The 72,089-nt window shown below is 38.2% G+C and overlaps 1 protein-coding gene across 1 annotated transcript; it reads left to right on the top strand.

Moving 5' to 3' along the window:
* Positions 1-23,693: 23,693 nt before the first annotated feature.
* Positions 23,694-69,738, top strand: lcat (lecithin-cholesterol acyltransferase). Its single transcript, XM_028810186.2, has 6 exons — positions 23,694-23,892; positions 37,364-37,520; positions 48,858-48,973; positions 50,554-50,649; positions 53,994-54,218; positions 67,250-69,738. Exons 1-6 carry the CDS (start codon positions 23,745-23,747, stop codon positions 67,777-67,779), a joined length of 1,272 nt encoding a protein of 423 aa, XP_028666019.1. The 5' UTR covers positions 23,694-23,744; the 3' UTR covers positions 67,780-69,738.
* Positions 69,739-72,089: the final 2,351 nt, after the last annotated feature.

Below are 72,089 nucleotides of genomic sequence, written 5' to 3'. Positions count from 1 at the left end.
GCATACTGAAACAGAGGACCCAGAAGTGGTAGCTACAGGGTGCGAGACTAAAGGACAGGGGGCAGAGGGGGATACTGAAGCAGACGGCTTGGCAACAGATGGCAGGACTGAAGCAGAGAGCAAGACTGAAGCAGAGGGCAAGACTGAAACAGAGGGGGTAGAGGGGCATACTGAAGCAGAGGGGCCAGAGGGGGATACTGAAGCAGACGGCTTGGCAACAGATGGCAGGACTGAAGCAGAGGGCAAGACTGAAACAGGGGGCAAGACTGAAGCAGAGGTGTCAGCAACTGGTGCTGAAGCAGAGGGCCCAGAAGGGATAGAAACAGGGGGCAAGACTGTAGCAGAGGGGCCAGAAGGGTTAGCTATAGCTGAAGTAACAGAGACAAAGGAGACTGGAGCAGAAGGTACGAAAGGTATAACTGAAACAGATGTAACCAAAGGGGTAGCTGAGACTGATGTAACCATACACTGAGAGACAAAAGGTTGAGCATTTACAGAACCCACGGTGTTTATTAAACCATGACCCATTTGAGCATTCACATTTTCGTTCAAAGATTGCTGAAACCTTTCTAACAAGTTATTTAATGTTTGCATTTCATCGGGGGTGGGTACTGAACACAGGGTTTCTAAAAGGCGGTCAAGCTAATCAAAGTCAATGGGAGTGGTAACAGGTGAAGGAACTCTCATGGTCGCTATTATATTATTCATTTGGAACATGTTTTGATTTTGCCAATTAATATATTCCAATTCATTAAAATATCGGGATGGTGGAGTAGGCATTTTTGGGGGCCGAATAGAATAACTAAGTTCATTCACCATGTCATGCAATAACCCAGCATTTTGAGAACCGCTCCCAGCATCCAAATCCTCACTTGTACGCCTTTTCATGCTTTGACCATGGCCACTCATATTGCCTGACATTATTTGGGGAACAAGTTTTCTAAAATAGTATACAATAAAGTAACCTCTTCACTTATATCTGGAGAAAGGGATTAAGAGTTTTGAAAATCCAACAGCACTCATTCGATTTCAGCCTTCAACTCAGCAGCCTTAGCCCCGGGGTCAAATCTTTCAGGTTCACCGACTATTTGAGTGAGAAGTCTGGGTGATGATACAAACAGCGGTGAACCCCAGAGTATTTGAGTCAGTAATCCTGGAGAGGCGGGTTCTGAAAAAACAAGCAAGACTAAGTTTTCTGTAAAAATAAACATTTGCCACGCACTCGCACAACTAGTTCAACTTACCAGGCTGCGTGAAAGAGATGTTCAATAACAGACTGTCCGAGGGCCTTTGCTCCGATTCTAGAGGCTGACTGGAACCTTCGGAAGATAAACCACTCTTTGGAGGCATCGAGTATTCTGTTAAAAAGTACATATTTAACCCCAACGCCTTATTTTCTTCCACACACACGAACCCTTAGTTGAAAGTAGTACTTATGGGTTTCTGGGGACTCTTTGTCTGAGGCTGGATTTTTATTCTCAAAAAGACAATCTGTGATAGCTATTAATTATATCAATTGCGTGCTCGACAGATGTAAAGAAGCATACATGTACACAATTAAAAATATAAAGAACTAGGTTTGTTACATACTTAAAGACAATTCCATTAAAAAGTAATCAGCCTGAACGTTCTTATAAGGCTGTGCATTTCTATTAAAAGTAATCAGCATGAAACGTACATTAAAAAAGTAATAAGTTTGTACATACTTAAAGACATTAAAAGTATTAAATCTATGCAGTCTTATAAACAACATTTCGATTTAAAAGTACAGCCGAAAGAAGAACTGACTCACTTTTTGAGCAGCCAACCGGCCAGAAACTTCAGCCTTCTGAAATAAGAAAAATACCACATTTATAAACTCTGAGCGTTACAACTAGGTACAGTTTTTTCATTTAAAAATCAGAAACCCCCCCTCCTCGCTGATTTGAGAGCGGATTTATAAAAGAATATCATTTCAGCAGTTTGAAGAGAGAGATGATCGTTAATGGCACATATTTCGATAATCTACACTTACCAACAATCACAAAAGTATTTTTTCCCTTGTCTGCCATTGCGGAAGAAAAAACGAAAATGCCTACCTTTTAAAAAGACCGCAGAGAAACTTGGAATGCTTGACGGTAGAGGGCTAAGCAAAACGTTTTATGAGGCACCTCAGGCTCCGTACCACCTTGGAAGGGCGGAGCAAAACACCCGGGAGTTTGGGAGAAAGCTCATAGGTGCCGAGTTGTTGATGTTCCTCCTCTAAGAGGCAGGGGGACCATTGTAGCGGGAAATAATCCTCATTCAAACACTCACCGCTATAAGGGTCACATCTACGCAATAAGTAAAAAGAGCCCCTGTTATGTTTTACCGAGAGATTGTTGTGCTAATCGCCACGTGTATTTTAAAGTTGATATACTGTAAATGTGAAACGAGGTCAATTTGACATTTACCCAATTAACGAGGCTAAAATTCAGTATTGGAAAGAACCACGTTTGTACTCGGAATATAAACAACTTTTATCAAGTACCATAGACAGAGAGACCCTTTTTAATAACTTTTCTTGCGAGCTTTTAAAGATCATTGTGTATATAAGAGAGAGAGTCGTTAGTGGAAAATATTTCATTTAATAACTTTGTTCTTAGACCATAGGAATGTAAAAAGTCTTTTTTGACATTTATCGCTTTTTTAAAAACAGTCTTGTGATTAAGTTTGCAGAGCCAGTGCTGAAAAGCGTGTTAAGAATTTTAGTCAAAATCAGAAGGAGTGTATATTTTCTTAATTGCTTTTACATTAAAACTTTATGATATAAAAAATAGAACATGTTTAAATTTGATTAAGACTTTTCTTAATTGTTTAGGTTGATAACATGAAAACAGAAAGGTGCCGACTCTCTGTGGGGATATAATTGCTGTAACGTCTGTGAGTCTTATTGCGGAGGCATAAAACAGCAGGTAAGCATTTTAGATTATTATCATGAAATCAGAAAGGCGCTGAATTCTAGGCACCGCCTTGTTACGGCATGGTAATTAAATTAAAGTGTAGCAAGACAAGTTCTGATTGATCATATTGTTACAGCAGATTTGGGGTCTTCCCATGGGGAGATAATTGAAGCCACATCTGTGAAACTTTTAGCTTAATTGTTTTAAATCGCTGAAATTTAAAAAGAGGCGCACAGGCATGAGGAGTGAATATTTTTAGAAAGTTGAACATAGACGTGGCTATGTATTACCTTCAAGATAATTGTATATTTATTTTCTTACTATTAGTTTTTATTCTAGTGTTTATAAAATGAGCTTATAACTTAGAGCGGGGAGTCAATATCTTATATCGTTTTTTAGAAATGGATGGCTATCCGGCAAGATAATTGTATCTTTATTTTCTTACTATTATTTTTGATTCTAGTTTTGATTCTAGTGTTTATAAAATGAAGCGGGGGAGTCAATGGCTTATATCATTTCTTAGAAAGGGACGGCTATGCCGTCAAGATAATTGTATATTTATTTTCTTACTATTAGTTTTGATTCTAGTTTTGATTCTAGTGTTGATAAAATGAAACCATGTGCCATGAGCTTATAATTTAGAGCGGGGAGTGAATATTTTATATTGTTTTTTAGAAAGGGACCAGCTATGAACGGCTATGCCGGCAAAATAAGTGTTTATTTCTTAATATTAGTTTTGAATCTAGTGTTTATAAAATAAAGCCACGTATCGTGAGCTTATAGCTTATAAATCATATTAATGTAAAATATATTTTTCATATTTTTATAGTTTCATATTTACATATTTTCATAAATTATATTTTCATATTTTTATATTTTCATATTTTCATTAATTATATTTTTATATTTTGGGGGCGGGGCTTAAAGTTATCCATTATATTCGGGGGTGGGGCTTAAAGTCATCAATCATCAATCACACTGTCTCTGTGTGCTTTGTGACCACATGCTTTTTCTCCAGGAAAACCATGTTTCTTCTATGTGCCAAAGACATCCCGGTGGGGCTGATTGGCAACTTTAAATTGCTTCTCCTTGAGTCATTGTGGGTGTGTGCATGAGTGCCCTACAATGGACTCTGAATATTTTCAGAGTTGAATCCTGTGTGAATATGCTCAGGACTCGGTCCTACCAGCTGTTGCCTAAATATGAGGTGAGTCCCTGTAACCCTGCTTTGGACTAAACAAGTTTGGAAATGGTCCAGACTGCATTTTTGCTAAATATTTATAAAATGCCTACTTTCCAGGAAAAACAGAAGTAAGGGAAGAAGGATTCTCTTCTTTGAAGAAAATTTGAATAATGTGGAAACAATTACCAAACTATCGGAAAATATTGAAATGGTATATTGGTGTATGGAGACGTGTCAGAACTGAACACGGAATAACCCACATCTTTAGAGTCAGTACAGGAGTAAGCCCAGGCTGTGTATTCTTACCCATACTAATTATTTTATATGAAAAATCTGTGAAAATTGAAGCATTCACAGAAACAAGTGACTTAAAGAAAAGGGGTCATGACGTAAAAAATACCAGAGAATCAGAATTGAACTGTACTTGATAAAAACATGTGATTATCTGTAGGACAATCATGAATTGAATGGAACGTCTATATCAGGGGTCTCCAACCTTTTTTCCCCTGAGAGCTACTTTTACAAAATTAAAATGGCTGAGAGCTTCTCATGTTTTCTAACGTTTATTCTCATAGCTTATTTCAACCAAAATAAACTGAATAAGCTTCTTTTGCCTGAACATTTACAAAATGTTAGTGTCCACAACTCAAATTTTGCATTAAAATATCACAAAAAATATTTAGTTCACCCGCAAGTGCATTTTGTATGTCTGTATGCATTTTCTAGTGTGTCTTAGACTATTGAATTAAAACATGAATGCTGTCAAAACAAAACAATGCAATTACAAATACACAGATATTACTTATTCATTTGTCATTTTGTTACATGTCACTGTTTCACTTCACAAGAGTATTCACATGTCCAGTTGCATGTGTGATGTGTTTTTAAGTTAGTGAGATGACTTTTGGTGACATGAGGTTAATTTATTTGGTTATCTTGCATGTCTTTGGATTTTCATTACTGGATTTTTGCATTGGGACTTGGAGTTTTTTAGTATCTTTTTCTTTTGTATGCAAGCCGGTGGCTTATGACAATCCCCCTCCTTTATGGGGAATTTTGAATATTTTTTTGGACTTAGCTATTATTTTTGCACTCTTGAAGCAAAAGCTCCATTTGGCATGCCAGTGAAGTAGGCTGTCCGGAAGTGTACCTTCTCTGGATAGGCTAGAAGGGATTCTTACCTACACAGTTTTGGCGGCCTCACATCTGTTTACATCCCTGTCAGAAGATATTTAAACATAAGCCAGTGTAGGAACTGTGACTTAAGCATAATATAAGAAAGAACTGGAAAAAAAAGATAATAAGCAGAATTGGCCTGTCAAACAAGCCCTTTCTGAAGCAAAAAGAACTTAAAAAAGAGAGATCTAAATATGAAAGCTAAGAAAAGACTACCTATTCTAAACCTTCAGCTATGGCAGTGAGTCATGAAATTTTAACAATGTATTAAGAAGACACAAAACATGTGTGCTGAAGATTAAGTAATTAATGTATAGTAAATGTTTTGAGGAGATCAAGTGCTAAAATCAGCTTCGGCAAGCATATAAGCTTAAAGGAAAATGCCATTTGTAGGATATGTCATAGGAGCATCAAGAGAAGATATGACATTTAACTTACTGTATTCGTAGAAAATCAGGAAATTGTGTAATATTATTAAACACAGTGACATAATGTAGTACAGAGAGAAGTGGAGAAGCATAGCTGACAACCCTGAGACAGAAGAAGACATCTCATGATGATGATGAAGCATGACAATCAATTCACTGTTAGAATACAACACCTGACAATGACAATGATCTTAACATTAATGCCATCATGGCAATATGAAAATAAAAAATGTCAATAGTTATTACTTACAAGAGATTTAATGGGTTACATTCAACTAATGAGCATTAGTTCATTACTGGCTTGGGGACAGATTTAATTTCTTTTTAGTACGCTATTGTTCCTGATATCAGCATAATATTGTACAGTCTGTTTAAAACATAAAATCCGGAAAGTATTCACAGCGCATCACTTTTTCCACATTTTGTTATGTTACAGCCTTATTCCAAAATGGATTAAATTCATTTTTTTCCTCAGAATTCTACACACAACACCCCATAATGACAACGTGAAAAACGTTTACTTGAGGTTTTTGCAAATTTATTAAAAATAAAAAAACTGAGAAATCACATGTACATAAGTATTCACAGCCTTTGCTCAATACTTTGTCGATGCACCTTTGGCAGCAATTACACCCTCAAGTCTTTTTGAATATGATGCCACAAGCTTGGCACACCTATTCTTGGCCAGTTTCGCCCATTCCTCTTTGCAGCGCCTCTCAAGCTCCATCAGGTTGGATGGGAAGCGTCAGTGCACAGCCATTTTAAGATCTCTCCAGAGATGTTCAATCGGATTCAAGTCTGGGCTCTGGCTGGGCAACTCAAGGACAATCACAGAGTTGCCCTGAAGCCACTCCTTTGATATCTTGGCTTTGTGCTTAGGGTCGTTGTCCCGCTGAAAGATGAACCGTCACCCCAGTCTGAGGTCAAGAGCGCTCTGGAGCAGGTTTTCATCCAGGATGTCTCTGTACATTGCTGCAGTCATCTTTCCCTTTATCCTGACTAGTCTCCCAGTTCCTGCCGCTGAAAAACATCCCCACAGCATGATGCTGCCACCACCATGCTTCACTGTAGGGATGGTATTGGCCTGGTGATGAGCGGTGCCTGGTTTCCTCCAAACGTGACACCTGGCATTCACACCAAAGAGTTCAATCTTTGTCTCATCAGACCAGAGAATTTTCTTTCTCATGGTCTGAGAGTCCTTCAGGTGCCTTTTGGCAAACTCCAGACGGGCTGCCATGTGTCTTTTACTAAGGAGTGGCTTCCGTCTGGCCACTCTACCTTACAGGCCTGATTGGTGGATTGCTGCAGAGATGGTTGTCCTTCTGGAAGGTTCTCCTCTCTCCACAGAGGACCTCTGGAGCTCTGACAGAGTGACCATCGGGTTCTTGGTCACCTCCCTGACTAAAGCCCTTCTCCCCCAATCATTCATTTTAGATGACCGGCCAGCTCTAGGAAGAGTCCTGGTGCTTTCGAACTTCTTCCACTTACGAATGATGGAGGCCACTGTGCTCATTGGGACCTTCAAAGCAGCGGAAATTTTTCTGTAACCTTCCCCAGATTTCTGCCTCGGGACAATCCTGTCTCGGAGGTCTACAGACAATTCCTTTGACTTCATGCTTGGTTTGTGCTCTGGCATGAACTGTCAACTGTGTGACCTTCTATAGACAGGTGTGTGCCTTTCCAAATCATGTCCAATCAACTGAATTTACCACAGGTGGACTCCAATTAAGCTGCAGAAACATCTCAAGGATGATCAGGGGAAACAGGATGCACCTGAGCTCAATTTTGAGCTTCATGGCAAAAGCTGTGAATACTTATGTACATGTGCTTTCTCAATTTTTTTTATTTTTAATAAATTTGCAAAAATCTCAAGTAAACTTTTTTCACATTGTCATTATGGGGTGTTGTGTGTAGAATTCTGAGGAAAAAAATGAATTTAATCCATTTTGGAATAAGGCTGTAACATAACAAAATGTGGAAAAAGTGATGCACTGTGAATACTTTCCGGATGCACTGTAAGTAATTTAAAAAATAGTCCAATAAGAAAAACCCTTCCCCTAGTTGAGCAGTTCATTATTAATTTCCCGATTCTCTACTCCATTTATTGTTAACTTCTCTAAACAAATATTTGAGAGTCTGACCAAAAGTTAGTGCACAGAGTACAAACTCAAAATAAAAATCAATAGGTCAAGCAAAGTTCACATTTTTACAGGGCTGCATTCAGATTAGCTTTTGGTTTAGACATTCATGATTTGCATTGAGCCAAAGTTATTTTTTTGTCATAATAAAAACATGGCATTTATTTGAAGACTAATTTGGAAGTTCAAGAATTACAAAATTGAAAAAGTTGGCCTCCAATATGCATATTTTTATACTTATGACTCTATTACATAAAAGTTGTATTTATATTTTCATTTTTGAAAGGAATTGTTTTATTTTTTAAGCAATAATTGTTCATATGTACTTAAGTGATTCATTTTCTGAAAACACTCTATAATACGGTGTTGTGACACAATGTGAGAACTATCCCTGGATGGGATGCTAGCTTATTTCAGGACTTGCTCACATACTTACTCTTACTGAGCCAATTTAGGGTTTGAAGTCAGTCTAAAAGCATGGCTTACAACTGCAGACTAACTATAGTACAATACTTGACACTTTTGTGTGTCACTTAGATCATTTTTATCTTCTTTCAGTTTAACATTCTTCCCTTAAGGTGGTCTCACATTAAATGTTTTTGAGTTCTAAGCCCAGCCCAGGTATTGCAATACAGGTATTGTCATTTAAAATACACATTGCTAAATATCCAAAACCTGCTCTTTCCAGTTTAAAAATATTTTTTAAAATTAAAATGGTTTCTAAATATAGGAAATAGTGGTTGATTTATTTATAGTACAATTGACGATTGATTTATTTATAGTACAGTTGACAGCTGCTATGTGTTATTTACAGGCTGCTCAAATAGTTTCAGTTAATTCAAAATGCTGCTCTAAGGATCCTTACAAAACACAAACTTTTAAGTTTTTAAACTGGCCTCCAGTTAATTTTTGCTAAACTTTCAAAATCCATTTTCTATTCTGAGGAATAGAAAAGTGCCTGCCAACTATACAGGACCAATTATTGTGGCCAAAAATTGTGATCTGAGCTGTAAGGGAGCAGTGCTAATCACTGTACCATCATGACTCAAAGAACAAAAGATACAGACAGAACAGTAACCACAAACAAATCACAACAAACGACATGTTCAGAGTTCCCATCTTGGGGCACACATTGGCCTTTCCATGAAGTGGCTACACAGGACTACCGCGTTCCATTGTTTGAAGTCTCAACTCCAAGCACAACTGGAGTGTCTTTTTGGTTTTTTATTTATCCTTGCAGGCACTTTGCTCTTCCGTCTTCCATCATTTCACCAGGTCACATTCTGACTCGAGCAACTGGCAGAGGAGAGTTCCGGAACTGCTCAGTTGTGTGAGAAACTACGCCAGCACACAGTGATCAGTATTATATACAGTGGAACCGCGGGTCATGATCGTAATTCATTCCAAAGCTCTGGTCGTAACCCGATTTGGTCGTGACCCAAAGTAATTTCCCCCATAGGATTGTATGTAAATACAATTAATCCGTTCCAGACCGTACGAACTGTATGTAAATATATTTTTTTTTTAAGATTTTTAAGCACAAATATAGTTAATTATACCATAGAATGCACAGCGTAATAGTAAACTAAATGTGAAAACATTGAATAACACTGAGAAAACCTTGAACAACAGAGAAAACTAACATTGCAAGAGTTTGTGCTATAGTGCTACAAACTGCTCACTAAAAACACTTTTTTTTAATGAGTTTTAAGCACAGGGAAAAAAATGAACATTTGAAAAATCTGTAATTTAATAAACAACCAAGAAAAGTAACATTGCAACAATGCACGCTACGTACCGATTGCTTTAAACAGAAGTGAAGTGGAGGTTAAAATCCAATAGAAAAAAGTCTTCATTAAATACGAGGTTAAAACAATGCTTGAATCAGTCTCTTTAAAAACAAGCCCTTAGGCGGCCAGCCCTCTCTCTCTCTCGCTTGTGTGTGTGTGTGTGTGTGTGTGTCTCTCTCTCTCGCGTGTGTCTTTCTCACGCATGTGTTTGTGTGTGTCTCTCTTTCTCTCACACATGTGTGTGTGTGTCTTTCTCTCACGCGTGTGTGTCTCTCTCTCTTTCTCTCACGTGTGTGTGTGTCATCATAAACTTAATCTTAAAATCGTTTATTTTACTAGTTTCTCAAGTAGCATGTTAAATGCTTTTTTCTGTGTTTGATCTTCTATGTGCTCTATGTGTGTGAATCACTACGTGCTTCCGTTCTTTCTCTTTCTCCGACAGGGCACAGAATGCATTACATTCGACATATTACAGCTCTCTGAATAATTAAAATACTGAGATGTATACGTGATATCATTTTCATGATGATAGGAATGAAAGCATGTTATTAAACATGGGAACACGGTGACGCAGTGATTGTTCATATCTCACGCAAGAGGCTTGCTGCACCATGTGCGACCTTCGATGAAATAATTTATTACAGAAGTACTGTCTCTTTCAAACCTCCAATTCCTGTACATACTTTTCATTCTCCAATCGCCACACAATCAGCTCTGTAATAGACGTTAAGCCATTTGTAAGCTTAGAACGCCGATTCTTCAAAACTTTTAAGGAACATTGAAATATCTTCGTAGTACATGTTTAATTATTCTATTCGTCTATCCTTCCAGTGTCGCGTCAGCACCAGCAAGAATACAGCGCAAGGCAGGAGCTATCCTTGAACCAGCTATACGCTGCGGCACCGTGTCCTCACATGTTTATGTATTAACAATACAGATTATTTAAATGAAGTTAAAGTTTTATCTGTATACTGTAAGCAACATATTTTGCTGCATTTCATCTTAAAAATGGTATTGTCATCATACGCGCTTTATAAAGTAGCGCAGGTTGTGCAATATTATAACTGTAGTGCAAGTTTACAGATAGGTGATTGAGTGCGTTTATAGTTCTTGGGATGAAACTGTTTCTGAAACGCAAGGTCCGTACAGGAAAGGCTTTGACGCTTTTTGCCGTGGTTGAGGTAGTGTGTACTTGAAACTGTATACCGATAATTCTCTTTCCGATCATCTGCTGCTGTGATTCACACTCAGATACAGTGATATAAATACTTCGAGTGGTGCAGTGAGAGTAATATGGAAAAAGATGATCCGCAGTGGCAACCCTTAACGGGAACAGCAAAAAGAAGAACAAGATGCAGTGAGCGTAACAACGCTAAAGCAGTTATGGTATTTGGAATACTATGGCTATTCCCTGGCCTATTATATTGCAGCAGGTTAATTACAATCAGATGCATTACACTAATAAACAATATGCAGTTAATTTCAGTGTATTTATAAAGCCGCGTCAGGAATGAGGAGCTAAGAAAGAAAGGATGAGCACACAGGAACAGTAGTTTGACCATTCTGTGGACCATTATATTGTTACAGCTTAATTACAATCAGATGCATTAAATTTATGAACGATATGCAGTTAATTTCAGTGTATTTGACAAAGCCGCCGCCGTGGATGTGGATCTAAGAAAGAGTAACCACATAGGAAGAGTAGCACTGCTTTGACGCTGGGTGCCGCCAGTCTGCAAAACCGAGCGGAGAAATTGCGTACGCCAAGGTATGAGTTACCGTGGAAATGTGCGTGGCTTTACGCCAAGTTTAGGTTTTATACATCGCGATTTGAGCGTGGAAAGGTTCGTACGCAACATTTCTGTGCGTACGCACCGTTTATACATGAGGCCCCTGGTGTAAATTTTGATTGCTTGTAAAAGTTAACACTTGTTTTTTATTATTCAGTTTTATTCTGTCAGTGACGTTCACGTGGTACAACGAACTTGTCTCTCCCTCTCTGAGTTGATGGCATTTATCTCCATTTTTTCCACAAGAGCAGTGTTGACCACGGTTGGTGCTGTGATTGATGCCTGCTCAGAACTATTTGTTGTACCGGCAATCAAAGATACGATATCCCGTGACCACTGTCAGACTACCATGTGGCATTTGAACTTTGACAACAAAGACACCTGCGCAGAATGTTGAGAGACAACAGATTTGCTGCAATCTTGGACATCTGGCAATGTTTTGTTGAGAATTGTGTTTTGACTTTCCGAGTCTGTGGTCATAAAGCTTATGGAGCCGTTTCTGAACAAAAGCAGAACAGTAACAACAGACAGCTTCTTCACAGCAATTTCGCTGGCTTAGAGACTGCTGCACTGCAACACAACTCTGCTTGGCACCATAAATAAAATGTGACTTCCAACTGCAGCTAAAGTCACTTCAGTACACGAGCAATTCGCCATAGTACTGTTTAGATCTGGCAGTGCCATGCTTCCAGTACATGCGCCCAAAAAGAAGAAGCCTTTGATTTCAGTCTGTACCAGCCAGTGTAAAGTTTTGCTACCTGTAAAAGATATCACTGAAGAGATATAAGCAGACACACAAACGCTAGTGAATCACGTCTTCTTGGTATCTTGTTGTCACTTTAATTTAATGAAAGCACACTTGTTTCATTATACCTCTGCGAAAGTGTTTTATATTCCAGTAACCACTCAAATCTGTCTCTATCTCTCTTGCACACACACATATTCATACATAAAAACATCACTATTTGAAAACGCTATGCCATTTGAACATGAGTTGTCATTTGAACATGTTTTTTTCCGATCTTGCCTGTACTGCATTTTCAGTATCATGCACCATAATGCAGAGTATGAAAAGGTTCTGGAAACATTACTCAGGGATTTTGGTCTGAATTGATATGATAGCATCATACAGTTGCTTCAGATTTGTCGGCTGCACATCCATGATGCACATCTCCTGTTCCACCACATTCCAATGGCGTTCTTTTGGATTGAAATCTGGTGACCGTGGAGGCCATTTGAGTACAGTGAACTCATTGTCACATTCATGAAACCAGTTTGAGGTAATTTGAGCTTTGTAACATGGAGTGTTATCTTGCTGGAAGTAGCCACGAAGATGGGTACACTGCAGTCATAAAGGGGTAGACATGGTCAGTAACAACACTCAAGTAGGCTGTGGCATTTAAAAAATCATCATCATCGTCAGGAGCAGGAAGCCGGGCAGGGCCCTCCTCACTGTCTTGTTTTACTACTATGTGGGCGGAGCCACGGGTGATGGCTAGTGTAATATAAATTGTAATTGAGCACAGTACATTTTGAAGCTGTTATTAACATGATATTATGCTATTGCAAAATGATTATTTTATTATTTAGCAATTTAAAAATATTTTTTCAATTGTTTTCAACCAGAAAACTGTTATTTTATGCCAGCAGTGTTATTTTAAGCTAGCAGTGGAGAGTGAAGCTGTGGTGTTAAGGATTGCATTTTAACACCTTACCCACTTGGCAACCCTGTCAACTGTGTAATAGGAATTTAATGACATACAGCTAAAACAGCAAAAAATACAAAAAATTACAATACAGTGTACTTTCAGGACCACAAAAAAACAGACATTTGATTCTTGATCTTCATATTTAAAGACAAATATTTAATTCTTGTACAACAAGCAATAATAACACACCATTTTGTTTAATGTTTCTAATATCACAAAATACAGTAAATATTGTTAACCAACTCATCTATCCATTATCAATTCTGCTTACTCAATTTCAGGATCATGTGTAATGAATCTGTATATAAAATAAATTTACTTTAACTGAAAAGCTAGCAAATAATTATGGGTAAAACATTAAAATGTGTTTTAAAGGTTATGATAAAGTAAATTTGTGTACTGATTCTAAATATCTCTAAAATTTCTACATCCTTGTTATTCTGCTAAACGTCCCAATTCTATGACACATACTATATTATATTTTGTGCCCACTGCAGTCAAAATGCATATACACTAAAGTACTTATTTTAATATAATTAAAATTTTTGGCTGACTAGAGGAACATTAGCTTTTTGACAGATTAATAAAAGAAAACCATTGTATTTGTGACATAGTGGAATAACTAACAAACTTGCTAATATATTATTTTAACTTATTATTGGAAGCAAAACACAAGAAAAGAAGTAATGCATAAAATATTAAACAAATCATAATTTTATTATTGGAAAGAGCTTGTATCAATAAAAAGTGTGGCATATGGTAAATTTTTGATTTCTTCTTACTCTGCAATTATCTGAGTACAATGCTTCCTTTTGGGTGTGTGTAATGTACCATAGAGGTGATCTACAAATTAAACTCTTTTAAATGTTATTGTTATTATTCACTTTTACATTTAATGAAAACGCATTATTAGTAAATTATTAAATGGTTTTCACAATAAAGCAAAATATATTAGTAACAAATACATTTGAATGCCTGCTTAGAGCTTGTAAAAAAGCACTTGAAGAACTCTAAGACTGTGAGAAGCAAGATTCCCTGGTCTAATGAAACCAAAATAAGTGTCATGTCTGGAAGAAGCCAGAACCTTGCTCGTCACCTGTGCATTACCATTACAGCAATAGGGCATGGTGATGGCAGCATTATATTGTAGGATTGTTTTTCAGTGGCAAGAACTAGGAGAATAGACGGGGTTAAAGGAAATCTGAATGACACAGCATTATCCTTGATGAAAACTTGCTCCATAGTGCTCTGGGTCTCAGACTGGGCTGAAGGTTCACAAAACAAAGATAACACAGGAGTGGCTTAGGGACAACACTAGTAATTTCCCTGAGATGCCCAGCCAGAGAGTAGACTCAAATCCAATTGAACATCTCTGGACAGACCTAAAAATAAATGTCTGCCAAAGGTTTCCATTCCACCCAGACAGAGCTTGAGAGGGTCTGCAGAGAAGAATTTCAGGAAATCCCCAAATCCAGGTGTACAATGCATGCCAAATCAAACACAAGAAGACTCCAGGCTGTAATCACTAACAAAGATGCTTCAACTAAGCACAGAGTAAAGGGCCTGAATATTTGTGTCAGTATGATATTTCAGTTTGTGTATTTTAATAACTTTGCGAAAAATTCTAAAATCCTGTTTTTGCATTGTCATTCTGGGTAACTGAGTGTTGCCTGATGTGGGGAAAAATTAATTTTAAATGTTTTAGTACAGTGGTAAGTAAAATGTGAGGAAAGTGAAGGGGTCTAATTACTTGAAGTCAACATATATATTATCACTTATATATATTCATTTATATTAGGTAGAATGCCCAGAGGGGACTGGGTGGTCTTGTGGCCTGGAACCCCTACAGATTTTATTTTTTTCTCCAGCCTTCTGGAGTTTTTTTTTTTGTTTTTTCTGTCCACCCTGGACATCGGACCTTACTCCTTTTCTATGTTAACTAATGTTGTCTTATTTTAATTTCTTACTTTGTCTTTTATTTTTATTTTCTTCATTATGTAAAGCACTTTGAGCTACTTTTTGTATGAAAATGTGCTATATAAATAAATGTTGTTGTTGTTGTATCACCAACTATTCACACCCACTAACTCCAATATAGAATCACTTGAGCACAAAGCACTACTATCCTTTTACAGAAAGCTTTTATACACTCTGGAGCTGTCACCAGGTTCACCCAGAAGCTAGTAAAGAAGTAGAAATGGCAAATTGTAAAGCCAACATCTTCAGTTTAACTCCCACTTCTGCTGTCTAATGTTGGACAGGTAGAAAGAAGGGATGGGTATCCCCTGAGCAATTCCTAGATGGTGACAATTGAGAGGTCTTTCAGAGATCACTTAAGGAGGAGACAAATGTGGCCACCAGTGTCCGTAGAATCAGATAAGAGAGTGGCTAAGTAGCCTGTTGCTGGATAATGGAGATTATTTTTAGTGCAAAGGTACAACTGATGTCCAGTAATCTTAATGTTATGAGTTTACATTCCATGTCTGCAGTCTAAGGGTATACGGCTCAAGACCTTGCATATCTCTTTGTTTGAGGCGATGTTATTGCCATATCCGAATGGGTTTTTCTCCACTTAGTCCAGCTTTTCCTAAAACAGAAGTCAGCTTTCTTGACACCACCGTTCAACTGAAAGACAACACCCTTGTAACTTCTATTTTTCACAAACCGACAGACAGACGGACCTACCTGAAAAATGATAGCTTCCACCCCAAGCATATAAGGCGCTCCATTATTATCAGCCAAGCAATACGGTACAATCGTATTTGCTCAGACCCAACAGACCGGGATCAACAACTGCAGGAGCTCAGACAAGATTTCATCAAACAAGGTTACACCCCGAAAACAACAGACACTCAAATAAGAAGAGCTACTGCCATACCCAGAGACAACCTTCTGGAATATAAAAACAAAGACAACAAGGATCGCATCCCCCTTGTTGTCACCTACAACCCACATCTTGAAACACTTCGAAAAATTATAAAAGAACTTCAGCCAATACTAAACAATGACCAAACACTGAAAAATGTATTTCCTGAACCTCCCCTCCTGGCATACAGACAACCACCAAACCTTCAACAATTAATTGTCCGAGGCTCCCTAAGTGAACCAACAGAAAATGGCACATCTCCATGCCTACAGAAAAAATGCAAAACATGTGCCCACATCTATGATACAGACCGTATAGTTATGCCACACTGCCGACTCGAACATCACATCAAGGGATCATTTTCCTGCAGATCATCTAATGTAGTCTACCTAATTTTCTGCATGAAATGTCCTGACACTGCACTCTATGTGGGAGAAACTGGACAAACACTCCGCCAGAGAATGAACTTACACAGGTTCCACATTAAACATGGCAACACAGATGTTCCTGTGGCGGCCCACTTCAACAGCCATGGACACTGTGAGAAGGACTTTAAGGTCACAGTGCTTATGGGCAACTTCAAAACACAGCAAGAGAGAAAAGAATGGGAAGTTAAACTCATGCTAAAATTTAATACTTTACAACATGGATTGAATAAAGACAAGAGTTTTATGGCCAGATATGAGGATTGTTTACATCTCTCAGAATGACAGACAACCTGTCTACAGACCCACATTGTTTTGAAAAACTCATTACAAACTTCAAAAGACTTTGTTGGACAGTTATCTTATCCAGAGATCTTGACAATACATTGTTCTTTTCTCTCTTGCTAAATTAACCCTAGCCTGAATGAATCTATTAATTTTTTACATACAAAATCTCTCATTTAAAGATTTACCAATGTTGTTTCTTGTCCTAGAGTGTGTATATAAACATAGGAAACTTCAGTTTCTGTATTACATCTTGCCTGAAGAAGGGGCCTGAGTTGCCTCGAAAGCTTGCATATTGTAATCTTTCTAGTTAGCCAATAAAAGGTGTCATTTTGCTTGGCTTTTCTCTACATTCATAATGGCTAACACGGTACAACACCCTAGTACTAAAACATTTCCAAAGACATGTTGGTAAGTTTAATTTATGACTTGAAACTGGCTACAGATGAGTTTTTTTCATGAGGTAGTTTAGGACAGGCCAGGTTTAGAACTTCACAGGAAGGGACAAACAGTAGTTTAATATCAGATGCATAAAATAACTTAATTTCTAGCCCAAAGTTAAAGTGCTATAATAGACTGAGTGATACATTAAAAAATGATTGCCTTAATGCCAGGAGTATTCAGAATAAAATAATTGAGAAGGAATTATATGTAGCTGAACATAATTTTGATATAATGTACATAGAAATAACAGAAACATGGCTAAATAATAGATATGTGCAGGAGTACAACATGAAGGGGTACACATTATTTGGGAAAGTCTGGCAAAACTGAAAAGGTGGGGGAGACACCATTCATTTAAAAAAGTTTAAATGCAAAGCTTTTTCATTCATATAGTGAACCATAGCTTAGTTAAGTTGTTTGGATTCAACTAGACAGAATTAGGTATTGATGCCTCATATTAGGAGTGTGTTATAGACCTTCTAATGCAGGCAATAGTTTACGTTTTTATATTTTTAATAATATTAAAAAGGCAAGTTTACAGGGGAATATTATAGTCATGAGGGACTATAATTACCCAAATATTAATTGAGCTAGCCTCACAAATAGCAGATCACAAGAACAGGAGTTTTTAGGCATAATTAGTGACTTGTTTTTAACATGAATGTTAGAGCACCAATGATTTAATCAGGATAGAAATGAAGGGGTAAAGGTGATCTAGTGGTAACCATAATTTACTAGATTTCACAGCGTTTTTGCAAAGTGCATATTCTTAAATAAAAACAATTACATTTAATTTTAATAGGGCAAACCTAGAAAATGTAGCAAAGCCTAAGTAAGATAAAATGGTATAAGCTTTTAAGTGTGGAGACAGCTAAGGAGATGTTGGGCAAATGTAAAAATGTTTTGCAAATAATATATATCAAGTTCATCACAAAATTTACGATCAGTACGAAATTAAAGAAAACTGCAAGGTGGAAAAATAAGGAGCTAAAATGGGAATTACAAAGGAAAATGCAGCTGTAAAGGGAATATAAGTCTATCAACTCCAGCGTGAAGCGTATGGCATATCGGAACATGAGAGCAATGGTTTAAAAGGACATTAGGAAGGTAAAATGTCTCATGGACGTTGCAGAAATGGCAAATTTTGCAGAAAAGGCAAAAGATGGCCCAAATGGCTAAGAAGGAGGTGAATACTATGAGGGACAGTAAAAGTGAGGTAGAATAAATAGACAGTGAAATAGCAAATGCTTTAAACTTGTATTTTTTTAAAGTTTAAACATATGAAGAATACGATAACCTTGCAAAAGTAACAAAGACTACTAAGGAGGTACTTAGTGACTTGTAAATTGTAGAGGGAGCACTGGTTGGATTAAATGAGCCGAAATCAAACAAATCATTAGGATCATATTTATCCCCAGGTGCAAGGAAGTTAGTGAGTACATATAAAAACCCATGGCACATATTCTTTGATTTTCTGTGCACCCTTATTCCTAAAGACTAGTAGAGAGCATATATTATCCCTTTGTATTAAAAGGGTGTTTGGGCTGATTCAAGTAACTATAGGCCTTTAAGCTTAACCTGCATCACAGGTAAATTAATGGAAGCTATTATTGAAGGAACAGGAGTGTACCCAACATGGGTTCAGACCAGGAAGATAGTGTTTGACTAAAAGAAAGAAAGATAGATAGAAAGATAGATAGATAGATAGATAGATAGATAGATAGATAGATAGATAGATAGATAGATAGATAGATAGATAGATAGATAGATAGATAGATAGATAGATAGATAGATAGATAGATAGATAGATAGATAGATAGATAGATAGATAGATAGATAGATAGATAGATAGATTTTTTTGCTATCTGTCTATCTCTACTAAGCGGGAGGGCAAATATTGAAGAATCAGCTAAATTGTAACAGAGGGCGATAACATACAGGCTTGGGCAGATTTGTGACAGTCAAAATTTAATGTAATTAAATGTAAAACATAATATGTAGGAAGCAAAAATGTTAGATTTGATTACACAATGGTGGGTTTGAAACTTGAAAGTACCCCTTATGAGGAGGACTCAAGAGTCATAGTGGACTCAACACAATCTACATCCAGGCAGCGTACAGAAGTGACCAAGAAAGCTAATAGGATGTTAGGTCATGCTGTGCGGAGTATAAGTCAAGGTAAGATATGCTTAAGTTGTATAATGCGCTATTGAGGCCTCACCTGGAGTACTCTGATCAGTTTTGGTCTCCATATTATGAAAAAGACACAGCAGTGGTAGAGAAAGTTCAGAGAAGAGCAGCTAAGATTATTCTAGGGCTGATGTGTGAGCTACAAGGAGAGATTGAAGGAGATGAACCTTTTCAGTTTAAGCAAACAGAGATTATGTGGGAGGATGACTGAAGTGTTTAAAATTTTGAATGGAATTAGTACAGAGGATCCAAGTTATTACTTTAAAATAAATTCTGCAACAAGAAAATAGGGACATGGTTGGAACTTGTTAAAGGCAGATTTTGCACAAATGTTAGAAGGATTTTCTTCTTGCAAAGAACCATAGGCACATTGAATAAATTACCAAATATTGTGATGGACAGCATGATTTTAGGGACCTTCATATTTCAACTTGATGTTATTTTGTGCAATCTAGATGAATAGGATGGATGAAATCGTTAGGTTGAATGGGTTGTTCTCATCACAATTTTTCTAATGTTCTAATGAATGTGTCCAGCGCATGATGCTACCAGTATTAGCTCTGTAACCCAACTCAGCATTAAAGTAAGAGTGTTTGAACATTTTATGTAGAATAGCCTAAAATAAGTGCTCAAACTAAATTGTACATAATCATAAAAAGTATCAGAAGAAGAATAATTTTTTCAGTTTTAAAACAGTCAATTAATCACATATTTGGCATAACATTGTACATCTTATTCCATATTATTTAAGTTACACATTATTTTGAATGAAATACTTTTTTTTTACTTTCATCCCAATTTGGGTTATAACATTGCAGGTATTCAGTTTGTAAGGCGGTTATCGAGGGAAACAGCTGGAGTCAACTGAGTTTGTTGTGTAGAATAATCAGTTGAAAGCTTTGAGTGAGTTTTTAATTTTGTATTTTAAATCCATTGTTATTTCAAGCATGTTATAAATATATTTTTCTAACCTATGTATCTTTTGGCAGCCATTTGTATGTTCGTATTATGTAATCAGCCTTTAGCTAACAATTTCCAGGGTGATTAGATGGGCATTAAAATGGCAAATTACAACCTCACATTGAGAGCAAGTTTGAAAGCCTTCTTAAAGATCTATCTCTAAATAACTCAGCATGCTTAATTAAAGTTCTGCAAATATTATGGGGCCTGTGATGCATTGTTCATTCTCTCTTTTTAGACTTTAGCTAACAATCCGTGGTTTACTTTCTGTCTTTCTTGTGCAAACAGATTGTTGACCTAGTCTGTTGTTTCATCATTTAAGTAACAGCTTGAAAGGTCTACGCTTGTTAGCTTATGCTGTTATCTTATGCCATTTACTTTGTACAGTTGATTGCCCTAAATTAAACAGTAACCAAACAAAAGCAAAATGCTTATTTAGTTTTGGTATATATTAAAAGGTTTATTACGAGTAATGAAATCTTTACAATTTTCTGCCAGATTAAACATAATTAATGTTTGCTCTTCAAACTTATTTTTGTAATTGCCAAGGTGTGACTACTTGGTTAAGTTAAACACTCAGACAATTTAAACAGCAGTGTAGAGCTGAAAGTTACCTAGTGTTGTGATTTAGGAGTCCCAGAGCACACAAGTCCCAAAAAGCACTTCCAAAAATGCCCAGTATAGGGGGATAACTAGTAACAAAGGCAAACACATACATTTATAACAATGAAAAGGATTTATTTACTTGAACATGCTATGTGAAACATTTTATATATAACAAAAGCAAACACAGTCCCAAAAATCTCAAATCCAAATCGAGGTTAAAACACAGGGTAGAAAGTCAAAAATCCAGATATATCAAAAAGCACAGTAGAAACACGGAAACTCACCAAAACTCCAAATTGCATTCAAATGAACTGCCAGGAACTGTGGGAGAGCCTCTGAATTTACAGGTCAGAGGGCAGTTCCTGGTGGTGATTGGCAGATGGCCGCACCTCTTGGTGGACCACCCACGAAACACATGAAACATAACCAAGACAATAATACAAAGACAAAATAAAAAAAATAAAGAATACAAATACTAAATGCAAGCAATATTAATGTAAACAAATCAATCAGAAATGGACAAAAAGGACATGAAATGAAGACCTGACCTGAACCCCAGCCAGGGAAGGAATCCTGGCCGAATCATTACACTCAGATAAAGTAAAATGTGACATGGTGGGGCATAATGATGCTACAGACAGTTACAAAGACAAACAGCAATAGGTTGTTATAGTTGCTTAGTGTTAATTACATGTATGTAATTTGTCATTTTTAATTTTCCGGCAGTGTTTTTACAGACATCACATTAAAAACACATCAAGAATTCACTCATCAAACATGGCATAATACTTAAGATAATATATCAGATCATGCATTATACATACTTTGTTTTCTATGTGTTTTAACAAATTTGTATCTTTATATGACCAAATCTGTATTTAATAATTAGTATTATCTATACTTGTGTTTTACCTCAGAATTTGTCACAATGCTATGCACCTGCATTCAGTGAAGTCCACTATACAAAAACAAGTTGTATTGTATTGTACAATTGTATTGTACATAAGAAAATTAAACAACATTAAGACTAGGCCAGTGATTGACAAGAATGATAACTGTTCAACCCACTTGTTAAGCTTGTGGATGTTTATTAAAGCGAAATATTTAGGATATTAATAAAAACAGGGACAAATGAGCCATGGAACCCTTTGCATTTAGAAGCTGTGATCTGATGGAAACAACTGGACTAGACTGAGAGAATCCATTCAGCTTTCTGCAATATCCATTTACTAAATACATCTGTCAGATTGTATGGTTGACACCAGACCAGGCCAACTGAACATAAGTTAAAACATTTCATAATGTATATTAAAAGGCAAGCTAAAAAAACAGTTTTTTAAACAGTAGGGGTTATGTTGTCCCATCTGCTTCTGTTATTGAAATCTGTTTGTTGAAATCTATCATTAATTCTTTGTTTTTTTGTATTTAATTATGGTAAAGACTCATTACACTAGTTAAGAAAATCACCTGGTTTATTTAATTCTTATTTGGCAGACTTATAAATCTCATTGAAAATTTTTTTTAAATTATCCAGTTTTCAACCATTAATATATACAATGCACAAAAGAGGTGAAAAAAATATCACCGAGGGAGCCCTTTGATAAGAATAGCATGTCAGACAGAGAACTATTTACTTTCACGCTTTAAGTCCTGTCTGTTAAAACCCAAATTGAAATCTTTAATAAGCCCTGTGGCCAGGTGCAGGAACGACAGACTGACAAATTAAAATTTGGGTAGGCACATTTAGTACGAAAGAAAAACAGACAATAAAAAAACAAACAAACATATTGATGTTGTCGCCCTATACTTCGGGCCATAAAATCAGCAAAATTAACTCTTCTTCAAATAGGTCACTTTAATCGTGAGCTCCGTTGGGCTGTTAACCCTAGCAAAAAAAACACTTCTTTCCGGAAATCCAGGGTTCTTATGGGGTGGGTAATGGAAAGTGTGACGTCAGATGCTCTCACTGGGCGGTTTCTTGGTGCTGGGAAAAGAGTAGGAGAAGACAGTGTTAGCGATAGGGACCCCTTTCATCCCAGCTGGTTTTTACATAACTTCACAGAGCCTGTGAGGAAATCTGCTGAAGCAAATGTGTCGCAGCCTATCAGTAAGAATGTGGTGTTGGATGGTATTAAAAATAAATGGGGAGCCTAGCTTGAGGCTTGACATCCTCCAAGTGTTATAAATCACATGAAGCAAAGAAACAATGGCTTTTTCTGTTCTTCTAATATTCTAGAAGTCAAACTGAAATTGGTCCAAAAACTCTTAAGTTTTCCCTCTTTTAGCTTCTTTATTAAGTTTTATAATTATTTCATTACTAGTGTGGTGATGTCATAGCCACACGTCAGAAGTAATTTCAAATTTTGGAATATTTGTTTTTAACTATAGGTTTTAACCTGTTTCTACAGCTTTGATACAAAACATTGCACAAGATTTAAAGATCCATCTATTAAGATGGTATTGAGAGTGTATTTAACACTGGCAATTGTGCTTTGTAGTTATGTGTGTGTAATACTGTTAATCTATAGTGATTTGATACGAGAAGATGTGTATTCTTTTTACATTGTTTACATCAGATCATTTATTACAAACCTTTCAAAATATTTTATTAACTTTGTATTAATTTTCTTCCAAAGTATTGAGTATAACTATTTTATTAAGAGCAGTAATTAAATAAAAGCTAGTTATTTTCTTGGTGGCCTGGCCTATTGTTATTCAACTAAACTGAGAGAATGGAACAAGCCACTCCTCTTTCCTGCCTATCAGTATGTGCTCAGTGTGGGATGATTTGGTTCAGTACTCTGATCTCACAGGCTGAAATTGCAGATCCGTCATGGGACGACTGGGAACTTTCTCTGTATGGTTTGTCCTGCTGATTTCAACTCAGCCCTCCTTGCAATTTTGGCTTTTTAATGTTATCTTTCCTCCTAGCATAGATCCTTTTGATGCAAAAGTGGACAACATAACTCCTGTAATTCTGGGCAAGTATTTAGCTTTTTTGAATACAGACTATTCCTGGTGAGATAAATACAAAAGAAACCTATATTAAGTTGGTGAACTCTGATAATAGGTATAATCAATTGATACTGTCTGTTAGTAATCTCAATATTGATGCATGCCTGAATCATATTATTTGGTCTTGTTTGATTAATTTAATCAAATAATTCATTATTTCATATAATACAAGTAGTACTAAGCATATGCAGAGAACTCATTGCACTCTTGAAAGTATGAAAGTGTACCATGATCCATTCAAACAAAGTATAACTTCAAAGAAATGTAACAATTTATTGTAAACATAAAATTCCAGACTGCTGATATTTTCTAAATTTTTATTTTCATCATGTTTTAAGGGCATGTTCATCTTTAAAATTTTATTCTTATTTTGTTTTCATTGATGTTATCCATTTTATTTTACTTTTTTCAAAGTGTTAATCATTACAGACACATAAAGGATATAAGGTTGAATTTCTTTAGCACCTTTAAAATTGTTTTGAAAATAAATAATAATTTTAGCATATTTTGGTTCAGTTTCATTTATCGGTCTAATACTTTATTTGGTGTATAAAATCTAGATTTGTGGAATTTCTTTAAATTAGATGTATACAATTATAGCACCATAAATGTGTAAATATAATATTCAGAATTTTATTCAAATAGAATAACTTCAGGATGTTTGCCAAAACTGTATATTTTAATTGGGGCTGTACTTTATTTGCAGCCAATGCAGTGTTGCAATTCACTTCAAGAAGCTGACTGTAAAGTTTTAAAAAAGTAAAACAACTATTTTCTCCATACAAGACAAAACTATATATTTTTCATAAACTGTGCTGTGTAATTTTTTAATAGCTTAAACATACATCTAGTACCTCAGGAGTACATCAGACACTTTTCAGTTGACTTTCTTTTTGCCTTAACTGGCTTTGAGGTGAATTACAGAGAGCTGAGTCATGTGTTTTATGTGTAATCTGAGATGATCATTTGGACTTTGTTAGCACAAAGTCACCCTTCTAAGATGAACTGGAATTTAAATAATGTCCACAAGAAATTATAAATTTTATATCTAGCTGTGAATTAAATTCTACATAATTCACTGCACATATATAACATGCATGAACACAACCCCGACGTTTTCATTAAAAATTACACATTCAGTAATTGTTCTATATCGGTCCTTGTTAAACATTCATTTAACTCTCATATTTGCTTAATCAATTAGAGATATCAGAACAGTGTTTATCTGCTTTAACAATTGTTAGCTGACAGCTAAAGACTTCAAGCTAGGATGTCTTCCCTGTGTTTATATCATAAAGTGATACATTGTTTATTAGGAGGAATGTCTGAGCTAATCGAAATCATACAGCAAATTATCCTGGTTCTCTGTTCTCTTTACATATTTATATACTGTAAATATTAAATTAATTCTTGAAGAATATTTAGTAGGTGGTATAGTGGCACAGGCCCTTCAGTGACCTGGCACCCATCCTGGGCTGGTTCCTGTCTTTTGCCCAGTACTGCCAGGACAAGCTCCAGCCCCATCATGACCCTAAATTTAATAAAATGGGTCTGAGCCTGTTATGTTAAATGTAGTTTTTTTCTACAAATTCTATTGTTATATTATATTATATAACTCATGTTGTTTTCCTTATACTGACAACATTCATAAATACATTAATACCAAGGGGTTTGGATTTTGTCTACTTTATTAGGTCAGTAATGTAACATGAAGTCTTGCAACTCAGGGATAATAATCCATCCATCCATTATCCAAACTGCAATATCCTAACTACAGGGTCACGGGGGTCTGCTGGAGCCAATCCCAGCCAACACAGGGAGCAAGGCAGGAAACTAACCCCGGGCAGGGCACCAGCCCACCGCAGGGCACACACACACACACCCACCCACACACTAGGGACAATTTAGGATCGCCAATGCACTTAACCTGCATGTGTTTGAACTGTGGGAGGAAACTGGAGTACCCGGAGGAAACCCACGCAGACACGGGGAGAACATGCAAACTCCATGCAGGGAGGACCCGGGAAGTGAACCCGGATCTCCTAACTGCGAGGCAGCAGTGCTACCCACTGTGCCACCCAGGGATAATAATGTTTTATGGTTTTTTTTTTTTTTTTTTTTTTAATCAAAGTGTGTTATTTTGAGTTCAATCAAAAACAATAAACAATCATAGAAAAAAAAAATGTTGCTAAAGTAGGCAACAACAGCCATGCCCTCTGAAAATGGCCCAGTAGAAATGGTGGCAGGGCCCCGGGGGTGGATGAGATACGCCCGGAGTTCCTCAAGGCTCTGGATGTTGTAGGACTGTCTTGGCTGACACGCCTCTGCAACATCGCATGGACATCAGGGACAGTGCCTCTGGATTGGCAGACCAGGGTGGTGGTCCCCCTCTTTAAGAAGGGGGGCCGAAGGGTGTGTTCCAACTACAGAGGGATCACACTCCTCAGCCTCCCTGGAAAAGTCTATTCAGGGGTCCTGGAGAGGAGGGTCCATCGGATAGTCGAGCCTCGGATTCAGGAGGAACAGTGTGGTTTTCGTCCTGGTCGCGGAACAGTGGACCAGCTCTATACCCTTAGCAGGGTCCTGGAGGGTGCATGGGAGTTTGCCCAACCAGTCTACATGTGTTTTGTGGACTTGGAAAAGGCATTCGACCATGTCTCTCGGGAATCCTGTGGGGGGTACTCCGAGAGTATGGGGTACCGGCCCCCCTGATAAGGGCTGTTCAGTCCCTGTACGATCGGTTTCAGAGCTTGGTCCGCATTGCCGGCAGTAAGTCGAACCCGTTTCCAGTGAGAGTTGGACTCCACCAGGTCTGCCCTTTGTCACCTATTCTGTTCATAACTTTTATGGACAGAATTTCTAGGCGCAGCCAGGGCATTGAGGGGGTCCGGTTTGGTGGGCTCAGGATTGAGTCACTGCTTTTTGCAGATGATGTTGTCCTGTTTGCTTCATCAGGCCGTGATCTTCAGCTCTCTCTGGATCGGTTCGCAGCCGAGTGTGAAGCGGCTGGGATGAGAATCAGCACCTCCAAATCCGAGACCATGGTCCTCAGCCGGAAAAGGGTGGAGTGCCCTCTCAGGGTTGGTAGCGAGATCCTGCCCCAAGTGGAGGAGTTCAAGTATCTCAGGGTCTTGTTCACGAGTGAGGGAAGAATGGAGCGTGAGATCGACAGGCGGATCGGTGCGGCATCCGCAGTAATGCGGGCGCTGCATCGGTCTGTCGTGGTGAAAAAAGAGCTGAGCCACAAGGCGAAGCTCTCAATTTACCAGTCGATCTATGTTCCTACCCTCACCTATGGTCATGAGCTATGGGTAGTGACCGAAAGAACGAGATCGCGAATACAAGCGGCTGAAATGAGTTTCCTCCGCAGGGTGTCTGGGCTTTCCCTTAAAGATAGGGTGAGAAGCTCAGTCATCCGGGAGGGGCTCAGAGTAGAGCCGCTGCTCCTCCGCATCGAGAGGAGTCAGATGAGGTGGCTCGGGCGTCTGATCAGGATGCCTCCTGGACGCCTCCCTGGTGAGGTGTTCCGGGCACGTCTAACCAGGAGGAGGCCCCGGGGAAGACCCAGGACACACTGGAGGGACTATGTCTCTCGACTGGCCTGGGAACGCCTTGGGATTCTCCCGGAAGAGCTAGAAGAAGTGGCTGGGGAGAGGGAAGTCTGGGCATCTCTGCTCAAGCTGCTGCCCCCGCGACCCAACCTCGGATAAGCGGGAGACAATGGAAATGGATGGAGAAATTGTCTCAACAGGATTAAAAGTTACTGGTGCCTGTATAGGCTTGTAAGAGAGGCCCAACAGACAAAGCACGCCCAGAGGAGAAAGAGAGATGAATCAAAAATGAGAAGAATTAAGGATTAAGATTAGTGGTCTGATGCAGATCCCCAGACAACCAACTACTGACCAAGTGAACAGCAACTTGCCATTTCTCTATATTGGAGCCAGATGATCTGTTCATCCTCACTGTCAAAAGTTCAAGAATGGATTAAAGATAGAGGGTTTACAGACATTTACAGAGAGTGAGTCAGGAGATTCCCAGCAAGAGAATAAGAATAATTTTGCAGTGATAGTACCCAGACAGAATAATGCTGCTGGATAGAAGTCAGGGTAAGAGAAGAGAGGTCCAGGAGTAGACATATATGAGACAAAAGGGGAATGTTACCTGAGGATAGCTGTTTAGTGTCTTCAGATCAGGAAGCATAAACTGGGGGATAGTTCTAAAATCTATCGAAAAAAATACCACGGGCATTCTAAGGATATAAGTGAGAGATGGAATCAAATGCATAGAATAACATTTGCAATGGGTGAGGTACAAATTTAAATCGAGTATGTTAGCAACTGATATTTTTTTAACAATTTCTCTGCATCATACATGTATAACTTTTCTACAAATGGGGAAGAAGAAGGGATTGGAATTAGAATGTTCCAAGTCTGGAGTCATCACAAATGTCACCATGTGTCTTGATACCTCAACCAGCACAGGGCTGAAAAGAGATTGACTTGCTACCAATATAAAGTATTGGATTCTGGAGGATGAGGATATGGCTGTTCCAAATTGGAGTTGTGCCAAGATGTTTCTCCACTTTCCCCCAAATCAACAAAGCATGTAAGACTTCTTCTTCTTTCAGCTGCTCCCATTAGGGGTTGCAGCAGCGGATCATCTTCTTCCATATCTTTCTGTCCTCTGCATCTTGTTCTGTTACACCCATCACCTGCATGTCCTCTCTCACCACATCCATAAACCTTCGCTTAGGCCTTCCTCTTTTCCTCTTCCCTGGCAGCTCTATCCTTAGCATCCTTCTCCCAATATACCCAGCATCTCTCCTCTGCACATGTCCAAACCAACGCAATCTCACCTCTCTGACTTTGTCTCCCAACCGTCCAACTTGAGCTGACCCTTTAATGTACTCATTTCTAATCCTATCCATCCTCGTCACACCCAGTGCAAATCTTAGCATCTTTAACTCTGCTACCTCCAGCTCTGTCTCCTGCTTTCTGGTCAGTGCCACCGACTCCAAACCATATAACATAGCTGGTCTCACTACCGTCCTGTAGACCTTCCCTTTCACTCTTGCTGATACCCATCTGCCACAAATTACTCCTGACACTCTTCTCCACCTATTCCACCCTGCTTGCACTTTCTTTTTCACCTCTCTTCCACAATCCCCATTACTCTGTACTGTTGATCCCAAGTATTTAAACTCATCCACTTTCGCCAACTCTACTCCCTGCATCCTCACCATTCCACTGACCTCCCTCTCATTTACACACATGTATTCTGTCTTGTTCATTCTTCTCCTCTCTAGAGCATATCTCCACCTCTCCAGGGTCTCCTCAACCTGCTCCCTACTATCGCTACAGATCACAATGTCATCAGCAAACATCATAGTCCACGGGGACTCCTGTCTAATCTCGTCTGTCAACCTGTCCATCACCATTGCAAATAAGAAAGGGCTCAGAGCCGATCCCTGATGTAATCCCCCCAACGTTGAATGCATCTGTCACTCCTACCGCAGACCTCACCACGGTCACACTTCCCTTTTACATACTGTATCCTGTACAACTCTTATGTACTTCTCTGCCACTCCCGACTTCCTCATTCAATACCACAGCTCCTCTCGAGGCATCCTGTCATATGCTTTCTCCAGGTCCACAAAGACGCAATGCAACTCCTCCTAGCCTTCTCTAAATGTCTCCATCAACATCCTCAGAGCAAACATTGCATCTGTGGTGCTCTTTCCTGGCATGAAACCATACTAATCATCACCTCACTTCTTAACCTAGCTTCCACTACTCTTTCCCATAACTTCATGCTGTGGCTCATCAGTTTTATTCCCCTGTAGTTACTGCAGTCCTGCACATCCCCCTTATTCTTAAATATCGGCATCATTACACTTCTTCTCCACTCCTCAGGCATCCCCTCACTTTCCAAGATTCCATTAAACAATCTGGTTAAAACCTCTACTGTCATCTCTCCTAAACACCTCCATGCTTCCATTGGTATGTCATCTGGACCAACAGCATTTCCGTTTTTCATCCTCTTCATAGCTGTCCTTACTTCCTCCTTGCTAATCTGTTGCACTTCCTGATTCACTATCTAAGTAAGTGAATTTCCCCTTGGGATTAATAAAGTATCTATCTATCTATCTATCTATCTATCTATCTATCTATCTATCTATCTATCTATCTATCTATCTATCTATCTATCTATCTATCTATCTATCTATCTATCTATCTATCTATCTATCTATCTATCTATCTATCTATCTATCTATCTATCTATCTATCTATCTATCATCCAACCTCTTCTCTCTCTCTCATTCTCTTCATTCATCAGCCTCTCAAAGTACTCTTTGCATCTGCTCAACACACTCTCCTCACTTGTGAGTATGTTTCCATCTTTATCCTTTATCACCCTAACCTGCTGAACGTCTTTCCCAGATCAGTCCCTCTGTATAGCCAATCTGTACAGGTCCTTTTCTCTCTCCTTAGTGTCCAACCTCTCATACAACTCATCATACACCTTTTCTTTAGCCTTCGCCACCTTTTGCTTCACCTTGCGCCTTATCTCCTTGTACTCTTGTCTACTTTCTGCATCTCTCTGACTATCCCACTTCTTCTTTGCCATCCTCTTCATCTGTATACTCTCCTGTATTTCCCCATTCCACCTCCAGGTTTCCTTTTCCTCCTTCCTTTTTCCAGATGTCACTCCAAGTACCCTTCTTGCTGGTACCCTTACTACATCTGCTGTAGTTTCCCAGCTGTCTGGTAACTCTTCACTGCCACCCAGTGCCTGTCTCACCTCCTTCCTAAACTCAACCTTGCATTCTTCCTTTTTCAACTTACACCATTTGATCCTTGGCTCTGCCCTCACTCTTTTCCTCTTCTTGATCTCCAACGTCATCCTACAGACCACCATCCTATGCTGCTTTCCCCTGCCACCACTCTGCAGTCTTCAATCTCCTTCAGATCAAACTCTTCTGCATAGGATGTAATCTACTTGTGTGCATCTTCCTCCCTCTTCTTAAAATACGTATTCACCACAGCCATGTCCATCCTTTTGGCAAAATCCACTATCCTCTGACCTTCTTCATTCCTCTCCTTAACACCATACCTACCCATCACCTCCTCATCTCCACTGTTCCCTTCACCAACATGCCCATTGAAATCCGCTCCAATCACCACTTTCTGTCCTTTGGGTACACTGTTCATCAGTTCATCCAACTCACTCCAAAGATCTTCTTTCTCACCCATTGCACACCCAACTTGCAGTGCATATGCACTAACAACATTCATCATCACACCTCCAATTTCCATCTTCATAATCATTACTCTGCCTGACACTCTTTTCACCTCCAAAACACTCTTGACATACTGTTCCTTCAGAATAACTCCTACCCCATTTCTCCTCCCATCCGCACCATGATAGAACAATTTGAATCCACCTCCAATCCACCTGGCCTTTCTCCCCTTCCATTTAGTCTCTTGCACACGCAATATATCAACCTTCCTTCTCTCCATCATATCTGCTAACTCTCTCCCCTTACCAGTCATACTGCCAACATTCAAAGTTCCTACCCTCAGTTCCACTTTCTTTACTTTCCTCCTCCCCTCCTGCCTCCAGATACGTCTCCCCCCTCTTCTTCTCCTTCTTCTTCTTCGGCCAACAGTAGCCCAATTTCCGCCAGCACCCTGTTGGCTAACAGTACTGGTGGCGGTTAACCCGGGGCTCGACCGATCCGGTATGGAAATTTGTATTGTTGTGTGCATATTGATTTGGCAAAATTTTACACTGGATGCCCTTCCTGACATAACCCTCCCCATTTATCTGGGCTTGAGACCGGCACGAAGAAACACACTGGTTTGTGCATCCCCTGTGGCTGGATAACGTACATGTATGTATATAGTGCAGATAGTACAAATGGCTCATAAACTGGCTCAGGTTTTGTAATATTACAACTGTAGTGCACGTTTACAGTGATGTAATTGTACTTAAAAGTACAAACAGTTCTACCGGGAGCACTTGATGGACTGATTGAGTGCGTTTATAGGTCTTGGGATGAAACCGTTTGTGAACTGCAAGGTTCGTGCAGGAAAAGCTCTGAAGCGTTTGCTGTATGGCAGAGGTTCAAATAGACTGTGTGCATGGCTGAGGCAACGAGTGGTGCACTGAAAGTAACAACGCTAAAGCAACGGTGGTATTTGGAATAGTTTTGCCATTCTGTGGACCATTATATTGTTACAGGGTGATTACAATCAGATACCTTAAATTTATAAAAGAAGGTTATTTTCAGTGTATTTCATAAAGCCAAATCAGGGATGTGAATCTAAAAAATAAAGGGTAACCACACAGGAACAATAGCACTGCTTTGACGCAGGGTGCCACCAGTTTGCGAAGCCGAGCTGAAAACCTACGTACGCAATAATTTGAGCTGGCGTGAGAATGTGCATGGATTTACGCAAGTTTAGTTTTTATACATCTCAATGTGAGCATGGTAAAAGGCATACCCAACATTTTTGTGCATATTCACTGTTTATACATGAGGCTCCAGGTATGGATTTAAAACACAATTAATTTCTCTGGCAATTATAATTTTGTGAGTGTTCATATCAGGAATAGATGAAATCTACTTATTAGAATTGCTTTAATATTAAATAAATTGCCCATCACCATGGCATATCACCCTTCAGGATTACATATTATGTCTGATGCTACAAACTTACAGGCAGAACCTGGGGGTTGGTGGCAGGATTGGCACACCAGCCACCTTAAAAAAAAAGTCACACTGTTCCATGTGGTGCTGAGATGTCACCCTTTGCACGACTGAACTTAGGTCCCAATCTGGGTGGTTTGTTGTGTGGTGTGGCAACACGCTGTAAAATCAGTGCATGCTCCCAACCTCACTCTAACCTCTACAAATGGGATAGTTGTGTGTATTAAGATTCCCACATCCCCAGTTTTCTTTGTATAACTGGAGTAAAAAATTTGGCAAATCCAGTCCCTTTGCATCCAAAACCAGCCTTTACTTATTACATGAGTCTTCTGTAAAGATGCTATCTTGGCATTTAAACCTGTTAAGTGAGTAAATAATTTCTCTTTAATTCATGTTTGAGACCTTTGACATTCCATCTCACAAAGTTCACTGTTTAGTCATAAAACATTGCTTATGAACTTTTGTTGACATTTTGTAGTCTTAAATTAAGGTAGTACATTTTTACATATGATAGCTTTGACCTAGATGTCATATTATTTCCAGGTGTTATGGCTATGAAGCCTTATGTTTTTGTCCCCCCTCCCCCCCTCCCCAATCAACGTGAGGCAGACCACACTCACGAAGTCTTGATTCTCTGACATGCCATGAGAGAGCAGCACGTCCAGAACAAAATTAACCATCCCCAGCAGCAGTGTCGAAAAGGTTAAAATTGATATATCTTTTGAAAGTAGTGTCCCAATACAGTAAACCTAGGGAAAAATATTAAACAGTTCCAATGGAGACTGAGATAATGTATGATAGTACATTCCCAATACAATAAATCAGGGATACGAAGTGAAGAAAAACAGAACAAAAAGTAAATAGCTACTTTGTGGTATATACTGTATATTCAATGAAAGAAACTTCAATATAATATAATAATTGAAGTTTAAAAAAAATAAAGGGGAAAGACAGCCGAAAAGGAAATAGAATGCATAGTTACGGCAAATGTTGCATTACAAATGGTCCAAGTTGCAAGTTGCCAGCAGAATCTGCCAGTATGACTCATAGTTGTGTTTCAAAAGGATGTTGTGTTCAGTCTGCTTAGCTCTTTTTCTACTTTATTCTGAGAGCTAAAAATGTAAAACTGACTTTCAATATTCACTTATAATTTGACAGGGTACAAGAGGCTGTATCTGACATCAGCACTGCATCAATGCTTTTTAATACTATAGTATGTGGCGCGTTTAGCAGCTGTTGCAGGGGAATATCTGGAAAGTTACAAATGTAGCTTTTATCAAATATAATCTCCTGTTTCTGTTTGGGAAAGGACATGTTTGGACTGAGGTTTATTGAATTGAACAATAAGGCTTTTTGGTTTTGTGGCATTCGATCCACATATACTGTATATCTTTTTATTTTTCAAGTTATAATTTTGTCCATTTTTTTAAACTAGTGTTAATATAAATAGTTTTTTTTTAATCATCTAATTTTGGAATGATATTCATTATAACAATATTAATTTTATAGCTAATATAAGATGAAGCCATGATCAACTAATGCTATTAACAGTTTCCCTTGGGTTTCTAAAATAAAATATTAATAGGTCTTAAAATGGTTGTGTGATTGTAATTACTACTACAGTAATCCCTCCTCCATTGCGGGGGTTGCGTTCCAGAGCCACCCGCGAAATAAGAAAATCCGCGAAGGAGAAACCATATGTTTATATGGTTATTTTTATATTGTCATGCTTGGGTCACAGATTTGCGCAGAAACACAGGAGGTTGTAGAGAGACAGGAACGTTATTCAAACACTGCAAACAAACATTTGTCTCTTTTTCAAAAGTTTAAACTGTGCTCCATGACAAGACAGAGATGACAGTTCTGTCTCACAATTAAAAGAATGCAAACATATCTTCCTTTTCAAAGGAGTGCGCGTCAGGAGCACTGAATGTCAGAAAGTGAGAGAAAACCAAACAAATCAATAGGGCTGTTTTGCTTTTAAGTATGCAAAGCACCGCGGCACAAAGCTGTTGAAGGCGGCAGCTCACACCCCCTCCGTCAGGAGCAGGGAGAGAGAGAGAGAGAGACAGAGACAGAGGAAAACAAACAGTCAAAAATCAATACGTGCCCTTTGAGCTTTTAAGTATGCGAAGCACCGTGCAGCATGTCGCTTCACGAAGCAGCTGCACACAGAAGGTAGCAACTCTTTCAGCATTTTTAGACGAGCATCCGTATCGTCTAGGTGTGCGAACAGCCCCCCTGCTCACACCCCCTACATCAGGATCAGAGAAAGTCAGCGCAAGAGAGAGAGAGAGAGAGAGAGAGAAACAAAAGTAAGCTGGGTAGTTTCTCAGCCATCTGCCAATAGCGTCCCTTGTATGAAATCAACTGGGCAAACCAACTGAGGAAGCATGTACCAAAAATTAAAAGACCCATTGTCCTCAGAAATCCGCGAACCAGCAAAAAATCCGCGATATATATTTAAATATGCTTACATATAAAATCCACGATAGAGTGAACCCGCGAAAGGCGAAGCGCGATATAGCGAGGGATCACTGTATTGCCTAAGAGTTAAATAAAAGTGATCAGATTTTAGTATACTGTAACTTGCAAGGTGTTTTTTCTGGGAGTAATATATTGATATTTAAATTAATTCTGAACCCAAAAGAATCATAAAATTCCTTTAATTCATTAAATACATATGGACGTCATGAGTATGGATAAATCATCTATCATACCATATCAACCACATAAACTGACACTTTTTTGCACAATCCAGCAAACCTCTATAGTTATTTACACATATAGGTCATAAGGGGTTCAATAGGAGTGGAAAAATAAATACAATTGGTGACAAGGGGCAGATGTGACAGGTTTCATATTCTAAATTAATGTAGTCAGCTTAGTTGTTTACGTGGGTTACTTAGCTGAAGTATTACAATTTTTATGCATATGCATATACATATTCAGGTAATGCAGTGAATAAGAAACACCATTCAACTATCAAAGTTTTTTTTAAGTATCCAGAGATAGAAGGACTTCACAAAACACTTTACAATTGAGGTATATTACATTGAACATACATCAAAAATTTGAAATCTTGACTTCTGTTTGTAATGACCAGGTTTTTTTTTAAAGAGATTAGCAGTGGTCTCTTTTGTATATGCATTATCATCATTTTCATATATTTTTATCATTTTCATATATATAAATGACCATATGTATTGCTTGCATGGTATGCACTTTAAAGTTTTTGGTGTGAAATATGTAACATTATTTTTCCCTCAAATGCTCTAATTATTTTTCAGATAGTCCCAATGTCCCAATTTACATTAGTTTTTGCAAAAATACTCATTTTCACTGAGAAAAATATAATAAAACGTTCATCTGATAGTAATCATTGGTTAATTCACCAGCTTAGAGTGCTTGAAATTCTATGTTTTAGCATAAGTGGAGCATGTTCAGAAATAACAGTGTCAGCAAAGCTACAAGATTTAACAGAGGGAATCAAAGATTACCTTAACAAGCCGTGAAGGTGATTGCTTTTATAGTACATAAAAATAACATAAAATATCATCCACTCAAGTTTTGAAGGTCTCCAAAGCACTGCTATACACCACAGTACTTGTCAATTCTTTCAGTATATCTGTAGTTCTCTCTGTAATGAAAGACTTTCTTAAAGGTCTTCAATTCATAACTCATATAAAAAATAAATAGTCCCCCTAACATACAACCTTACTTTATGATTAGGTAAGTGGACCAGTTTAAAAAAAGGCGAGCATTAACACTGTTTTGATTTAATGTACTGGAAATAACATTCACAATTCTTAATATTTTAACATCGCTGACAAGCTGCTTCACCACAGAATAAGTCACCCATTGAATGCACTGCTATTCCATGACCAGCAGCAAGTGCTCCTATAAAATTGGTAAGCCTTCTATGGCAAGCATTCCTTTTAAGAATTACATGCCACCTAAAAGAGCCATGTAAAAAGCAAGTGAATCCATTCTGGTACACAGTCCCAGCTCTACATTGGTGCCAAGAATGGGACAAAAAGAAGACCTGAGATGCAGGATCTTTAGTGCCGTTTGAAGCTTTAGTACAGCAGGGTTGGGAGGAGGGACGGGGGTGCAGGAAACAGCCAGCAGAGCTTTTGGAGCTTGTGGAGCTGGAGAAAATGTTTCCGATCGAGTTGCCACTGACCCTAGGCAAGCCATATGAAGCATGGCTGGTGGTAAAACCACTCTGTAGGACAAAGTGTGCCCATTCTGCTAGGCTTTAGTGGCATACCAGGCCAGCATATATTTAGCTGTGCCTTCCTCCACTTACATTTCAAACTAAGTGACTGAACTCCAGCTTGTGCCAGGATCAACCTGTACTTCATTTGATAAAAAAGATGTAAATCAGACTTGGACTGACATCTTTCCAGAGGTCCTTCTGCAATGTTCTTGAGTCAGAAGGCAGAAAATGGACTCAAGCAAGAACAAAGACCTATCATTCATGGCATGACAACTGGGATTGATGGAATATAAATGATAAAAACAATGTTAGACTACTATTTATTTTAGGTACGTAATAACAAATTTTAAAATACAAAAATATGATTACATGGAAAAAAACTTGATTTCTGAGTAACCTCAACAGTCAATTACTGTTTGCAGTTTTTTTTTATTTCCTTAAATATGTGTGGTTTTAAAACATTAATGAACATTTCTTTATGTATCCTATTTTGTTGTCACAGTGCCTGGGAATCTTGGAAACCAACTTGAGGCAAAAATCAACAAGCCATATGTGGTGCACTGGTTATGTTACAAAAAGACAGAAGACTTTTTTACTATTTGGCTGGATCTCAATATGTTCTTACCTATAGGGATTGATTGCTGGATCGACAATATGCGGTATGTCGATTCAAGTCTTGTCTATGTTTTCTATATCTATCTCAATCACATTGAAAGTTGAAATTTATTCAAGTTCAAGTCTGTTCTCATGTGTAAATAGTACAATAACACGCTTACCTGCCTGTCTCCAAAATACTTCTTGTTCTTCATTCTCTTCATTTTTTCCCACTTCTATGTGGGGTTGATGTGCTTGATCAACCTTCTCTAAACAGCCAGTTCTGCATCTCCTTGCCAGTCAAGCCCTTTTCATTCAGATCTTTTACTTTATCCATCCTTTGGTCTCACTCACTTTCTCTTCCCCTGTACTTCCATTCCCATCACTCTTTTTCCAATATATTCATTGTCTGTCCTCATTACATGGCCATACCGCTTCAACCTACTTCATTGTACTTTCTTAGGCATCTCTCACACTTTTTTGAACCACTGATTTTCTCATTTCTTATTCTGTCCTTGTTTGTAACTCCACACATCTATCTTAATATTCTAATTTCTGCCACACCTAGCTTATTCTCCTGTGCTTCCTTTACTACCCATGTCTCAGCTTCATATATCATTGCTCTTCTTACCACTGACTTAAAAACATTTAACCTTCACCTAAATTCTTTGTTCACACAATACTTCTGATACTTTCTTCCAATTCTTCCATCCACACTGCACTCTATGGGTTATCTCTGCATCTGGTTTTCCATCTTGGGCTACCACTGATCTGCTTTTTTCTTCCTATTTATCTTCAATCCTCTGTCTTTCAAAGCTCGTCTCCATTCTTCCATCTTCCTCTCCACTCCATCATCTTCCATTCCAAAAAGAATGCACCAGGGGTTGGTCTTGAATCCCATGATTCAACACATCCATAACCAGATCAAAGAGGTAAGGATGTAAAGAAGATCCCTGGAGCAGACCTACTGTAATTGGAATCTTGTCTGTTACCCCCAAAACTATGTTTAACCCGAGTTTTCACTTCATGTTTAACCCGAGTTTTCACTCCCTCATACATATCTTGGACAATCCTCAGATAATTCTCTGGTATTCCTTTCTCTCTTATGCACAACCAGATATGGCTGTTTATCATAAGCCTTCTCCAAATCAATAAACTCCATACTGTATGCAAACCTTTCTGTTTTTCAATGCTTCAATTTGAGTTGTCTCAATACAGTGACTACATCATTAGTTCCTCTCTATCACATAAAACCAAACTGCTTCTCCCCTATGGTGTTTTTTTTCCTAAGCCTTCTGTCTAGAACCCTTTCTTAAATTTTAATTGTGTGTCACATCAGCTTTCTCCCTCTATAGTTTCTACAATCCTGAATATAACCCTTTTCTTTATAAACAGTTCCTCCACTCCTTTGGTATTCTGTCTTGTTCATACATCTTCTGCATTAGATTCCACAACACATCTACTCCCTCTTCCCCTAAACTTTTTCATATTTTTGCTTATATTTCATCAGGTTCTATTGTGTTTCCATTATTCATTCTTTTCAATATATCCTTTTCTTCATCCTTATTCTTGGTACAAGCCCTTCATTTGAGACTCCATCCCCAAATACTACCCTTGGATTTTCTTCATTCAACAGGTTTTCAAAGTATTTCTTCCAAATATTCTTGATTCTGTCATGGTTACTCAAGACCACACCTTGCTATTCTTTCTTCTTTATCTGACTAATATTCTTTCCATTTTTGTTCCCAGCCTTCACTATTCTAAAAATAATTCACTCTACCTTTTCTCTCTCCAATTTCTCATACACCTCCTCCAAAGCTTGTGCTTTGGCTCTTGCCATTGTCATCTTTTTCTCCTTGTTTATCTGCCTATACGTGTGTCTATCTTCCTCCCTCCCTGATTAGTACCATGACTTCTTTGCCTCCTTCTTAGCCTTTATCATATCCTTCACCTCTCTGTTCCAGCAATGTGTCTCTTTGTCCTCAGATGGGCACCTTCCTGTCATCCTACTTAACACTTCTTCACCTGCTCTTAATACAACTTTACTATTATCTCACCATTCCTCCACACTATCAAATGACTGCAGTTCATTTAACACATTCTGATTAAACCTGCTCCTAAGCCCTTCCTCTTTGAATCCACCACTTTAAGCTTGGCGTTGCTTGCTCTGTTCTTTTTCTCAAGCTGATTCTGATCTCCCTGTCGTCACCACCACTTTATGTTGCACTGTCACACTTTATGACCTGACAATTCTTTACCTGTTTCAAGTGAAATCTTATCCACATTAGAAAGTCTATTTGGCTTTCCTTTCCTGCACTACTATAAGTCACATGCCGATTTACATTCTTTACAAAAAATGTGTTAACTATTACCAAATTAAACACCATGGCAAAATCTACTATCCTCTCTCCTTGTCCATTTCTCTCCTCTACTCCCCAAGCTCAATGTACCATCTACCCTCTCTCTACTCTATTTAAAATGCCTATTAACTCTTTTAGGGCTAATTTTTTTTTTGTTTCTTTTCTCCCAGGGCTGAATATTTTTCCAAAAACTAACATTTTTTAAAAAAGAACACAAAGCAATTGTTTAACATATCAAATCAACAAAAAATATTTACTTTTGACAAATGTTACTGTCTTGCATGTTGTATGAGCCTGCATACTCTATGATTTCACATACATATCACATACATTTTACACAGCACAGTCTGATCTCGCTCAAAGCAGCCAATTTCAGTCATTGCCACATTGCACTCCTTACAATATGTGTTGCTTTGGTGCCTATTTTTCAATTGTCTGTTGCTGCACTTTCTAACATATATTGTTAGTGTGTACTGTAGAGAGACAAGTCACCCATTTGCCATCATGCCATGCCACTGCCACCAAGTTTTCTGCCTGCATGAAAACCGTATTGTCACCTCTTTTCATCTTCTGAAACTTTATGAACTTTATGTATGTCATTATAGCCTGGCTCACCCCATGGGATTTGCTTCTGTTTATTACAGAAGTGAATAAAACTTTGCAGCAGCACGTACCTAAGCCACCAGGGGACAAAACACGTTTGGACCAATGCTCCCTGAAGTTATATCACCAGTTCTGTCCCATCTCTATTTGTAATGCCACAGCGCGCTTCATCTCGTCTTTTGTTGTGGGTTTCCACTTTGAAAAACGAGAATGCGATGCAAACGCAGCCCGTGATTCAAAAAAATTCTCTGCCTTCCTGTTTGTCTCATCTGACAGTAGCTGAAAAGCAGCATCAGGAGAGAGCAGCCTGAAGTACAGCAGCTGGTGATCTGTCGTGTCCAACAGCAAGCCATGCCGTCTTGTAAACTCCGGTAGCCAGATCGGCTGTCAACGGATCAATGTCTGTGTATTTATCCCATGCGAACCTTGCCGTAGATGCATCGGCTGCGCGAAGGCACGCAACTGGCAGCAGATCCGCTGGCGCGGCATCGGCTGGTGTCTGATCAGCTGATGCCTGCTTCTAACTCTCTTGCTCGATCTCCTGATCACTGCCAATAAAGTCCGATTCTGAAAAATCAAGAGTCCGACTCCGCGATAATGCGCAAAACATCGTCTGCCGAGTGTTTTCTTTTCTGCACTTGCTTCGCTGCCTTTTCACATGTCGGTGCCATCTTGCCTGTTTACATTTCGCAATGTTTATTTGCCGAGTCAACGAGTCTAGCATTCCTCCAAGCACAGAGGGGATGCCTGTGACGTGACAGTGAGATTTGTCGCCATTAACAGCTGATTGTCGCCCCCTATCCCTGGATGTCGACTTTTGTCGACATTCGCCTTCAACCCCTCCTGTCGACAAAAGTCGACATCCGCCCTAAAAGAGTTAAGATCACCACCAACAAGCACCTTTACTCTCTCTTGTACAGCACTAAGTTCTTCATCCTTCTGCACCCAGAAAGTGTCCTTCTCCTCTTCGTCACAGACCACTTAAGGAGCTTATGCACAATTGACATTGACTACTCACCAAGGCCCAGCTTGCCACTCATCACCCTATTACTCCTCCTATATCCACTGACACTTTTAGTTCTTTAGATACAGTGTAGCCAAAAATGATCTGTACACTATGAAAAAATGATCATAACACACAAGTAATTGTAACATTTTAGACAGTTTTTAAAGTTTGCTCTTCAATATCCTCAATTTCATTTCCATTTTGACCATGATTTCACAGTGTACAAATAATTTGTAGCTGCACTGTACTACTACACCTACACCATTTCTTCCTTGCTCATTTGCTCCACCGTACATCTTAAAGCCTCCTCACCAATTCTCTTGCATCATTCCACTTTCATCTACTTTCCTGTGTACACTCCCATTTTCCTCTTTTCCATCAAATCTTCCAATTTTGTTCCTTTGTTCCTTTTTAAGTCCCAACATTAAGTGTCTCCACTCTTACCATTAACTTGCCCTTATCTTTGCCCTACCTTGTCTTCATCTTCTGCTTCTTCTGGACTAACGTCTTTAACTGGGCTCACCCTTGGCCTAGTAGCTCTCGCTCACTCCCCACAGAGTTCAAGCAAGGTTCTTGTGGATTGCCTATGGGGTACATCCTAGCATTTTCTGAAGCTGATTGGATTGATTCAATCATTAAGGTTTTGCCTAAGTTTTACAGCCAGATGCCCTACCTGACACTAACCCTCTGTATTTATCTGGGCTTGAGACTGGCACCAAGTTAGACTGGTTTGCCCAACCAGTGGCTAGATTACTAGTGATAGCATTTGTAAAATATAGCACCTCACTTTCCAGAATAGAGGAGGCACAGTAACGGAGACAGTCATTGACCCAGAAGAATAAAGTGATTTTAGGTACAATATTGTTGTGATCTTCAGAGATGTTCAAATGCTTAAATGATGCATTAATTTTGTATCAAAATGCATGGTGTCTATTGCTTTCAAAGTCAACTCTGGTGCCATTAAGAGCTGCAACAGGTTAGAATATTAGAATATTATTATTACTGCTGTTAGAATCCAATCAGGAAATAGGTGTAACCATTATCATCGTTAAATTGCATAATTGCCATATTTGCATTTTGTATGGACAAAACAGCAATGTGCATCTGCATCTTCCCCATCCTCTCACATTCTAATGTACAAATGTAATATTTAGTTTAACACTAATGAAAATAACAGCATGGGTTTTTGAAAGACATTGCCTAAATTCCTTCATAAATCTATAGCCAAAATTGATATGGGCTCTCATAGTTTACAGCCTTCCTAAATAAAAAAAGTTTGTTAACAAAGTGCATAAAACACAACACAAAATGAAAAAATTATTTGAATATGAATTTCAAAAAATATTTTAATATAGTGGAACTATATTGAAATAATTAGTACAGCATAACAAATAATATACTGATTCCTTTACCCATTTTCTGAACCTGATTATTCTATGTGAGGGTTATTCTCTGTGCAACATCTGACCCAAAAGAAGAACCATCCCATGATTTCCATACTATTGCATTCACCCAAACTCAATCATTCAATGCCAGATTAGAGTCAGGAAACTGAAGTAGAAGGAATAACCCAACTTAAACACAGGGGCTGCTGTGACACACAGAAAGTACACTATTTACACAAATTCTACAATTCCTTCCTATCCTAATTATTTATAAATGTAGTAATGTTTCTATATGCATAAATATTCTGCATACTTTATGTGAATGTAACAAGTAATATTGTTTGTCAGGTGTCATTAGTACATTTTGTATTCATTTGCAATAAAGCAAACAGAAAATAATATATTCTTTCATTTTAAAATATTGTTGATTAATTTTGTTTAAGGTCAAAATGCAAATATACCTTGCTTTTGGATTTCTGATTTTTTGGGTGTGTTTGTGTCACAAAGTTTAATTTGTAGGACGTTTAGTCAGGTGGTGGTGAGGGTGGTTGGGTGCATGCGTTGCTACAGCCCAGGACGGAGCAATTGCAGGTTAAGGGCCTTGCTCAAGGGCCCAATGGAATGAAATCATTTATGGGCACATTTAGATATTAGAATTCAAATTGAGTAGCAGAGGTTTCAATTTGACAAATGGAGGAACGAACATAGTCAGACCAGCTAATTATTAGTATATTCAGTGAAAACAGTCTATGGGTAGTTATGTGCACCTATTTAAATAAACAGTATTGGTGAGATCCAGGAAGTATGGCAAAAATGTAATAGATATCATAGTAATAGAAAGCACAACTAGCTCACGATCCTGCTAGTTGTGCAGTTCTTGGGCTTCACACATGCTAAAATTCTAGCAGCTGTATTTTAACTTGATATTTGCAATTAATTCTATGTGATTTCCATTTAAAAGATAATTTCAGACATTATGTAAAATTTTCTGATTTAACATTCAGACCTGTTTAAAGGATAATTCTAGGGCTTACAACAGCATGAAAACAACATTGGCAGATGAAACCCTACAATGATGAATAAAAACTAGGGAGATAAAACAGAGGAAAAAATCAACAATACTGTAAGTAATGCAGCGGGTGGCCGGGTCCTATGCCCAGTCGGGACACCCCTTCTACATATGTTGTGGGGGAGCAACCATGGGCTCCTCAGTACCTCTCCCGGGATGCTTGGTGGTAGCCTCCCTTTCTGATGATGGTGCCTCAGTTTCCCGCAGGGCTCCATGGGAGATGGAGTTCTCCACAGCCCTGTTGGGATCTGGGGTGGCCACCAGGGGGTGCTGCATGGGTCCCTGAGCCTGCATGGACAACTATACAGCCCCACCCGGAAGTGCAATTAGAAACAGGTGATCAAGCACCTGGAGTACTTCCGGGTGGGCTATAAAAAGGGCCAGCAACCACCACTCAGGAGCCACAATTGGGAGAAAGAGAATGAGGTTGCCAAGGAGGAGTGGTGGTGCCAAATGGGAGTGTGTTTGTGGTTTTGGATTTGTGCTTATTCGGACTGTGTTGTGGCTGGCGGGATCATGGGGATGATGTGCCCTCCAGCTGAAGAAAAATAAAAGTCCTTTGTGTTTAACACGTGCCTCAGTGTGAGTCTGTGTTGGGTCAGGCGCAATACAGCGTCCATATCACAGTAACTATAAACTATACTTAAGTGTATCAGATTTGCTGTCAACTGTTAAAGAGGTCTGTCTGAAAATTAGGGGTTAATAAGGTGAGAAAAGAAAAATAGTTTCAGTAAAAGCAAGTAGTTTGTGTGTTTGTAAATCCAACACAGATTTCAGTTCATTAACATTAATGAATTACGTAGTGTATAGTTATATTAAGTGGGTAGTTGTTGTAAATGAAATCAAGATCCTCTTGAATGGGTGAAATAGGCATAATGAGTTTTATAGCAAGCAGTGCTTCAAAATTATCCTCTAGATGGCACCTACTGTACACCAAATGCATACGATGCAAAAGCAGCTAATGCTGCCACCTAACTGCACTTTGGCCATAAGCTGCTTGTCTGATGTTAACTTGTGTATTATTACAAATGCTTCTAGAAGTAAATATATACTGTAGGTCCAATACATGCATGGTTTTTGCAAAATTAAACTATTCTGCAACATCATTTCTAAATACACTAGGGGGCTCTGCCCCCTGCTCGCTTCGCTCGCCAACCCCTGGTGTTGGGAATGACAAAGAGCGTGATGTATGAATGAGATATAGAATAGTGTGACGGTGTAGATGATGCAAATAGAAAGCACCCAATAAAGTGTGTGGCACAGTGTAAAGGTTTATTTGAAAATTTCTTTGTACACGCCGTTTAAGTGTAAAAGGTAATTCCAGCTCAGAACTTGTAAGGTCATTTAAGATGGTTATTGTTGTGATCAGAGTCAAGTTTGTCAGAGCTTAGAAAGAGTTGTGTCTTTCCAGGAAGTAATGGAATGACTTGGGTATTTATGTTTTCCACATTAATATTTTTTGGACATAATATAGTGCGTTGTGTTAAAAGGGGCATTTGGTCTAATGAGATTGCTGTTCCAAATCTCTCTGTAACTAAGTCGTCGCAGATAAAGGCTTGAGGAATTGTAATAATATGTGGGTGAAGTCCATCTGTATTGGTGAGTGTACCATCTCTCAGTTGTAATAAGCAATTGTTATGATCTGGTTCTGGACATCGTATCTTTTTTACTAACTGTATCTTTTGAAAGCAATGCCAATTGTCTGCGTATTTTAAGGTGCACTGAACAATAGCTGAGTGAATGGCATCTGGAAGAATAGCTAATCACTGTCTAAAATCTCCTCCTCATAAAAGTACCTTTCCTCCAAATAGAATATTATTATTCATAAACGTTTGTTCATGCCATTGAACATTCATCAATAAACAACATTTTTTCAAGACGGATGTCACGTGCAGTGCCACCGTTAATGTTCATAGTGGATTCCGATTTGTAGGATCTAATGTAGTTGATAAAGATTTCACTTTCAGGTACATCGTCAGTTATAAGCTTCTGTAGATATTCAGTATATGAATGTAAAGAAGGCAGTCTAATTTGACCCTTTTGACAACAACGTGTAAATGTATAACTTGTATTGCCAGTTGTTTCTTCAGGGAAGTGAACTAAATGACAATGATTGCAAATGACATTCATTAATCCGAATGAATTTTCCTGGTGTATGTTTTGCTTGTGCCGTTTGAGAGGCGCGTTGTTGCATGTGTAGTATTTGGGACGTGTTGTTTTGGAGCTGTAATCGATTTGCCTGTGCTGTGTGAGAAGCCCGTTGTAGCCTTCGCTGCCATTAACGTATGTCTGAGACGGGAGGTGTTTCGTTTTGAATCCGTGCCTGTTACGATGCAGCACTTTGATTGATAGTTTGCGTCATGTGGATCTAGGATGTAGATTTGTGCATATTAAATGAACTATTGTAGGATCTAATGCAGTTCATAAAGTTTTTACTTTTAGGTACATCGTTAGTTAGAAGCTTTAGTTGAGCTTTGCGTATTTGGAGTCGAGTCATTTTTTCTTTTAGAAATATGGATAAGTAATAAGGAGTATTGCACTCACTGTTAATATGGAGCCTTTTCTGCGGTTGAACGGTTAATAGTGCCTTATTGTAATGAGATCCACCTATGCTGCATAGCCGTCTATTTTGTTGTTTCTTTCGTGTTTGTGTGTTTGTTCCTGTTATCCTTTCCTTTTCGTTTTGTACTGCGTATTTTAAGGTGCACTGAACAATAGCTGAGTGCATGGCATCTGGAAGAATAGCTAATCACTGTCTAAAATCTCCTCCTCATAAAAGTACCTTTCCTTCAAATCGAATATTATTATTCATAAACGTTTGTAGAAGTTTATGAATGGTGTTGAGTAAGTGACTTCATGCCATTGAACATTCATCAATAAACAACATTTTTTCAAGACAGATGTCACGTGCAGTGCCACCGTTAATGTTCATAGTGGATCCCGATTTGTAGGATCTAATGTAGTTGATAAAGATTTCACTTTCAGGTACATCGTCAGTTATAAGCCTCTGTAGATATTCAGTATATGAATGTAAAGAAGGCAGTCTAATTTGACCCTTTTGACAACAACGTGTAAATGTATAACTTGTATTGCCAGTTGTTTCTTCAGGGAAGTGAACTGAAAGACAATGATTGCAAATGACATTCATTAATCCGAATGAATTTTACTGGTGTATGTTTTTCTTGTGCCGTTTGAGAGGCGCGTTGTTGCATGTGTAGTATTTGGGACGTGTTGTTTTGGAGCTGTAATTGATTTGCCTGTGCTGTGTGAGAAGCCCGTTGTAGCCTTCGCTGCCATTAACGTATGTCTGAGACGGGAGGTGTTTCGTTTTGAATCCGTGCCTGTTGCGATGCAGCACTTTGATTGATAGTTTGCGTCATGTGGATCTAGGATGTAGATTTGTGCATATTTGCGTTGTTGATTTGTTTCAGGGTGCACTGTTCCAATGCGATGCAGTATTTGTGCACATATGCGAAAGTAGTATGTGCCATTGCCTTTTGGTGGCCTGATATTTACTCCGGTATATGCAAAAGCAAATGAACCATTGTAGGATCTAATGCAGTTCATAAAGTTTTTACTTTTAGGTACATCGTTAGTTAGAAGCTTTAGTTGAGCTTTGCGTTTTTGGAGTCGAGACATTTTTTCTTTTAGAAATATGGATAAGTAATAAGGAGTATTGCACTCACTGTTAATATGGAGCCTTTTCTGCGGTTGAACGGTTAATAGTGCCTTATTGTAATGAGATCCACCTATGCTGCATAGCCGTCTATTTTGTTGTTTCTTTCGTTTTCGTGTGTTTGTTCCTGTTATCCTTTCCTTTTCGTTTTGTACCCGTGACCGTGTATTCATGACTTGTTTCTTTCTCAGCATGCGAAATATGGATAAGTAATAAGAAGGATCGCAGTCACTGTTAATATGTTTCTTTTTCTGCAGTTGAACGGTTAATAGTGCTTTATTGTAAGGAGATCCACCTATGCTGACACCTATGCTGTCTAGTGTGAAGGTGCTGATGTTCACTTTAGAATATGTGGCTTTGGGTGTCACTTCTTATGGATGTGTGTGTGTGTGTGTTGGGGGGGTTGAGGATTGTTGTCGCGCAAGCGTCTTCTTTCTTTTTGTGTTCCTGTGTCTTGTTGAATCCCCCTCTTTGTGTGTGTCCCGTCCCTTGCTTGTAGGGTCTGTGGGGTGGTTTTGTGTTCTTTTTTTTGTGTTCCATGGGCTTGTTGAATCCCCCTCTTGGTGTGTGTCCCGTCCGGTGCCTGTAGGGGGGGGGGGTGCTTTGCTGTTGTGCGCGAGCCTCTTTTTTTTTTTTTTTTTTTTTTGGGTCTAGTTTCGTGTGCAATGTGTTTCGTGCTTTGCTTGCGTTTGAATACTTTTTTATGTGCCGTTTCCTTTTTTCGGTGCTCTTTGCGCCTCATTTCTCAATTTTTCCTGTGCTCACTCCTTTTTTCTGTGGTCTTGTCCGCCTCTCGCGGCCCCTCATCCGCCTCTCTCGCCCTCTTCTATCCGCCTTTCTCGGCTCCTCAGCCGACCCTCACGGACTCTTTTTGCGCCTGCGCAGTACGTCTTTTTGCAGCTACGGCCCATTGCCGGATGTGCCTGCGTCCATCATCCGGTTTAGCATTCTCGGTTAGTAATATGGATTGTAGGTGACTGAAATGATTTTCTGTGTCACCTGACAGTTTTTTTGTTTAAAATGTGGCCATTTAAAAATGACACATTGTATTATTGGTCTGTTAGCAAATAATCCTCAAATACCTTTACTCCTACTCATGCATCTCACACTTGTACTTCCTCTTTCGTCGCATCACCAAAGCCAAACTAACCAATCAGATTGCTGTGGATTTTTAATGCCTCATAATTCAATAGATATTATGAAGCTACGTGGGTACATGGGTTTATTTCAGAATGATTTATAAAAATGGAAGTGTATTTTTATAATAATGTATATATAAGTAACAATGGTTTCATTGTTTCAGAATAGTTTACAATAAAACATCTCGCAAAATATCAAATGCACCAGGAGTAGAATTCAGAGTTCCTGGGTTTGGCAAAACTAGCCCTGTGGAGTTCTTGGACAACCACAAGTTAGCAGGTTGGTTTCAATTTACTATTTTTTTATCCAATCTTTCTTTTAAATAGGGCCAAGGCAATGAGGAAATCTTTGAGGTAATCTTTAGATTACTTCACATTAGACATACTGTACTGTATATGAATTTTTACTTACTATAATTAGTCAATATTTATAGTCAATGTTTGATAAATGAATGCACTACTAATTCATGTCACTCCTAAATATTTATTCTTAGTTTATTGTGCACATATTACATCTTCATGTTAAGTATTACATTTTCAGATTATTTTTAATTATCTTAAAATGTACTCTGTAATATACATTTCAGTGGCATTTTTAGCATGGAAAATCTAGGATTGCACAAATTATTTAGTCAAGAAAATGTCATTATTCAGTCATACCATGGAGTTATTAAACTGAACCACATCACACTTAGTAGCTGTTAAACCTCAAGTGAAGGAGAGAGGAAGGAGGGAGAAACTCTTTGTTTCTAAATTAGGGAAGGAGTCCCGTACCAGCACCAATGATTATAAAGTTTTGGCCTAATAACCCCAACAAAAATCACACAAACCATGCAAATCAATGAGCATATCTTGTGAACAATAGTACAGGCAAAAAAGCTTCATGTTAAAAGCTGTCAAACATCAAATACTTAAGACTGTAACCATTGTCAGCACAAGGATACTGGAATTGCAAATGAATATTTATGCAGTAATATAGTAATTCCAATACACCACTATTGGCATATCATTTAGTCCATGAATAAAACAACGAAAGCACAGATTAAGTTCATTTGTTGAAGAGAAAGTTGGTGCACCAGTCCTTTATGCATGCAGACTTCACTACTGTTATCATTAACTTACCCATTCTGCACATTTTTTTGTCTTGCAACCAAGTCAGTTTCTGCCTAATTTGAAACAACACATCAAGTTGAGAATCAAAAGGCTTTCAGGTGAAAAAAGTCAAGACACAACACACAGACTACACACCCTACATGACTTGAATATAAGACTCTAAGGCTGTCCAGCAGCCATTCATTTCAAATCAAAAGAGAATTCATTAGATAGATAGATAGATAGATAGATAGATAGATAGATAGATAGATAGATAGATAGATAGATAGATAGATAGATAGATAGATAGATAGATAGATAGATAGATAGATAGATAGATAGATAGATAGATAGATAGATAGATAGATAGATAGATAGATAGACATTAAGACATAATGTGCAAAATAAAACCTCCCCCTGGAGTTTGTATCTAAAATTGACCTGCATGGAAAACACGTGGTCTGATTGCCTACTGTCTTCCGAACTAACCTAACTTCTTATCCATCTATCATCATCACAAATTATCATCATCAGAAGCAGACCAAGAACTAGATTACTATCACTAGATTAAAATCACATAGGCAATCACTGATCTTGTAACCTTGTTGTTTGATGTCCAGCACCCTACCCACTACACCAACCCTGTTGCCCATTTCAATGCCTTGGTACACAAAATATTTATTTTAATCATTACTAACATAAAAGAAAACAGAAATATTTTTCTTCTCTTAAATTATTGATGTGTTACCTTTAAATTGTATTCACCAGGATATTTGCACACAATGGTGCAGCACTTGGTTGGCCTGGGATATGTCAAAAATGAGACTCTTCGTGCAGCACCATATGACTGGCGGATTGCACCCAGTGAGTATCAGAGACTGCTTCCTTTTTGAATAATGGGATAAGAAGCAAAAAGAAATATTATCTCATAGTTTTGGAGTATGTGAATTTCCCCTTGGGATTAATAAAGTATCTATCTATCTATCTATCTATCTATCTATCTATCTATCTATCTATCTATCTATCTATCTATCTATCTATCTATCTATCTATCTATCTATCTATCTATCTATCTATCTATCTATCTATCTATCTATCTATCTATCTATCTATCTATCTATCTATCTATCTATCTAGTTGCCTAACCTTCCTTTTCACCAGAGGGCTGTTGTACACCACCATCCAGCTATGACTTTCCAAAGCACTACCAGAAAATAGTCATTTATGCCACAAAACAATAGAGCAAAGTACAGGGAATTAAGCATTGGCCTATTGCCTTATGGTACAAAAAAGTCATGACCTTGAAGATCTTTTTTAAGGCTTCTGCTGATTCTATAACATATCTCCTTGAGAAAAAGCCCTCATGGCTCTTATTGGACTTTTGTTTTTTCTTTGTACCACACCTGTCTGCCCTCAAGCCTTAAAACATCACATTCTGGTTCCACAATGTCATATAACAACTGTCTTCTTGAGAAAAGACTTCCTTCTGTTTAATGGGATAATTAAATCTTAAAACAGAGTATGGGAAAGAATGAATGAGAAGGCAAGTTCTCCTTGAGCTCAACTGACTAAGTTGGCTGTATCCTTCAGTCTGAACCCAGCAACCCGTGTTCATATCCAGCAGCTGCAAGTGAAGGTGTACTGACAAGAGGAACTCCCAAGCGAATTTCTCATGGGTGACAACCAACTATCATAGATAGTTATGAGAGTATAATCATAGTGGTGTTTGTCCATGCATAAGCTTAAGAGCTAACAGTATCTTAAACTGAAGGTCACTTTCCAAGTGTGCCTTTTAAAGGTCATTGCCTTGGTCTACTGATGTGATGGTGAATAGTAGGAATTAGATGCTAGAGCATATGTGTTTACCTATCCTGACAAGATTACTTGCTTCTGTTCTAAGCCTTAGGATACAAAACACTCCTGTGTGTCCTTTAAAGATGTCATGCAGATGGCACAGAAAAATTATATAAGTTACTAGCCAACCCACGGCGTAGCATACGCCGCATAATTATGTATTGATGGGTGAACACTTCCTGAAAGACACAGTTGTCCAAATGGGGTGGGTTTGAGGATGTGACTGTAATTGAATGAAAAGATGGAACTTTGGAGAGAGCAACATACAATTGTCTGTGACTGAAAACTGGAGAACCGCTGCTGCGCCCCCACCTCCCAGAGTGAGGGATGGGGCTGGACGGCGGTCACGTGCGGAGGGCGGAATGGGGTGAGAGGGGAAGGACACCCAGTCAGGACGCCCTTTCCGCCCCCTCCGCCTCTCCGGAGAGAGGGCGGGTAAGCAGGCCCGAGAGGTTTCGGGTCCTAACCGTCCAACGACGGGTCAGCACAACCGGTAATGATCCTTCCGCAGGTTCACCTACGGAAACCTTGTTACGACATTTACATCTTCTAGGTAGGCAAGTTCGATCATCTGACGCCCATTCCGCCCCCTCCGCCCCAGTCCCCCCGCCATTCTAGTCTGCCAATTTCTTAGTCATTTCTTAGTCATCGTTCAGTACGCACTGCCTGCTCATGTGCCCGCCCCCAACTCCTCACCTGAATTGCTTTTGTCTGTGTACAGTCCACATGCACTTGTGAGTCACGTTGACTGTTCATTTTCCAAACACCGCCTCAGTCGCTTTCGTCTGTGCTACAGTTCACATGCACCTCTGAGCCACGTTCGGGCCAGGTGAGGTTTCCCGTGTTGAGTCAAATTAAGCCAAAGGTTCCACACCTGGTGGTGCCCTTCCGTCAATTCCTTTAAGTTTCAGCTTTGCAACTATACTCCCCCCGGAGCCCAAAGACTTTGGTTACCCAGTTGGCTGCTTGGCGGGTCATGGGAATAATGCCGCCAGATCGCCAGTCAGCATCGTGTATGGCCGGAACTACGATGGTATGTGATCTTCTTCGAACCTCCGACTGTCATTCTTGATTAATGAAAACATTCTTGGCAAATGCTTTCGCTCTCGCACGAATTGTTGGTGGGCGGGGCTCTGTGAGTTGGCGGGCGTGGCTCTGTCTTGCGTGCGTCTTGCTTGCCATGGACGTAGTGAATTATATATATAGATTTCTAATTTAAAATGTTTCACAATTCTGTTTGTATTTGAAAACTTTTGGGTGTATACTGGTAGACATGAAGATGTCTTTTTTGAGTTACAACTAGTGTATCAGACAGAATCAATTGCTGATCTTATGCCTATGTCTGAAAGTGTTTCTGGCAAACACCTTGAATCTGTATTAGTCACATCCTACCAGGCATAAGCAATTTGGCACATTCTTTTCTGTAGTGAAGGTAAACTTCCAGTAAAGAAAATAAGTAGACGTTTTGCAAGATTTCTTAAAATTACTGACCACAAATGCTTAAATAATCTTTAAAAGGCTACCATGGTTAGAAAGGGTATTGATCATAGGTGTGACAGAGGAAGAGCTCAATAGAACCCATGCTTTAAGAAAGGAACCTCTATTGGTAATTGCAAAGCTCTTGTGCCAGTGTGGGTGAATAGCCTCAGGCCGATAGGACATGTGATTTAAGAATTCTCTGGAAGTAAATACTCTGTGAGCACAAAAGTAAAAGAAATGTAATGGAGAAAGTAGAAAAAAGAGTTACCTGAAGACATTAGGTGATATCACAGATCTCCTACGTGAACAAGTTTGTTTCTATGGGAAGTACTACGATTGACAAGAATGTCTAATCCCTTAATTGTGTATTGAGGCCCATGAGTGCAGGCATACTGTCTCAAAACTTTCAAGTGACTTTACTTATTCTAGTGACTTACTTATAAAGGCTTCTCCCTGCCAGTAGTCCATTAATCCTGGATTCTGGAGTTGAGTTGTGGCAGTGACGTAGTATGGCCAGATAATAATGAGGGAGCGAGAAAAGCAGAGAAATTGGAAAGTTAACAAGAAAATTGCTTGTAGAACTGTGATCTTGGTGGTGACTATTTGGGCAGACCTACTGTGCTTTGTTCCATGTTTGGGTGGAATCATTTTTGCAAAATAAAATTTAACTTTAGCTACCTAATATTTTGTAATAGATGTACATACTAAAGTGAACTAGTATTTTTTTCTTTTTTAAAGAGCATATTTAATATTTTTATATTTAATTTTTTTGTTATTAACTGTGTTTCATTAATTTAATGGTGAACTGTAGATCAAAAACATTATTGGTTATTAGAAATGAAGTTTGTATTTTTCTAACTGATGTAAACTTACAGATGAACAAGATGAATACTTCAGCAAACTGAAGGTGCTGGTGGAAGAGATGTATGAAAATTACAACAGTTCTGTTCAACTGATCGGGCACAGCATGGGCAGCAACTACATACTGTACTTTTTGAACCAGCAGTCACAGGCTTGGAAGGATCACTATATTAAAGGCTTCATTTCATTAGGTGCTCCATGGGGTGGAGCAGTCAAACCATTAAGAGTTCTTGCTTCAGGTGGGTAACCAAGTAAATTTTTTATTGGTTTTGTTTTTCTGCATCAAGTATTTTACTATATTATGAAAATCAAGACCTGTGTCCATATTTATTAAGCAAGAATTAATCCTAAGAATTGCACTGAAAGGACTGTGAATGAATTTTGTCAAGATTTGGCACCCTTCGATGAAGTTTTGTTTTTATCTGATACTAATGCTAAGGTTTCACCACTGAAACTGCACATGGATTTTTGCCAATTCAAAATAAAATCAAAAATAATACAGTAACAAGCACCAAAATGGAGGCACACACACCAAAAAAGAGTAAAGCCTGATAATGGTCACATTTATTTTAAAAAGCATCATCTACAGCTATACTTTCAGAAGAATCACCTTCCCACTGATATAGCCATGGGAAACACCTTGTAAAGTAACAGTTACTGAAACTACCCATGGCTATATGTTTCATTCACTCCTCCAGTATTTCTGGTTGTCTTCCAGAATTGCATATCATGTTCCTCTCCATAATCCCCCCTTATCTTCTACAAGGCTATATCTATCTAATGCACCAGAAGCCTCTACCTGCCTTCTTGAATCTTCCCAAGCTTGTAAAGAGTAACATGGATATTCCATGAGTTCTTGGATATGTAGAGCTCAGCATACCTGTTTGACATTTTGCTGTTGACCTCCCATCCAGCCATATTTACCTTCAAGGTAATATGCTGGCTAGTACAATACAGTTTGCATTCATGACCACTTGTGTATCGCTACTGTGATGTTGCTTGCTATTTACGTATGTGTGCTTATCCACACTTAGGGCAATGATCTTTATGTGTGGGATGATTTGCAAGAATGCAGCTAGTTTTTAACATTTCCTCCAGTGCAATATTTGGGAAATTTTGCGATGTGACATAAACAAATCATTGCCGTGGAGAAGGTGCAAAAAGCATAACACTGACTACACTTTCATTTTGGCTGACAGCGCTTAGCTTCTCTGAGAAGATGGATCAATGATGCGATATACAAAATTGTTACAAATATTATTCCTACTCTGTGAAATTAATACCTTTTTATGAGTTCATTGTTGTCCAGTGTTTCCGACACATTAAGCCTTTCCTGGGATGTGTGTAGTACTGATCTCTGCCTGAACGCCATCTTCTGGCTGCTCCTAGTGAGTTAGGACAGCTCAAGAGCTCTTCCAAATCCTGGTGTAGTTAGGAGTAATTTCCTAAATTTGGATAATTAATCTAATACTTTTACTTCTATTCCTAAAAGTAGGTCTAAATTTATGTCACTTTGAGATTTTTCAGCCAATTAGAATAGAGTAGTTTTCCTACTCTTAGACGCTTGAGAAATACAGGCACAGGTCAATTTCATGATTAAATAAGTTATAAAATGTACACATGGTGTAACATTCAAGTATGCCTGGGAACTTCATTATTTTTTGAAAACTGAAGAAGTTTTCATTTTTGTTTATTTGCTTCATCAAAAACAGATTGTATACTTGTTAAATATTTTTTTAAGAATGGGTTATATTAAAAATTAACTGACAATAGATGTACTGAAATATAGTTCCAGATTACATAAAAGTCATGTTTTTAGTAGCATTTTACAATGTTATGTAGTTAAGAGCTGAAATAGCTCTCACAGACACTAACGCAAGTGAAGTAAATATTGTGTTGATTGGTTTAGTATTATTAGTTGTTGGTAATGGAGGGTCTATGCATAACTGAAGTTCATGTATTGTAAGATTTTGTAACTCTTTTGAGACCCACCCCAATGGGGCGACACACCAAAACATGATTGACACTTCTGTCAAGGGCTGCTTGTCCATCACCGAGGCAACCGCCTGTTCACAGCTGCCTCGGATGACCCGGAGTGTTTCCTGCTTCGAGCACATGGCAACACTGATACACTGGTACAGGGGAGGCCTGGCAGCTATTGTGGCCTCATTTTTAACCAAAGAGGCCCTGCAGGTCATGTGGAACCTCCCTTCTGAAAGGCTCAATGATTATGTTTTCCATAAGCAACAGATCCTCCTCCGCATTGCTATGAGCCCAGTGGCCAAGGTGCACCAGTTTCATCTGTGGCACATTGACCCAGAACACCCTGTATATACAAGGACAGGTACAGGACTTAGTGGACCTGATTAAAAGCTGGTTCCAGGGGGACACCTTCGAGTGCATTATGGAGAAGTTCGCTTTTGATGCACTCCTTTCATGGATAGATGAGGACATTTGTGATGAGATTCTCCAGAATGACGTCCACTCGCTGTTAGACCCAACCCGCAAACTGAAAGGTTCCCAAGCCACGTGGAAGCAGAGGGGCTACCCGGGCTTGGCCCTGACTTTGATCCAACCAGTACAGGCTCTAGATGGAAGACACCATTGTAGGAACTCCATAGTGGGGACTGAGCGCAGGTGCTTTCACTGTGATCAACTGGGATATCTGGCTCGGGACTGCTACCTCCCATCTGCACAAACCATGGACATTGGTTTGGCCCAGGTATGCGGCTCACAAGTTTCCCCCAAGATGCTAGTCAAGGACAATTTTAAGGTCTCTATTAAGTTGGCCGGATGTGAAATCCCAGCGCTGTTGGACTCTGGTAGCGACCTCTTTGTAGTTCGCCCGTGACTTGCTCCGGTAGACCCCTTATAGGACTACAGACCGGGTGAACCTTCGCTATGTGTCCATGGGGATTTTAAAACATATGAGACTATCTTACTCCCTTTGAAATTTAAAGGGAATAACTTTAAGGTTTGGACTGCCATATCAGACACTTCACCCTGGCTTCTTTTAATAGGGAAGATGAATACCTTTTTCCCATGGGTCTTGGACACCTGCAAAGCACCTCCCTATGTAGTATATTGAAAAGAGCTCACTGCTGACAACATCAATCAAGGAGCCAGGTTAGAAATTGAACCTGAGTTGTCCAGTGAGGTGGGAGACGAATCCTCAAGTGAGGACCCGGGACAGCTGGCGGACTATACCCCCCCACCCCTACTATCTGGAGAGGGAGGACCCAAACTTTAAAACACCACACTTTAATTAAAGATGGTTTCTTGTATCGGGTGATTTCTGATTGCATGGAGGACAGGCGTATCGATCAGTTAGTGGTGCCAAGTGGGCATAGGGAGACGGTTTTAAAAATTGCTCACATCCACATTTTGGGGGGTCATCTCAGTGCAGAGAAGACAAGGGAATGCATTTCGAAATGCTTTTATTGGCTGAATATGAAAACAGTTTTGTAGGGTGTGTCCCGATTGACAGATTGTTTCCACTCATAGACCAGCTAGGGGTCCCATCTCACCAATGCCTATTTTGGATGTTCCCTTTGAGAGTGTCCCATCTCACCAATGCCTATTTTGGATGTTCCCTTTGAGAGCATTGGGCTAGATATTCTTGGTTCACTCCCCAAGAGTACAAATTTTTAGTGTATGCTCATGTTGGTTGACTATGTGACAAGATACCCCGAGGTGGCCACTCTACAGAGGGCGAATGCACAGACTGTCGCTAAGCTCTCTCAGAAATGTTCACGCATTTGGCATTCTGCGCAAGATTTTTACTGACCAGGGTACGCCCATCATCTCTTGCATCATGAAGCAGCTGTGTGAGAGACTTGCAATTAAGGAATTGAGCACCACTGTTTATTATCCGCAGACGAATGGCCTGACTGAGCGGTTTAATGAAATGTTGAAGCAAATGATACACTGAGTAGCCTGTGATGACCTGATGCCTTTTCTCCTGTTTGCTGTTCGAGAGTCCCCCCAAGCATCCTCCAGGTTGAGTCCGTTTAAACTCCTGTTTGGCCGGTGACCACGTATGGTGTTAGACATTTTTCAGGAGGAATGGACAGGGGTTCACAAGGCACCACATGGGGGGAGATTTGTCGATTGAGACAGAAAGAACAGATCTTTAAACTGTCCACTATTGTGGTGGAACATATGCAGTGCAAACAGAAGGCACAAAAATGTAATTATGACAAGAAAAGCAAACTCTGTGAGTTTAAGAAGGGGGATCGGGTACTTGTGTTGACCCACATAAATTTCAAGCAAAATGACTCAGCCCAGCAGTAGTGGAAGAGCACATTAGTCCAGTCAATTATAAAGTCAGAATTCTTGGTCGGCAGAATCCCATGCAGGTTTTGCATATTAATCTGTTGAAAGAGTGGCATGACCCACACAAGGCCCTGGTCACATCGATAATTGGTGATGATTTGATGAATGCCCAGAAGGCAGAGTTGCTGACATTAATCGGAATGAACTCTGATGTCTTTTTGGCCTTGCCTTGCTGGGCAGAAATTGCAGAATACAAGATCATAACTGCACCTGGTGTTACCGTACATATGCCCCTATATCGCCTGCCAAAGGCAACAAGAAAGGTGACATATGAGGAGGCGAAACAAGTGCTCAAATTGAGGGTTATCCATAAACACATAAGAGAGTGGCAGAGCCCGATTGTTCTGGTTTCAAAACCAAATGGCTTGGTCCAGTTTTGTATAGATTTCCAGCACCTGAACAAGATTTCCAAGTTTGATGCATACCCAATGCCGCGTATAGATGACTTGTTGGAGAATCTTAGGGAGCGTCCACCCTGGATCTCACAAAAGGGTACTGGAGGGTGCCCCTGGAGGAATCCAGATGTGAGAAAACCGCATTCACCACCCCAGATGGGTTGTCTGTTTTGCTGCCAGAATCAGCCATTGGGTGTAAAAAATACACTAAGTTGAAATAACCTTCTTCTAATTAAATATGTAACAATATATTCATCGGTAATTGAGGATGTTTAGATTTTTTAAGGTTTTTTTTTTTTTAAAATGGAGCTTGTTCAATTTCAAAACTTGTACTCTGAGTAACGATTAATTTTTTTTGAATTTCCTGATAAATTTCAATGAAGAATAAATGCACCAATTTTCAATAAAATCATTCAGACGGACAGACAGATATGACAACAACAGTATGTTATGCAAACACACCAAACAATTGCTAACGCGGCTCCTAAGTATCAGTGCATCAGAAATTCTGAAACTGTCATGCCAACTCTTTTGCATCAAATTCCTCCAAATCTCATTCACAGTCCTGGCAACTTTCTTGTGGTCTTTAGGTTTTTACAAACCCTACAGTGCTAATTGCACTTAAAGCACCAGCCATAGTTTTTTGTTTTTATACTCACTTGCAAGAGACAGCAGAGCATAAATCAAAATGATCAGGAGAATAGAAAGTCGAAGAACAGGCTAAAGGTGAAAACCAAAGGGGTTATTAGTCAAAGTCAAGAAGCAATAGAAAAAGGTGGAGTCAAAAACAACAGAGAGTGTTATAAAACAAAACAGAAAGATTAAATAAAGATCTTTTAATGCACTGCAAAGCAAGGTTTATCTGTCAAGGTCAGATGCTCTAGAAATGCCTCAGTGTCCTTTGTATCATTAATAATAATAATAAATAATAATACATTTCATTTATATAGCGCCTTTCCCATGCTCAAGGCGCCAATCATTGCCAATTTAACATCACTAATGACCACACCGGGGAATTCTGAGCAAGTGACGGCAGAAACTTAGCATAATAACGTCTAAATGGGAAACAAAAATAGTGTTGCAAAAAATGAGATTAAATAATAAACATTCTCAAAGCAGTTTCTAGACAAAATCAAACCCCATATTTGAATCCATTGGGGTTCAAAGGAATATACTCACTATACAGATTAATAGGAACCACCCAGGAATTTATACAAAAAATCATTAAAGTTAAACATCATAACAGGGTTTTACTTCTATTCATTGCTGAAAAATTAGCTGATAACCTGCACTGAAACTGTTGTGAAGTAGAAAAACAGTTAGCATGCTGTTGGTGTTCATATTAATCTATTATTGTAAGTCACATTTGTCTGACAAATAAGTTTTTATTAATTTTGTGCATATGAGAGACATTCAGGATACATACAGTCAAAATGGATTTGGATCACTTGCAAAATTAATTTAAACACTCACAAAAAAAAAATAAGCATGAGCAAAGTTCAGAACAGAGTCACATTTAGCTAAAGGGTAAATGTATATGAGGTAACATATACTTGCGTCACATCATGTTGTGTTTACGCCTGTGGTCTTTTTTTAGGTTTCATTACATTTGGAGCAAAGCAGGAAACATTTATTATGTTTACTTGTTTTTTATTTTTACTAATGTTTCCTGAAGAAAGGTATTAGCTCTCTGGAAGTGTGTTCTTTTTAATTGCTGCATTTAAATAACCTGAATTTAAATAAAAGATATTACCCCTCCCACCCCATGCAATATGACGGTTAAAAGATTATCCGAGTACAAAAGGATAATTTAGCTCTTTATTGATGGTTTCACGTGGTATTACAAACAGGAAGCTTATGACAGACATATTAAGCATGTGGGAGACTTGATCTGTGCAGTCCGTCATCTGTCATCGCCACGCTGAAAGGATTTTAGCCGGACAGAAGACAGAATCTTCTGCCCGGCCTCGGACGGAAGACATACTCTTCCGCCCGGAAGCTTCAAAGTGTTGGCCATAGGTGTTCATTCTTATACTCTGTTCCTCCATGTGCAGGCTCTTGGGTCCGGGTCCAAACAAGGGCAGGAAAATACTCAAACCCCACCTTCAAACATTCAGGAATAGCACAATGCCCACATACAGTTCCCATTCTCCCAACAAGGAAAGAGGTTTTTGCTGACAGAAGACAGAAATATACTAGTCTGTCTTTAGGCTGACCATTCAATTCTTCAGTTGTCTGTGTCTCTCTTGTCCTGTGCTTGGCTCGGCAATTCTAAATGCTGATACTGTGCCTGTGTACCATATTTGGTCTGCCTGTATGAATGAATCCATAACAGTGGGCACACAGAACAGTGACATTAAACTTAAATAAAAAAACACATAGTATAACAACTAACTATTGGTTAATTGTTTTTTGTGCTGATTAAGCTGCAATTCAACAATGATCACGACTTTGTGTAGAGCCACTGACCAGTAATTTATATGTACAAAAGCATGTGGTATACAGTTTTCTACAGCTTTTGAAATGTGAGAATTGCTTCACAATTTTCTTTTGACTTCTTGTCACCATCTTGTTTCATAAGGACATATTGCGGTTAGTAAACAAAAGGCATCAGGCAATTGCCAGTTGAGCCACACTGCAGGATAGCCCTGGGCTTTTAAAGAAGTTTTTCAAGTAATCTAATCTCTCTTAAAATTATCATATATTTTCATTGATATATCTGTTTTCTGCCCTATTCCAGTCTGATTGGTGACTGTAAAATGGTCCAGGATATGTGTGTGTGCTGAATCTTGTCAAGTTCATTTATATAACACATTTTAAATAATTTTAACTACTTTACTACAGTAGCAAATTAATAAACAAACGTACAACACAATACTTTAGAATAAAAGAGGATAAAAGTAAAAATAAAACCACTAGAGATCAAACAAAATAAATGGTTATAAAAGAGAGCAAACAAGTAGAGAATAAAATCCATTGTTGCAAGTAGGGATGTCATGATTACCAGAATTTTTGTATTCAGTACCAATACAAGTAAATTGTTACAGTATCCGATATCTTTCAGTAAGTTGGAAAAAGCAGAAATCCCATTCAGTGGCTATTTATTAAAGTTCCTCCATTATTGAAGTGATCAATATTGTGCCTTTTTTCGGTAATGCAATATAAAATAGATAAATACTAACTGTAACAACAAATTTAAAATACAACTTTAAAAAATCATTTAAGTAAATTAGTATTGGCATTCATAAAGCTCAAAATGGCATGAATTTTAATTTGTGGCAGAGGTGGGGATACCCCCAGTGTAACAACAAATGGGGAATTTATAATTCTGGGGGGGTTTCAGCATAGGATTTGTAAAGAATAATATGTCATGAACTACTTTATTTCTCTTAGCATGTGCACATTCTAAATTTATTCTCAGACATTTTCTGTCCGGTAATTTAAAAATACTGCTTAAACTCCATAATAAATATAAAAATTCAAACATTATTATATATGTACTGTGAATTCCATTAAACTGGACTGTGATAATTCCATTTAATTTCCATTTGTAACAACATGCTTTTAAGGTCTCATTTGTCAGTGAATTAATTGGTTAAGTTTGCAAAATTTACGATTATTAGATTTAAATTTACATTATTAGCTGGTTTAAAAAATATCAGAGTAATATTTAAACAGATGAGTCATTTTTTTCAAATTGTAAATGTTGGAATCTTATGGTGCTATAATTTTCCAAATTTGTCTCTTCTTTTTTAACATTTTTCCCAACTTTAAAGCTTTCTATGTAAAAATCAAACTTGTCAGTTTTACATGAAATTATTTCAGAACTCCTGTTAAACAGCCTTTGTTTAGCTGTTTTCAAGGTTTCTTATGTGAGTGATCTGTCTTTGTTATTGCTGTGTACAAATCCAGAAATAGACAATTCTTGGGCTGTCGTTACATGTACTGAATGCATTTATAACTGTGAGATAGCATTACATTCTTAAACAACCCATTCAAATGAATGGCATGTAATTTTACTTATGGATTATATAAAGAACATTAGTTTTTCTTCAAAAGAGGAGCAAATGACACAAAATCAGTTTGTTAAATAATAAGTAAAGTGCATGCACTCATACGCTGAAACTGTCCTGCATGAGCACACAAGCACTTCCAAGCGTAACTTCTGCTTTTTCTTTTCAACATGTGTTGATGTGTTGCTGTAGCATCACTACTGTGAGCCATTTTCATACGTAGTTTTTGGTCACATTTTTATCACATATTATTGTGCTTTCCAGAATAATATGTCCACTTGCAGTCACGCTTGAGTCCAACATCTCAGTACTACCGATACTGTAAAACAGCTGGTACCGTTATGTTTTTGGAATCTTGATATTAAATGAGTACCGAAATATCAGGTCTTGTGACATCCCTAGTTGTCAGGATACTCTTTGGCTAACTGCACTTGAGTAGGTAAGAGTAGAAAATGTACCAATATTTGTAAATGTAAAGTGTGACTTGTAGTGGGCTCCAAGACTCATCTGCACAACAGTCAGTCTCAGGTTCAAATAATCTTTTTTTTTACAACTATACCTTTACAGGTCCTCTGTAAAACACAATTCTGTTTTCTTTTTTTTTTTGGTCTTCCTTTCCACAAATCCCTGTAGGCAAGTATTGTCCTCCTCCTCTCAACTCCAGCTCTCTTCTTGTAGTGCATTGCTCTTGTCATTGTGGTTTCTGGGATTAGTCGCAATGTTGGTCTTCTCCTAATCTACCAGTGGGCAGTGGGCTATTACTTGAATGCTCCTTTCAAATGGGTGTTTTGTGACATCCTTGCCAGTCTGGCCCACTGCTGTACAGTCAGATACGCTTTAGAGCCCAACTGGAAGATACATGTAAGAAAACAAAACAAAATAAATGAAATGTTGATAATAAAATGAAACCAAAGCCCTAAACGAGAACCAAGAAAGGTTCAAAACCAAAAGTAACACACAAGACAAGACTTAACAAAGACAGGTTTAGTCTTTTTTTAAGGGTTTTGGTAAGGACATAGGGATAAGTAAATGAACTCAAAGCTGTCCTGTTATCCTTGTCGCATTGATGATCACAGGTCACGATCTCAGAGACCACACCCACAGAAATGCAGGAAGCAGACCTAACAATGGGAATTAAAATGGATGTGTTTGAGGACCCTAAATGGAGTTCAAAACTTTGCAAAACAAAACAATAACATTGCAAATAAGTAATATAGAATCAAATATTGACAATTGGTGCTCACAAGAGAAGAAAAGTGCATTTTATTTTCAAGGATTCCCGATGTCTCTGACCCTGCTACGTGACCTACTTCTTCCTCAATATAACTGCAATAAGTAGCCATTTGGCAGTCATCATCTTAAGTTTCAAGTTCTTCTGTGAGGTGATACTCGGAAAAACGCAGACTGTCCAGTGTTACGCTCCTGTAAAACCACTCCTCCTTAACAAATCCAGGGCATTCCAGGTGATATTAGGGCTTTGTTAGATTCCCGGAGATTTTTTATTCTTTGATTTTTTTTCTTCTTGCCATTTTGTCAGGTAATAGACATTCTCTTGTTATTTGTAGGCAGTTGTGCCATTGTTACGGTTTTGCCACATTTTTCACATATGACCAGGACTCCTGCCAACTATGCCAGCGTGAGAAAACAGAACAAACACAAAAGCAACTTGGGGCACACTAGCCTGTATATATATATATATATATATATATATATATATATATATATATATATATATATATATATATATATATACTGTATATGTACATATAATTGGCAGCTGTTTTGCCAAAAAAGAGAATGGAAAAAATGATTGAAAAGGTCAGCCAGTGCTGTACTGAAGCATCTTCTCAGATGTGAATGGCTGCCATCTTCTGTTGATGGTGCTCTTTATATATTTTGGAAAGAGGAGGTTCTACCAGTATTAGGTAATAAAAATTACTTACTATATACAATTTGAAAAAGTGACAAGATCACAAAATCAAGAAAGTTTACTAGACTCACTACCCAATAACATTTAAAGTTGAAACACCAGTGAACATTAATAATTTTGATTTTTTTTTTAAAGTCTTGGCACAGATAAAGCACCAGTGATTCTCCAGGTTTTAGTCGGTTGTCTGTGAATTTTTAGATGTAAGCCATTGTCAGTGAAGAAATTTGATCAATGTGTTGGATCATTCCATCTTATGTAACACAAAGTCCTGGTCAAATGCTGGAGACCTGCCTTCGAAACCTGTCCAAGGATGGTGAGAAGGAGCTCTGGTTTGGTGTCCTTGTTTTAGTTATTCTATTCTAACTCCAGAAGGTGATCCTGAGAATAAGACTAAAGCTACCTCTGGGTCAGTAGCCTGTTGAGAGTGGAGTCCGGTAGTATGCTGTGACCAGTGCTCATCTAGCAGATTTGGTAGATTTGTGGGTCATATGCATAGAACTTTTGGGGCCCTATTCATTTATCAAAAACTAAATTGATTTTAACAGACTTGAAAGGGATATTATTATGTAACAATGTTGCTTTACATTTTGATTGCAATGCGCATTTCATATTACTATAATAAAACATTTTACCATAATTCAACAGCTAAATGACTGGCATTTGAGCTTCCAATTATTCAGCTGTCAAGGAGCAGGCAGAATCATTGACTGTTCATGTCAATAAAATGAATGTCATAAACAATTAAATCTCAGTCATTATTAATATTAGATTGAACTGTATGAAACAGACCAGTATTCCGCTAAGCTGCTTAATTTGGCTTAGTAGCGATTACATTTGAATTTAAACTAAATTTAAAATACACTAAAAAAAATTATATCACTTGTTTATTTATAGATCAGTTTTTTAAAATATTGCAAATTGCTTAGTGTTAGAATTTTTATTTTTGAAATGAATTTTGAGAAAAAATTACATAAGGTGGGTTATAAATTTTAGGAAAACAATTAATTCATATTGACAATTTAAATACTGCTTACATGTAAATATACCCATTTTTATTTGTTTTAAAACATTCTAAACTGCACTATAGATTTTTAACTGTAAAAATAAATGAGTAATTTAATATATTTTATATGTGTTTTCAACATTGTACTAGCTAGTCATCCATAATACCTAAGATGTAATTACAGTATAAGTATTAAGTAACATTTTTGTTTTCATTATAAAATACTTATATATTTCTTACTAATCTGTGATACACACAGAGAAATGTTAAACACAGTACATACCATTTTACTTCTTTTCTACAAAACTGTTGACTACTTTGTCATGACATTAATTTTGCTGTACAGAGCTTTCCATCCCTAGAAATTGTTAAAAGCTTGTAAGTTAGAATGGAAAGTTTGTAGTTTTTGATTTTTACTGGTACACTCAATAACCTTTCACTAATTATATTTGATAACAGTAATGGACTCTCATGTGTTTTATGGCATCACTACTAAAAGATTCATCTTTTGTTTCTGTATATGCTTCTAATACATTGCTTGTCTGATATTCACAGTTGAAAAATTGAAAAAAAGCCAGTCCTTGGCCATTGTTTTCTTTTTTCACTTTCAAAGGTTATTTTCATTTCATGCTACACTCTAAATAAAAATGGGTTTATGACTTTCTGAACAACACGACAAACTACCAGGTTCCACTCACAGAACCATATTGTTATTATCCTAAGCTGCTACTTGCTGACCTGGAATATCCCCTTCAGAAATAAGCCTGGCACCATCTTTGTGCCATGAGTTGACATCAATGACAATCTATAATTCTTCCTTTTTAAAATTTGTTTCATAATCTCAAAAAGTATAGCCTTGCCAGTTACTTAAGGGTACAAAAACAGCAGTTTATTTCATGGTAATTTTTGGAATTTGGACCAGGGGCCCGCTGCTATGTGGAGGCTGTGTGTCTGCACATATTAAGTGTACCTGTATAACTCCCTCTGTTTGACAAGAAGAAGGAATGAGAGAGAGGTAAAGGGAGAGAGAGAGAAAGAGAGTGTGACATGAGAGATGCAATGGAACTCATTAATGGGTACTTTGGTCGGACAGAGGGCTAGCCACCCTACATGATAGCCAGGGTACTTAAAGACTGGCTCTGCTTGACAGTACAACAACAACAAGATTTATTTATTTATATAACACATTTTCATACAAATTATGTAGCTCAAAGTGTTTTACATGATGTAGCAGGATTTATTTTTTTTTGTCCTTTTATCAATTTCTCTCTCTCTCTCTGTTTCTCACCATTTTTGTGTTAACCCTTTTTTTGACCCTTGCTAATGTCCTTTGTCTTACTAATTTCTTCATTATTTTTCATTTTGAATTTTCCTTGTCATTATACTGGGTTAGGAATACTAAGAAAGAGCTCTCACTTATTTACTATTTCTCTTCATGTTCACTCAAAATGATAACTGAATGTAATGATTAATCAGGCACTGCCATATCACAAAAATGCAACTTGTTTTTCTCCCCTTTTTAGTGGCGCCCACACCTGTCATAAAATTGTGAATAAATCACTGTCATGAATTATGTTTCCTGTTGTTAATGCAGGTGAAAATGATGGGATTCCATTTGTGGCAAATATAAAAATTAGAGAGAAGCAACGAATGACCACCAGCAACCCTTGGATGATTCCTAGTGAACTCAGCTGGCCTACAGATCATGTCTACATTTCTACTCCTACTTTCAACTACACATATAATGACTACCAACACTTCTTCCATGACATTAACTTTGAAGATGGCTGGTACATGTGGGAAGACACCAAAAACTTAACAGCTGGCCTCCCACCTCCTGGTGTAGAAGTTTACTGCATGTATGGGACAGGCCTACCAACTCCAGTTACATATATCTATGATGAAAATTTTCCAAATGCAGATCCTATTAATATTCTGTATGATGATGGTGATGACACAGTGGGCACTCGAAGCATGGAGCTTTGCAAACGATGGATTGGCAAGCAGGATAAGCCAGTCCATGTTATTGAGTTTCATGGTATGCAACACTTGGACATTGTCTTTAGCAGCAGAAGCCTTAATTGTATACAAGAGATTCTAGAAGGGAAATTTAAAGGTCCTTGACCTAATGAAACCGCTGAATCTGGACTTTTCACAAGCTGGACTTCAATGTCACCAAAGCACAATATTCTAGTGTCAGATGTTAATTTTCCATCTTTGTACTTGTTTGTAGTTTGACTGCTAATTTTTTTAGGAGGACTGAGAACTTTTAGCCACATTTAACAAAATATTAATGATTCCTTTGTAACTTGTCATTTTTTTCTGTTTTCTTTTTCACTATTATTGAAAGTATTATTAAAGTGAAGTAACAGTCATCATTATCAAATTGGCTTTACATTGTCTACTCCACAAGTTTTATTGTTGTTAGGTGGTGACAGCAATTTCCCCCATAGGATTGTATGTAAATACAATTAATCCGTTCCAGACCGTGCGAACTATATGTAAATATATATATTTTTTAGTTTTTAAGCACAAATATAGTTAATCATACCATAGAATACACAGCGTAATAGTAAACTAAATGTAAAAACATTGAATAACACTGAGAAAACCTTGAACAACATAGAAAACTAACACTGCAATAGTTCGTGCTATAGTGCTAGGAACCGCTCGCTAAAAACACTTTTTTTTTAATGAGTTTTAAGCACAGGGGAAAAATGAACATTTGAAAAATCCGTAATTTAATAATCCACCAAGAAAAGTAACATTGCAACAATGCAGGCTACAAACCAATCACTGTAAACAGAACTGAAAAGAAAAACAAGCCTTCTCTATCTTATGCGTCCCTCCCCTCTCTCTCTCTCGCTCGCGCTCTCTCTCGTGCGCCTGTGTGTGTGTGCGTGTGTCTCTCTTTTGCGAGCCTGGAGCGCCTGTGTGTGTGTCTCTGTAGCGTGCTCCTGTGTGTGTGTGCGCCTCTCTCTCGCGGGCTCCTGTGTGTGTGTGTGCGCATCTGTCTCTCTCGCGCTGCCTGTGTGTGTGCGCGGCTCTCTCTCGCACGCTCCTGTGTGTGTGCGTGTCTGTCTCTCTCGTGCTGCCTGTGAGTGTGCGCAGCTCTCTCTCGCGCTGCCTGTGTGTGTGTGTGTCGCGCTCTCTCGCTCTCTCTCTTCTTCGCTGCACAGGAAATGCACAGCGAGAGACTGAACATGTACAAACCGAAAGGGAACCTGGCTTGTTCGTATACCGGGTGTGTGGTCGTGAACCGAGGCAAAAGTTTGGCGAACTTTTTGGTTGTAAAACTGATTTGTACGTGTACCGAGACGTTCGACTTAGAATGTAGCTCACCAATCAAAAAAAATATGTGTGTGTTCATATTTTTATCATCATAACTGCTTTCACATTAAAGCACTTATGAAAATCATTTGGAAACTGCAGAACAAATATGCATTTTACAAAAGGAAATCTTCCATCACTGGCCATTTCTGAACTAAGATTAACTTTAGTATCAGGAAATTATGTCTTTGAGGAAGGATTTAAATTAAATGCAGAAACTGATCTCTGCTTTAAAATTTGATTAAATGCAATCTGACAGTGCCTTTAGCATACTAAGTGTCTTCTTTTTATGATGCATATAGCAGGCATTCATAACTATCAGGGCTTAATTCATTTTAAAAACACATAAACCCTTGCTGAGGATAATACTTACATCTGGTATGTGTAGGAAATCAAATGTTTGCATACATTTCAAATTTTCTTTATAATTGTAAATGTTTTTGGCTGTGTTGGAGTTAATAGAGAAATTATTTGCATCCGTGAAAATTTAAATAACTAAACTTACCAGGAAAGGCCTTTCATTTTTTATATAACTATGAGGTTGTTATTTTTTTTTAAATAAATTTGCAATTGCAATTTTCTAAGTACTTTTTTAAGTTCTATTAAATAACAAAATAAAAAATGATACTGATGAACAATTTAAAAATATTTTTTTTGTTTTTGTATCATGTTAATTTTTGGTTCTGCACTGGATAATTGCTGAGATGCATCCCAGTCATATTGTTCATGACTAAATATATTTTTTGTTATTAACTTATGAACTTTGTCTCTTTGTAACTGCCATTGTCCTATTTTGATGTATCAATTAAGAGAATCCATAAAAGAAAATTGATCTATTTTATATGTTAGTCTTATGTACCACTCTGCCAGTTTGGTCCCAAACATACAGGGCACTCACTATAACAAGTGTTTTAATTAGATAGAGCCCATCTCTTTATTTATTTATTTATTTGGTTGTTTCTTTGTTTAGTCATCATTTCAATCTGGCTAGTATTCAGTCTATAGTGCCTGTTGTTAAAGTTTAACCTAAATAGGAAAAAAAACATAATTATGAATCTAATGTTTAAGACAATTATTCAGCTATCAGTAACGGCGCACTGCACAATAGCATTCAGTGAATACACTTGACTTGAGCATTCATAGTTTTCATACGCTTTCTCTGTATGTTTAGCATTTGGTTGTTCAGAGGTTGATACGCTTGCTGCTTTCTGAGCAGCTCTTCTTTTGTCCACCCTAGCGGCCTGCTTCTTCTCTGCTGTCATCAGAATCTTTTCACGTTAAAACTGATTAAGTCAGTGTTTGTGTTGCAATTACTTAGTATGTTTTTCTTAATTTTTCACTTAAGCTGGGACTTAAGTCTTCAATCTGCCTCAAGAATGATTTAAGATATGAAGAGTTAGTGGAAGTGACGGCAAAGGTGGTAGGGATAAAAATGGCGCCCGTATGCATGCACTGCATGGCCGCCCTATTGCCGAGAGTTGATTCTACAATAAAATAAAAATAAAAAGAGGAATAACCTTGGAGGTCAATCACCACCCTGAAAGCGGATAGTAGACATCACATAGTATATGTGTACCAAATTTCAGGGCAATAAGTCAAACGGTTTGCAAGCTACAGGTGATTTAAGATCCTGGACAGATAAACGAACAGCGTATTATATATAAAGATTTATCTTATTCATGACTTTACAACTTTTCTGTTATAACACAACACAACTTCTTGATTAAGATTTCTTCTTCTTCTTCTTCTTTCAACTGCTTCCATATCTTTCTGTCCTCTGCATCTTGCTCTGTTACACCAGTGATTCTCAACCTGTGGGGCGGGCCCCCTTAGGGGGGCGCAAAGTAACAAAAAGGGGGGCGCAAAGATGTGAAAAAAAGAAAACGAATCGAAAATATGAAAAATACATCTATTGAAACCAAAACAAATTAACTTAAACTACATTCTGATACTAGAAAAATAAATATAGAGTCAGATAAATGTTGATAAAAGTTAAGTAGGTATAATAAAATATGCATCTATGATATATCATTAATTAAAAAAGAACAAAGTGGGCTCCTTTCAAAAAAACGTTAGGGGGACGCGATTAAAACTGTTATGAAAACTCAGGTCGCAAATACTTAAAGGTTGAGAAACGCTGTGTTACACCCATCACCTGTATGTCCTCTCTCACCACATCCATAAACCTTCTCTTAGGCCTTCTTCGTTTTCTCTTGCCTCGCAGCTCTATCCTTAGCATCATTCTCCCAATATATCAGCATCTCTCCTCTGCACATGTCTAAACTAACGCAATCTCGCCTGTCTGACTTTGTCTCCCAACCGTCCAACCTGAGCTGACCCTCAAATATACTCATTTCCAATCCTCTCTATCCTCGTCACACCCAATATAAATCTTAGCATCTTTAACTCTGTCACCTCCAGCTCTGTCTCCTGCTTTCTGGTCAGTGCCACCGTCTCCAACTCATATAACATAGCTGGTCTCACTACCGTCCTGTAGACCTTCCCTTTAACTCTTCCTGATATCTTCTTGATTAAGACTACTAAAGTAAATATCAGCCAGTATGGCAGCACAATTATACACATTTATCAACATCATATTAATTAACAATCCACTTCTCAACTGTCTGTCACTGCTGATCAAGTGGAGAGAAAGCTGAGAAAACTCTGCATAAACAAGATTTCAAAGTCAGATGGAATCAGTCCCAGGGTGCTGAAAACATGTGCCAGCCAGCTCTGCAGAGTCCTTCAGCAGCTGTTCTACCTTTCCCTGAATTTGCAGGAGGTTACCCAGCTAGGGAAAACATCCTGTGTGCTCCCAGCACCAAAGAAAGGACATTGCAGTGATCCCAAGGACTTCAGACCAGTTGATTTTACTTCAAACATCATTGAGACCTTTAAGAGACTTTTCCTAAAACAGTTTCAGAGCAAAATGTAGACCTGAAGTGTGTAATGTATGAAACCTGAAGTCCAAATATCAAATAAACACTTTCACAAAAGGTACAAGTATAACAAGTGCGCTTTTATTCAATAATATAACTGCAGAAAAAGAACTTGCGTTAGGGTGTGACATTGACACACCCTTAATACAATTGCTTTGGTGGTGC

This window comes from Erpetoichthys calabaricus, chromosome 9 (genome assembly GCF_900747795.2).
Source record: "Erpetoichthys calabaricus chromosome 9, fErpCal1.3, whole genome shotgun sequence".
In the NCBI taxonomy this organism is placed as follows: domain Eukaryota; kingdom Metazoa; phylum Chordata; class Cladistia; order Polypteriformes; family Polypteridae; genus Erpetoichthys; species Erpetoichthys calabaricus.
The sequence above is the reverse complement of the archived record's forward strand: the minus strand, read 5'-3'. Positions and strand labels throughout refer to the sequence as shown.

Excerpts from the sequence above, each read along its gene's own strand:
- lcat (XM_028810186.2), top strand. The coding sequence starts at position 23,745 with ATGGGACGACTGGGAACTTTCTCTGTATGGTTTGTCCTGCTGATTTCA. Across the intron at positions 48,974-50,553 it reads GGACAACCACAAGTTAGCAG|GATATTTGCACACAATGGTG; the intron begins GTTGGTTTCAAT and ends TGTATTCACCAG. Across the intron at positions 50,650-53,993 it reads TGACTGGCGGATTGCACCCA|ATGAACAAGATGAATACTTC; the intron begins GTGAGTATCAGA and ends GTAAACTTACAG.